Genomic DNA, 72,089 nt, shown 5'->3' with positions numbered 1-72,089 from the left:
TACTAAACCACACATCTACATGTTCATCCAAGTCATTTTATAAATATCCCAACCAGCAGAGATCCCAGTACAGATCCCTGTGGAACACCATTAAGTCACGGACCTCCAGCTTGAAAACACCCTTCTACCACTACCCTCTGCCTTCTATGGGCAAGACAATTCTGAATCCATGTGGCCAAGTCACCGGGGATCCCATCCTACTGAGATCTTAATCTAATGGATGAGCCTACCATGAGGAACATTACTGAAAGACTTACAAAAATCCATGTAGCCAACATCCGCTGCTCTACCCTCATCAGTCACCATTGTCACCTTTTTGAAAAATGCAATCACTTTAGTCAGGCACGATCCGTGCTTCACAAAGCCATGCTGACCGTCCCTAATTAGGCCTGGCTTTTCCAAATGTGTGTAAATCCTATCCTATTTCCTATCCCAACCATTAATGTGAGACACACCGGTCTATAGTTTCCTGGGTTATCCCTATTTCCCTTCTTGAACAGAGGAACAACATTAGCTACTCGCTAGTCCTCCAGGACCTCTCTGGTGGCTAATGAGGACACAAACATCTTGGTCAAGACCCAAACAATCTCTTCTCCTGCCTCTCTCAGTAACCTGGGGTGGATAGCATCATGCCCTGGGGACTTATCCATCTTAATGCTCTTTAAGAGACCCAACACCACTTCTTCCCTGATCTCAAAATACCGTAGCATGTTAGCATGCTCCACCCAAATCTCACTATCCTCCATATCCTTCTCCTGGGGGAATACTGATACAAAGTACTCATTTAGGATCTCACCCACATCCTCAGTCTCCAAGCACAAGTTCCCTCCTTCCTTGAGTGGTCCTACTTTCTCCCTAGTTAGCCTCTTGTTTGTAATGTATGTATAGAATGCCTTCGGATTCTCTTTAACCCGACTTGCCAAGGTCATTTCATGTCCTCTTCTTGCTGTCCTCATTCCCTGCTTGAGTTCTTCCTGCTTTTTTAACATTCTTCACAGGCCCTGTCCGATTTTAGCTTCCTGAACCTTAAATATGCTTCTTTTTGCCCCAGTCAATAAGCCCTCCAGTATGTCCTCTCTGAGTACCGATGTACCATCCTCGCTGATAAGTAACCCTGCACCAGCTCCTTAGCCACACATTCATCTCTCCGATCTTTCTATTCCTTGCCTCACTAGTACATTATACTGGCAATATCCTTGAGGGTCGTAAACAAAACAAGTTTGTTCAATCTCTACTCATAGCTAATCCCCTCGAAACCAGGTGACATCCTGGTAAACCTTTTCTGTTTATTGTCCAAAGCCTTCAAATCTTTCTAGTTTTGTGGTGATGAGAACTAAATTCAACATTCCAAATGTGGCCTAACTAAAATTCAATACAACTGCAACATAAATTGTAAAGTTTTACACTTTGTGCCCGATCGATGAAGGCAGGGATGGCATACACCTTCGTGACCACCTTAACTATTTGTGCTGCCACTTTCAGGGAACTGTGGGCCTGTGTACCTTGACCCTCTGTATGTCAATGCTTCCAAATATTCTGCCATTTATTGTACACTTCCTTCCGACATGACAGTGTCAATAATGCATCGCCTCACATTTGTCTGGATTAAATTCAATCTGCTACTCCTGCACCCATGTCACCACTGTATCTATATCCTGCTGCATCCTCTGGCAATCCCACTTACTATCCACAGCTCCCCCAATCTTTGCGTCATCTACAAACTTACAAATCAGACCTCATTTTATAAGATGCCATCAGGTACTATTCTGGAAATTATATGGAAATCAAATTTGAACAAATGTGTGAGGGAGGGCATTAGATATGTGGATCATTGGGATACCTTGTGAGGAAAGTGGGACCTGTACAAGGTTTCACCTGAACTGAAGGGGTACCAATATCCTGGTGGGAGGTTCACAAGATTTCTTCCAGAGGGTTTAAACTAGTTTGGCAGAGGGCTGGAAACCAGAGCTACTGATCAGAGAATGGGGTAGCTAGTGAACAAATGCATACAGTATGCAGAGAGTGTGTGAGGAAAGATAGACAGTTGATAGGGCAAAGTTGCAGTCAGGGTGCTGGGTTGAAGAGTGTCTATTTTAAGTCAAGAAGTGTCAAGAATAATCGTGATGAACTTAGAGCATGGTTCAGTGCCTGGAGCTACGATGTTGTGGCCATTACAGAGACTTGGATAACACAGGGATAGGAATGGTTATTGGATGTTCCAGGGTTTAGATGTTTCAAATGGAAGAGGGAGGGAGGTAAAAGAGATGGGGGAGTGGATCACCAATCAGGGATATATCACAGCTGCAGAAAGGGAGGTCATTGAGGAAAGTTTGTCCACTGAGTTAGTATGGATGGAAATCAGAAACAGGAAAGGAGCAGTCACTTTATTGGGAGTTTTCTCTAGCCTCCCCCCAATAGCAACAGAAACACGGAGGAGCAGATTGGGTGGCAGATTTTGGAAAGGTGCAGTAGTAACAGGGTTGTTATCATGGGTGACTTCAACTTCCCTCATATTTATTGAAGCTTCCTCAAGCAGATTTGTCAGCTGTGTCCAGGAAGGATTCCTAACTTAATATGTAGATAGGCTGAATGTGAGGAGGCCATATTAGATTTGGTCTTAAAAATGTGTTGCTAGACAAACGCAGCAGGTCAGGCAGCATCCAAGAAGAAGGAGAATCAACATTTCGGGCATAAGCCCTTATGCCCGAAATGTCGATTCTCCTTCTCCTAGAATGCTGCCTGACCTGCTGCGCTTTTCCAGCAACACATTTTTAAGCTCTGATCTCCAGCATCTGCAGTCCTCACATTCTCCTATATTGGATTTGGTGCTTAGCAATGAACCAGGTCAGGGTTCAAATCTCTTGGTGATCACAATTCCCTGACCTTTACTATAGTCATCGAGCAGGATAGGAGCAGATGGTATGGGAAAGTATTTAACTGGGCAGGGGGTATTACAATGCTATTAGGCAGGAACTATGGAGAATACATTGGGAATAGATGTTCTCAGGGAAATGCAGGACAGAATGTAGAGGTTGTTTAGGGAGCACTTGTTGCAAGTGCTGGATAGGTTTGTCCCAGTGAAGCAAGGAAGGGATGGTAGGGTGAGGGAACCTTAGGTGTCAAGAGATGTGGAAGAGGTAAGGGAGGCCCTCAAGGAATACTTTGCTTCAGTATTCACCTGTGAGAGGGACTTTGTCGTTTGTGAAGACAGCATGAAACAGGCTGATATGCTCAAACAGATTGATGTTAAGAAGGAGGATGTGCTGGACGTTTTGAAAAACATGAGGAATGATAAGTCCCCTGGGCCCCAGATGGGATATATGCATCAGGTTGCTACGGGAAGCGAGGGAAGAGATTGCTGCGACTTTGGTGATGATCTTTGCGTCCTCACTGTCCACTGGAGTACTACCAGATAATTGGAGGGTGGCAAAAGTTGTTCCCTTGTGCAAGAAAGGGAATAGTGATAACCCTGGGGATTATGGGGCAGTCAGTCTTGTGTCAGTGGTGGGTAAAATTATTGGAGAGGATTCTGAGAGACAGGATTTATGATTATTTGGAAAAGCTTAATTTGACTAGAGATAATCAACATGGCAGCTTGTCTGCAAATTCCTGCAGCTTGGTCTTATTCATCTTTTGCAAAACATCCAAAATCCCCACATCCACATTCAGAAAACCTTTGGCGACTGAATGAGCCATTACTATCCCAAGCTGTGTCTCCCCAACCAAACCACCAGCAGGTTATGCCACATAAGCCTTATTGAATTCTTTGAGGATGTAGGGAAAGCTGGATGATGAGAGAAATTGAGGGTTTGGTGAAGAAAAAGAAGGAAGCATGTCAGGTACACACAGGATGGATGGAGTGGATCCTTAGAAGAGTATAAAAGGCAATAGGAGTATAGTTAAGAGGGGAATCAGGAGGGCAAAAGGGGGACATGAGAGAGCTCTGGCAAATAGGGTTAAAGAGAATGCAAAGGGATTTTACAAACACCTTAAGGACAAAAGGGTGACTAGGGAGAGAATAGGGCCCCTCAAAGGTCAGCAAGGTGGCCTTTGTGTGGAGCCGCAGGAGATGGAGGGGGGAGATACTAAACATGTATTTTGCAACAGTATTTACTGTGGAGAAGGAGATGGAAGATATAGAATGTGGGGAAATAGATGGTGATATCTTGAAAAACATTACTATTACAGAGAAGGAAGTGTTGGACATCTTGAAACGCAAAAAGGTGGATAAATCCTCAGGACCTGATCAGGTGTACCCGAGAACACTGTGTGAAGCTGAGAAGTGATTGCTGGGTCCCTTGCTGAGATATTTGTATCATTGATAGTCACAGGTGAGGTGCTGGAAAACTGGCAGTTGGCTAACGTGGTGCCACTATATTAGAAAGGTGATAAGGACAATCCAGGGAACTATGGACTGGTGAGCCTGACGTGGGTTGTGGCAAGTTATTGGAGGGAATCCTGAGGGATAGGATGTACATGTATTTGGAAAGGCAAAGACTGATTAGGAATAGTGAACATGGCTCTGTGCGTGGGAAATCATGCCTCACAAACTTGATTGAGTTTTTTGAAGAAGCAACAAAGAGGATTGATGAGGGCAGAGTGGTGGATGTGATCTATATGGACTCCAGTAAGGCATTCAACAAGGTTTCTCATGGGAGACTGATTAGCAAGGTTAGATCTCATGGAATACAGTGAGAACTAGCCATTTGGATACAGAACTGGCTCGTAGGCAGAAAACAGAAGGTGGTGGTGCAGGATTGTTTTTCAGACTGGAGTCCTGTGACCAGTGGAATGCCACAAGGATTGGTGCTGGGTCCACACTTTCTGTCATTTATATAAATGATTTGGATGTGAGCATAAGAGGTAGAGTTAGTAAGTTTGCAGATGACACCAAAATTGGAGGTGTAGCGGACAGCGAAGAAGGTTACCTCAGATTACAACGGGATTTTGATCAGATGGGTCAATGGGTTGAGAAGTGGCAGATGGAGTTTAATTCAGATAAATGTGAGGTGCTGCATTTTGGGGAAGCAAATCTTAGCAGGACTTATACACTTAATGGTAAGGTCTCAGGGAGTATGGCTGAACAAAGAGACCTTGGAGTGCAGCTCCTTGAAAGAAGACTCGCAGGTAGATAGCATTTTGAAGAAGGTGTTTGGTATGCTTTCCTTTATTGGTCAGAGTATTGAGTACAGTAGTTGGAAGGTCATGTTGTGGCTGTACAAGATGTTGGTTCGGCCATGTTTGAAATATTGCGCGCAAATCTGGTCTCCGTCCTATCGGAAAGATGTTGTGAAAGTTGAAAGGGTTCAGAAAAGATTTACAAAGATGTTGCCAGGGTTGGAGGTTTTGAGATATAGGGAGAGGTTAAATAGGGTGGGGCTATTTTCTCTGGAGTGTCAAGGGCTGAGGGGTGACAATAATGAGGTTTATAAAGTCATAAGGGTTGTGGATTGGATAAATAGACAAAGTCTTTTCCCTGGGGTGGGGGAGTCCAGAACTGGAGAGCATCGGTTTAGGTTGAGAGGGTAAAGATATAAAAGAGACCTGAGGGGCAACCTTTTCACACAATGGGTGGTGCATGTGTGGAATGAGCTGCCAGAGGAAGTGGTGGAGGTGAGTACAATTGCAACATTTAAAAGGCATCTGGATGGGTATATGAATGGGAAGGGTTCAGAGGGATATGGGCCAGGTGCTGTCAACTGGGACTAGATTAGGTTCGTATATCTGGTTGGCATGAACGAGTTGGACCGAAGGGTCTGTTTCCATGCTGTACATCTCTAAAACTCTGTGTGACTAAGCACAGTGATGAAGATAGAGCAGTGAATCATAGAATCTCTACAGTGTGCAAACAGGCCCTTCAGCCCAACAAGTCCACACTGACCCTCTGAAGGCTAACCCACCCAGACCCATCCCCATACCAATTATGCTATATTTTCCCCTGACTAATGCATTGAACCTACACATCCCTGAATGGATTATGGGTAATTTCCCATGGCCAAATCACCTAACCTGCACATCGTTGTATTGTGCGAGGAAACCAGAAAACCCAGAGGAAACCCACGCAAACAAGGAGAGATTGTTCAAACTCCACACAGACAGTTGCCTGAGGCTGGAATCAAACCCAGGTCCCTGGCACTGTGAAGCAGCAGTGCTCACCACTTGAGCCACCATGCCACCCCATGGATGTGTAGAAATGGATTTTAGCAAGGCTTTTGATAAGGTTCCGCATGGTAGGTTCATTTAGAAAGTAAGGATTCATGGGATCCAGGGAAGTTTGGCTGTTTGGATACAGAATTAGCTGGCCCATCGAAGGCAGAGGGTGGTAACAGGTGGAAAGTATTCAGTCTGGCACTCGGTGACCAGTGTGTTACGCAGAGTTCTGTTCTTGGACCTCTGCTCTTTGTGATTCTTACAAATGTCTTGGATGAGGAAGTGAAAGGGTCGGTTAGTACATTTGCTGATGTCACAAACGTTGGTAGAGTTGTGGATAGTGTGAAGGGCTGTTGTAGATTGCAACAGAACATTGACAGGATGCAGAGTTGGGCTGAAAGTGGCAGATGGAGTTTAACCTGGAGAAGTGTGAAATTCATTTTGGAAGGTAGAATTTGAATGCAGATTACAGGGATAAAGGCAGGAATCTTGGCAGTGTGGAGGAACAGAGGGATTTTTGGGGTCATGTCCATATATCCCTCAAAGTTGCCAAGCAAGTTGATAGGATTGCGAAGAAGGCATATGGTATGTTGACTTTCATTAGCCGGGAGATTGAGTTGAAGAGCCATAGGGTTATATTGTAGCTCTGTAATGCCCTGGTTAGACCACACTTGGAATATTATTTCAGGTCTGGTTTCCTCATCATAGGAAGGATGTGGAAGCTTTGGAGAGGGTGCAGAGGAGATTTATTAGGATGCTGCCTGGAGTCAAGGGCATGTCTTATGAATAACGGTTGAGGGTACTTGGTCATTTCTCATTGGAATGAAGAAAAATGTGAGATGACTTGATACAAGATGATGCAAGTCAGAGGTAGAGTGGATAGCCAGAGACTTTTTCCCAGGGTGGAAATGGCTATCACAAGGGGGCATAATTTTAAGGTGATTGGAGGAAGGTTTAGGGGAGATGTCAGAGGTAGGTTCTTTACACAGAGAGTGCTGGGTGTGTGGAATACACTGCCAGCAGTGGGAGGAGAGTCAGATACATTACGGACATTTCGTGAGTATTGGATCAGCACTTGGATGATATCAAAATGAGGGGTATGTACATTAGTGTGATCTCAGAGTTGAACAATTGATTCTGGAAAGAATCATCATCAAACACACCCTGACAAGCTGCCTCTCTCTGACACGAGTGATAATGAACTGGCCCAAAACAGGGCAGCAAACAGTGAGCTCCTGACCAGACTGAATTTGAATGAAATGTGCCCCAAGGACTGAAGGCAGAAAACTTCATGACAGAAATCAGCTGCCTCTTGATCAGCTCCTGTTCCTACAATTATCATCCTGAGGACGACAGACAGAATGAAGCAAAAACTCAAAATATCGATGTTCCCTCAGATCGGTGAATTCACGGTTCGATTCTCAGCATCTTCAGGTGGATCTGCAGTTTGAGCAGTGAGCTCAGATATTTACATACTGTTTTTGGACCTGTTTTTGGAATAAATTACTCAAACATGAAACACAGGAGGCAAATAGCAATTTGCTTCTGGAACAGTTTCCTTCATTCCAACTTTGAGGCGGATTTTGAAATGATTAACTCACTGAGTGCTGGCTCCAGGGAAGTCTGAAGGTCCCCAGCAGCATTTGCTTTCAGCTCCCACAGTGTCAGGCTGAGAGTTTCCCTGGTAATACAGAAAGTACAGCGTTGTCAGAGTAGTTTGTCAGAGTAGATGAGATAAATCAACTTCACTCAACAACCTTCCCTTGCTCTCAATGCTCCCATTAAGGAAGTCACACTCCAGGGTATTTAAATGGCTGGTAATCTACAGTCTGTGCTGGGTTAGACAATCTCACCCAGGTTGCAGGAAGGTCAGAACAGGAAGTTTAACCTCCTGGTGTCAGGAAGGTGAGAAACCGCACGAGTTACCGGGAGAGACACCCTGATGTCTCGGTGAAATACAGGGCCAGCTCCTTCCTGCAGTGACGAGTGTTACAGTCTGGTATGGCAGGAGCACTTACTCTGTCAATGTCTTTCTGAATTCTGCTTCCTCAATGGCGAACACAGGGTTAAATAATCCCCTCAGTGGGGCTGTTCTCTGCTGACAGGGGTCTTCAGATTCTTTCTTTATTCCTCAGATTCTGAAGCAGTTCATGCACACACACAGCAATTCAGGGCGGGACAACATTGATACCCAGATGGCAAGTGAAATCCATGCAGTGAAAGTGCCAGGCAGTGGCCATGTCTGATCATATTAACATTATTGGGTCCAAGTTTCAAACTCCTGGTCATGCTCATTGGCCAGAAAGTGAACTGGACCACCCACATCAAGGAGGAGAATGTGAGGACTGCAGATGCTGGAGATCAGAGCTGAAAAATGTGTTGCTGGAAAAGCGCAGAAGGTCAGGCAGTATCCAAGGAGCAGGAGAATCGATGTTTCGGGCGTAAGCCCTTCTTCAGGAATAAGGAGGGTGTGCCAAGCAGGCTAAGATAAAAGGTAGGGAGGAGGGACTTGGGGGAGGGGCATTGGGAATGCGATAGGTGGAAGGAGGTTATACAGGCCAGATTCAAGACTGCACTGACTCACCCTCTGCACAAACAAACCTCAATAAACATCACAATTCTGGTGTGTAATGGAATATTCCCAATCTCCTGGGTGTGTGTTCCCACTCCAGAAAGTTGACACAACAGATCTCAATAAATCAATCCCCTTGACCAGAATCCCATCCATTATCTTCAGTACTCCATTTTCTCCTCTGTTGGTATATTGCACATCAGTCTGTTCTTGCTATAGGATGGACTGCAGTGAGGTACTGCAGCTTCTTCAGCTGCTCATTCTCATTCCATAACGTTCACACTCAAAGGACAAATGCTGCAGGTAGATGGGAACACCATCACCTCCAAGTTCCTCTCTGAGACATTACTCTCCATTGTGTCACCATCACTGGCTTCATATCCTGGAACTGCCACCTTAACAATGCTGGTGTACAGACCCCAGATAGAATCATGGAGATGTACAGCATGGAAACTGTCCCTTCGGTCCCTTTGGTCCATCTTGTCCATGCCCACCAGATATCCCATTCCGGTCTAGTCCCACCTGCCAGGAACCTGCCCAGATCGCTCCAAATCCTTCCAATTCATGTACCCATCCAGGTGCCTTTTAAATGTTGCGACTGTACTCACCTCCACTACTTCCTCTCGCTGCTCATTCCATACACGTCCACCCTCTACATGAAAAAGTTCCCCCTTAGGTCTCTTTTATACCTTTCCCCTCTCACCCTCAAACTATGTCCTCTAGTTCTGGACTCCCCCAACACACGGAAAGGACTGTGTCTATTTATTCTATCCATGCCCCTCATGATTTTATAAACCTTTATAAGGTCGCCCCTCAGCTTCTGACTCTCCAGGGAAAAAAGCCCCAGCCTGTTCAACCTCTCCTTTTAGCTCAAATCCTCCAATCCTGGCAACAACCTTGTAAATCTTTTCTAACTCCTTTCAAGTTTCACAACATCCTTCCAATAGGAAGGAAACCAGAATTGCGTGCGATATTCCAAAAGTGCCAAAGCAGCCGTACAGCTGTAACAGGACCTCCCAACTACGGTACTCAATATCCTACCTGCGACTCTACTTTCAAGGAGCTATGAACCTGCACTCTAAGGTCTCTTTGTTCAGCAACACTCTCTAGGACATTACCATGAAGTATATAAGTCCTGCTTCGATTTGCTTTCCCAAAATGCAGCACCTCACAATTATCTAAATTAAATTCCATCTGCCACTCCTCAGCCCTTTGGCCCATCTGATCAAGATCCTGTTGGAATCTGAGGTAACCTTCTTCGCTGTCCACTACACCTCCAATTTAGGTGTCATCTGCAAACTTACTAACTATACCTCTTATGCTCACATCCAAATCATTTATATAAATTACAGAAAGTAGTGGACCCAGCATTGATCCATGTGGCATTCCCTGGTCACAGGCCTCCAGTCTGAAAAGCTCCACTACCACCCTCTATCTTCTACCTTCGAGCCAGTTCTGTATCCAAATGGCTAGTTCTCCCTGTATTCCATGAGATCAAACCTTGCTAATCAGTCTCCCACGAGAAACCTTGTCGAATGCTTTACTGAAGTCCATATCGATTACATCTTCTGCTCTGCCCTCATCAATCTTCTTTGTTACTTCTTCAAAACACTCAATAAAGTTTGTGAGACATGATTTCCCTCACACCAAGCCATGTTGACTATCCCTAATCAGTCCTTATGTTTCCAAGTACATGTACATCTTGTCACTCAGAATTCCCTCCAACCACTTTCCCACCACCGACGTCACGCTCACCAGTCTATAGTTCCCTGGTTTGTCCTTACCACCTTTCTTAAATAGTGGTACCACATTAACCAACCTCAGTCTTCCAGCACCTCACCTGTGATTATTGTTGGTACAAATATCTCAACGAGTGTCCCAGCAATCACTTCCGTAGCTTCCCACAGAGTTCGAGAGTACACCTGATCAGGTCCTGGGGATTTATCCACTTTTATGTGTTTCAAGACATCCAGCACTTCCTGCCCTGTAATGTATTAACATTTATCAAGATGTCACCATCTATTTCCACACATTCTATATCTTCCATGTCCTTTTCCATAGTAAACACTTCTGCAAAATACTCCTTTAGTATCTCTCCACATCTCCTGTGGCTCCACACCAAGGCCACCTTGTTGATCTTTGAGGGGCCCTATTCTCTCCTGAGTTATCCTTTTATCCTTAATGTATTTGTAAAAACCCTTTGGATTCTCCTGAACCCTATTTGCCAAAGCTACCTCATGTCCCCTTTTTGCACTCCTGACTTCCCTCTTAGGTATACTCCTACTGCCTTTATTCTCTTCTAAGGATTCACTCCATCTATCCTGTCTGTACCTGACATATGCTTCCTTCTTTTTCTTAACCAAACCCTCAAATTCTGTAGTTATCCAACATTCCCGATGCCTACCAGCCTTCCTTTCACCCTAACAGGAATATACTGTCTCTGGATTCTCGTTATCTCATTTCTGAAGGCTTCCCATTTTCCGGCGGTCTCTTTACCTGCGATCATCTGCCCCCAATCAGCTTTTGAAAGTACTTGCCTCATACCATCAAAATTAGCCTTCTTCTAATTTAGAACTTCAACTTTTAGATCTAGTCTATCCTTTTCTATCACTATTTTAAAACTAATAGAATTATGGTCGCTGCCACAAATGCTTCCCCACAGACAGCTCAGGTGCTTGCCCTGCCTTATTTCCCAAGATTAGGTCAAGGTTTCGCAGTTTCTCTTGTAGATGAATCAGAAAATTTTCTTGTACACACTTAACAAATTCCTCTCCATCTAAACCCTTAACACTATGGCAGTCCCAGTTGGACGACAGCAATTCAAACAGAGGACTGACCACCATCTTTGGGCATCAAGGAATGGTCAATAAAAAAACAATCTTGTCAGAATCTCTCACACCCCAAGAAGGAATAAACAACACTGAGTGTCTGCAATGTGAAATTCCTAAACCAATCATGTTTTTGTTCATGTGTTTTCCAGCTTCATTTTTTTGATGTAAATGAGGAGCACCTGACCTACCTCTAAAGATGAACATCAGCTCCAGCCATTGCTCTGAAATGCAGACCCTGTAAATGTCTGATGGACGTGTGGAATTTAGCTTCAGGTCTGCCTTTTGAGTTTGACTTTACTTCAGTGAATATTGGGTGGTCCAGATTTGACAAACATTTACACCATTGCTGTTCATGAGTGAGATACTGAGCTAACTTTATTACTTTGCACCAACAGACACACAAGCCACCAATTGGCCACGTTTCTCGTTAATGTCTCCATGGTGACAGAACATTTTAATGTTGAATCATGATCGATGCAGAAAAACATCATTCCGAACCCTAAACTGATTTCATCCACACCCAGACCATCCAAATCCCTGAATTTGACTAACTGCAAATTTTACAACATGAGACACAAAATGTACCTGTCATTCTCCCAGGCTCTTTACTCCGTGGAACAGTGACAAATCTTGTGGTAAAACCTGAACCAAGCAGGAACGAGGAGGTGGGTGGTGGGTGGGAGAGTGATACCACACGACATGGGGACACCACCTGAGACTGGAGGGAATGATCCCTGGCATCGGGAAAGTGATCCAGGAAAAGGTCTGGGAGAGATTACAACTGGGGAAGGGGAAGGGAAACCTGGAGCAGGGAGTGGGGAAGAGATGGGAGTGGGAGCTGGAGTGACACTTGGACAGACCAGTGGGTGAGAATAGAGGGACAGTCTCGAGGGGTTAAATACTCTCTTCTACCATTTCTACCCAGGAAAAATATTTTAAAACATTAAAGCCTTACATTTAACTGGGCTTCTTCTAAACAAAATGCAAAACCACGTCAGGTTTGTGCCGATAGATCTCACAAGAGGAGTCACAGTCTCAATGTCTCTTCCAATGGTTAAAACCACATCTAAAGGAGAAAAGTATCATCATAGAATGTGTAACAATGCAGTCAGGGAGGGGAATGAGGGAAAGGCTGTAAACTTTGATTGAATGTCAGAGGGCTCCATCACCGGGTTTACAGCAGAACAACAGTCAAAATTGACAAAGGGAATGCTGAGAGATGGGTTCAACCCACAGGGCACCACGTCCCCAGGGGAAAATATTCATGGATGGTCTGAAGAATGATAAGGGTCATAAAAGGGGAGTGATCATCACCACTTTATATTTACAGTTGTGTAGATGAGTTAATACTAATACAAGAAGAAACGGTGAGTCAGTGGCTGCAGCAGGTGTCGATGAGGATAAGGTAGAAACAGCTGAAAAATGGGCAGTAGACAGGGACACCCCGTATACTGAATCACAGCTGTGTACCTCACTACACTGCACGAAGGTGGGAACTCACCCCATAGTTAAAGAGGACTCACTGAAAATTAGGCTGTTGTTCATGCACAACATCAAAGATTCAATATTGGATTAATAATGAATTTCAAATCTTTGGGAATAGAGTGAAGTGAACTTTTTTGATTCTAATTAAAAACACATTTTGTGCTGTACACCCTCCGGGTTGTCACACCATCTAGATAAACTATAATTTGGCAAATTTCAGACTTAACTCAGCCTTTGAGAAATGTTGAAGAGAAATATGGAAAATGTAAAGGTGAGAGATAAATGCTTCTGCTGTGAAGGTGATCTTAAAAATAGGAAAGGGATCGGAGACAATTGAAGGCAAAATGTAAAACTAAAGGAAGGATTATCAAATTCATAAGGTCAGTTTGAAAATGGACAGCAAATTTCAGCAGTGTTCTTGAACATAGACCCATTCAGATGCCTTTTAAATGTTGCAATTGTACCAGCCTCCACCACTTTCTCTGGCAGCTCATTCCACATACGGAACACCCTTGGCATGAAAAAATTGCCCCGTAGGTCTTTATTATATCTTTCCCCTCTCATCCTAAACCTATCCACTCTAATTCTGGACTTCCCCACCTCGGGAAAAGACTTTGTCTATTTATCCTATCCAAGCCCCTCATGATTTTATAAAGCTCTATAAGGTCACCCCTCAGCCTTCGAAGTTCCAGGGAAAACAACCCCAGCCTATTCAGACTCGCCCTGTACCTCAAATCCTCCAACTCTGACAACATTCTTGTAAATCTGTTCTGAACCCTTTCAGATTCACAACATCCTTCTGAGAAGAAGGAGAACAGAATTGCACATGTTCCAAAAGTGGCCTAACTAACATCCTGTACAGCCGCAATATGACATCCCAGCTCTGATACTCAGTGCTCTGATCAACAAAGGAAAGCATACCAAATGCCTTCTTCACTATCCTATCTACCTGTGACTCTATTTTCAAGGAGCTATGAACCTGCACTTCAAGGTCTCTTTGTTCAGCAACACTCCCTAGTACCACTCAGTGTGTAAGACCTGCTAAGATTTGCTTTCCCAAAATGCAGAGCCTCACATTTATCTGAAATAAACTCCATCTGCCACTCCTCAGCCCATTGGCCCATCTGATCAAGATCCTGTTGTAATCTGAGGTAACCTTCTTCGCTGTGCACTACACCTCCAATTTTGGTGTTAATTGCAAACTTACTAACTATACCTCCTATGTTCATATTCAAATGATGAAACGTGGTGAACTCAGCACGAATCCTTGTGGTACTCCTCTAGTCACAGGCCTCCAGTCTGAAAAACAACCTTCCACCACCACCCTCTGTCTTCTACCTTTGAGCCAGTTTGGAATGAAAAAAAATGACTAGTTCTCTCTCTATTCCATGGGATCTAACCTTGCTAACCAGTCTCCCATAAGAAACCTTGTTGAATGCCTTCCTGAAGTCCATATAGACCAGGTCTACCACTCTGCCCTCATCAATCCTCTTTGTTACTTTTTCAAAAAACTAAATCAAGCTCGTGAGACATGATTTCCAATGCACAAAGCCATGTTGACTATCCCTAATCAGTCCTTGCCTTTCCAAATATATGTAAATCCTGTCCCTCTGGATTCACTCGAACAACTTGCCCACCAATGCTGTCAGGCTCACGGATCTATAGATTCTTTGCTTGTCTTTACTACCTGTCTTAAATAATGGCACCACATTAGCCAGCCTCCAGTATTCTGGCACCTCACCTGTGACTATCGATGTTACAGATATGTCAGCTAGGCGCCCAGCAATCACTTCCCATCTTCCCACAGAGTTCTAGGGTACACCTTATCAGGTCCTGGGGATTTATCGACCTTTATGCATTTCAAGACATCCAGCATTTCCTCCTCTGTAATATGGACATTTTTCAAGATGTGACCATCTCTGTCCCCACATTCTATATCTTCCATGTCCTTCTCCACAGTAACCACTGCTGCAAAATACTCGTTTAGTATCTCCCCCATCTCATGCAGCTTCACACAATGGCCACCTTGCTGATCTTTGAGGGGCTGCATTCACTCTCTAGTTACCCTTTTGTCCTTAATGTATTTGTAAAGACCCTTTGGAATCTCTTTAACCCTATTTGCCAAAGCTATTTCTTGTCCCTTTTTGCCCTCCTGATTTCCTTCTCTTTCTTAACCAAAACCTCAATTTCTCCAGTCATCCAGCATTCCCTACACCTACCAGCCTTTCCTCTCAACCTTATAGAAATACACTGTCTCCAGACTCTCGTTATCTCATTTCTGAAGCCTTCCTATTTTCCAGTGGTCCCTTTACCCATGAACATCTGCCCCCAATTAGCCTTTTGAAAGTTATTTCCTATTGAGGTCAAAATTAGCCTTCCTCCAATTTAGAACTTCGACTGTTAGACCTGGTCTATCCTTTTCCATCACTATTTTAAAGCTAATAGAATTATGGTCGCTGACCCCAAAGTGTCCACACACTGACACCTCAGCCCCCTTCATGCCTTATTTCCCAAGAGTAGGTCAAGCTTTGCACCTTCTCTAGTTGGTACATCCACACACTGACTCAGAACATTTACTTGGACACTCTTAACAAAGTCCTCTCCATCTCAACCCTTAACACTATGGCAGTCCCAGACTTTGTTTGGAAAGTTAAAATCCACTTCCATAACCACACTATTATTCTTACAGATAATTGAAATCTCCTTACAAATTTATTTTTCAATTTCCCACTGACTATTAGGGGGTCTATAATACAATCCCAATAAGGTAGCCATGCCTTTCTTATTTCTCAGTTCCACTGAAATAATTTCCTGGATGTATTTCCAGGAATATCTTCCTTAAGCACAGCTGTCATGCTATCCTTTTTCAAAACCTCCACTCCCCCTCCTCTCTTGCCTCCCTTTCTATCCTCCCTATAGTATTTGTATTCTGGAACATTAAGCTGCCAGTCCTGTCCATCCCTGAGCCATGTTTCTGTAATTGCTATGATATCCTAGTCCCATGTTCCTAACCATGCCCTGAGTTCATCTGCCTGCCCTGTTAGACCTCTTGCATTGAAATAAATGCAGTTTAATTTATCAGTCTTACCTTGTTCTCTGCTTTGTTCCTGCTTGCCCTGACTGTTTGACTTGCTTCTTTTCTCCACTGTACCAGTTTCAGATTGATCTCTTCCCTCGCTATCTCCTTGAGTCCCACCCCACTTCTTCCCTCTACTGGTTTAAATCCTCCTGAGGAGCTCTCGCAAATCTCCCTGCCAGTATATTAGTCCCCTTCCAATTCAGGCACAATCCAGCCTTCTTGTACAGGTCACTTCTACCCCAGAAGAGATTCCAATGATCCAAAACTGTGAATTTTTTTCTCATACACCAGCACCTGAGCCACGCATTCACCTGCTCTATCCTCCTATTCCTACCCTCATTAGCTCATAGTACCGAGAGTGTTCCCGATAGTACTACCCTCGAGCATCAACATGAAAATAAGCCAGTACCAATGAAAAATATTGCCAACTTTATTAGAAACAAAGTTACAATAACCTTTAATACTAAACACACAACGTCAAATCCTATTTGGCTCCTAAGGTTCCAATAATTCCCGAGTTTCTTGGAGATTTACACAATTGCTGTCTCTCTCTCTGGGTGTGTGCAGCTGCTTTCTTCCTCTCTCTCTTTCTCTCTCTCTCTGGATGGTCAGTTGGTCTTTGCCTCTTACCATGCTGGTCTCCTCAGGAGGCCTCCAGAAGATTCCAAGAGCAACGTCTGTAGGTGAAGCCTGTTTTTATATCTTTTAGATGGTTTTCTGGAACTTTCTATTGTTCTGGCCAGTCAGGGAGATACACTTAGTAGTTTGAAACAGAGTCAATCATTTGGATGGATTGCTGATGTCAGTTTATTTTTGTGCAGAAGGGCCCGGCACTGTACCTTGCTGTCAAGGTCCTCCTTTGTTCAGTAAATAAGTTGTTGGGAGTATGTCTGTTCTGCATAAATGTTGCCTTTTACATTAGCAAATGTCATTCGCACCTGACTGCTGTGTTTGCACTGTGTTTAGTGTGTGACTTTGTGATTTTAGATCTTTACTTGGCCAATGTACCCAGCATCCCTTGCTGTTTGGACAAGTTAGCAATCTATCTGCGTTTTAGCAGCAGGAGGCTGCTGAGGTACACACTGTATTAATCTAGAGTACTGTGCATATTTCTGATCTCTTTAAAAGAAAGATATATCCTTATACCTACCTTCCAGTAATACGACTGTTCATGAGTTTGGTTATGTATACGTGCCCATATTGGAAATTTGACCAATTCCATCAAAGTCCCATTTTAGGAATTCTGGGATCCTGTTTATTAACACTGCTCTCTACTAGCAGCCAATAATTTTAGCTCCAACCAAGAATACTGTACAGCATTTATTCTCAGTTGAAAATTATTCAGCTGCATTAACATCAGCAGGAAGCATTTCATTCCCCATTTACACTCACTGTTCCCACTGGTTCATTAGTTCAATGATTCTAATCAATGGCTTTATCCAAGTTCCTTACTTCTTTGGCCCTAGAATTCTGATCAGGAGTCAGTCATTGTCACCGACACACTTCTCCCGTTTCCCCTGACCTGACACCGTCCCTGTAATGACCATGTCAGACCGGATAGACCCCCTCAACCTGACAACCATGACCTGGATTGACCCAAAACTCCCTCACTTTCTCACCAACCCCAGGAGCCTACAGATCCCTCATCACTGACCCACTACTCCCCTTCTCCCCAAACACAACCCCATTGGAATGGTCACCTCCCCCCACCCCATAACCAGCAAAACAAAAACCCCGCCCTTTCATTAGACTTAATACCCCATTTGACCCAATTGTGGCCCCTGCTCCTGCCAACAGGATTGGAACTACAACCACCTGCATCACCCATTGCCACCCAACACCCACCCAGCCCCTCTCTCACTGACCTTAAACCCCACCCTAAGTGACCCAGGTGGTACTGACCCCTCCTTCCAGACCCGGTAGCATCACACCCCATCCCTAAAGCCTCTGGACCTGACACTGCCCCTTCAACACAGAGAATCACAGAGTCATACAGCATAGAAACAGACCCTTCGTTCCAATTATAATCCCAAACTAACCCGTCCTACCTGCCGGCTCCTGACCCATATCCCTCCCAACCTTTCCTGTTCGTGTATTTATTCAAATGTCTTTTAAACACTGTAATTGTTCCCACATCCACCACTTCCTCTGGAAGTTCAGTCCACACATACAAACCACCCTCTATGTGAAAAAGTTTTTAAAACCCTCTTCTCTAACTTTAAAAATGTACCTCCTTGTCTTGAAATCCTCCATCATAGGGAAAAGACAACTATCTATTCTTCTCATTATTTTCTAAACGTCTATCAGATCACTGCTCAACCTTCTACGCTTCAGTGAAAAACATCCCAGTTTATCTCACCTTTCTTTATAACTCAAACCGTCCATACCCAGCACCATCCTGGTCAATCTCTTCTGAGCCCTCCCCAGCTTGATAATACCCTTCCTATAACAGGGCAACCAGAACTGCTCACAGTTTCCCAGAAGAGGTCTCACCAATGTCCTGCACAACCTCAACATGAGGTTCCCAACTCCTATACTCAAAGCACTGAGCAATGAAGGCAAGCGTGCCAAATGCCTATTTAACCACCCTGTCTATATGTGACACAAACTTCAAAGAATTATGTACCTGGAGCTGTAGTCCCTCTACTCTACAACATTACCCAAGTGAAAAAGTGAGGACTGTAGATGCTGGAGATCAGAGCTGAAAATGTGTTGCTGGAAAAGCGCAGCAGGTCAGGCAGCATTCCTGAATCATTTCTGAAGAAGGGCTTATGCCCAAAACGTCAATTCTCCTGCTCCTTGGATTCTGCCTGACCTGCTGCGCTTTTCCAGCAACACATTTTCAGCACTACCCAAAGCCCTACCAATTGAATTGAATAAGCCCTACCCTTGTTTGTTGTACCAAAATACAATGCCTCACATTTATCCAAATTGAACTCCATCTGCCATTTTTCAGCACATTGGCCCATCTGATCAAGATCTCTTTGTGATCTTAGAAAGCCTTCTTCACTGTCTGCTATGTCACCAATTTTGGTGTCATCCACAAAACTACTAATCACACCTTCTATATTCTCATCCAAATCATTTCTAATAATGACAAACAAAAGAGGACCCACAACCAATCCTGTGGCAACACCGCTGGTCACAGGCCTCCAGTCTGAAAAGCATTACTCTCCACCATTACTCTCTGTGTCCTGCCATTAAGCCAATTCTGTATCCAATTGGCAAGCCAATTGGCAATCCCATGTGACCTAACTTTACTCATTAATCTACCATGGAGAAGCTTGTCATAGGCTTTACTAAAACCCAAATAAACAACATTTAATGCTCTGCCATCATCAATCATGAAACTACTCGACCAGGTTTGGGAGACACGATTTTCCTCACACACCATGCCAACTATCTTTAATCAATTTGTCCCTCTCTAAATGTCCATAAATCCTATCTTTGATAATCACTTCCAACAATTTACCCACAACCACAGTCAGACTCACAGGTCTATCATTCCCCAGTTTCTCTTTACACCCTTTGTTAATCCAAGGTACAACATCAACCACTCTCCAGTCATCAGGCACCTCGCCCATAGTTACAGATGTTGCAAATATTTCTGCAAGGGGTCTTGTAATTTCCTCTCTTACTTCTCACAGCAGTCTGAGATTCATTAGATCAGTCCCCAGAGATTTATCCACCTTTATGTTCTCTAAGACCTCCCAAACTATCTCCTCGAACATAGAACATAGAACGTTACAGTGCAGTACAGGCCCTTCGGCCCTCAATGTTGCACCAACCTGTGAAATTAATCTGATGTCTATCTAAACTACACCATTCCATTATTATCCATATGTATGTCCAATGCCCATCTAAATGCCCTTAATGTCGGTGAGTCTACTACAGTTGCAGGCAGGCTATTCCATGCGCTTACTACTCTCTGAGTGAGGAGACTACCCCAATATCTGTCTTAAATCTATCACTCCTCAATTTAAAGCTATGACCCTTCGTGTTAGTCTTCATCATCTAAAGAAACAGGCTCTCCCTGTCCACCCTATCTAACCCTCTGATTATTTTCTATGTCTCGATTAAGTCACCTCTCAACCTTCTTCTCTCCAACGAAAGCAGCCTCAGTTCCCTCGAACCTTCCTCATAAAACCTTCCCTCCATACCAGACAACATCCTAGTAAATCTCCTCTGAACCCTTTCCAAAGCTTCCACATCCTTCCTATAATGTGGTGACCAGAAATACACGCAATACTCCAGGTGCAGCCTTACCAGTGGCTTGTACAGCTGAAGCATGTCCCCATGGCTCTGAAACTCAATCCCCCTGCCAATAAATACCAATACACCATATGCCTTCTTAACAACCCTATCAACCTAGATGACAACTTTAAGGGATTTATGCACCTGGACACCGAGATCTCTCTGTTTATCTACACTGCCAAAATTTTTACCATAATCCCAGCGCTGTATTCCTGTTACTTCTTCCAAAGTGAAGTACTTCACACTTTTCTGCATTTAACTCCATTTGCCACTTCTCAGCCCAACTCTGCATGTTATCTGTGTCCCTCAGTAACCCTTAACATCCTTCGGTATGATCCACATCTCTGTCTACCCTCATGTTGTCTGCAAATTTACTAACCCATCCTTCTACACCCTCCTCCAGATCATTTATAAAAATGACAAACAGCAGTTGCCCCAAAACAGATCCTTGTGGCACACCACTGGTAGCTGATCTCCAGAATGAACATTTCCCATCAACCACCACCCTCTGTCTTCTTTCAGTGAGCCAATTTCTGATCCAAACCGCTAAATCACCTTCAATCCTAACACTTCGTATTTTGTGCAATAGCGTACGGCATAGAACCTTATCAAAGCCTTACTGAAGTCCATATACACCACATCAACCACCTTACCTTCATCCACCTGTGCCACTTTCTTGAAGAATTCAATCAGGTTAGTGAGGCACGACCTACCCTTCACAAAACCTAATCAAATGAATCCTTTCCAGATGATTATAAATCCTATCTCTTTTAATCTTTTCCAACATCTTACCCACCACCGAAGTAATGCTCATGGCCTATAATTACCAGGGTTGTCCCGACTCCCCTTCTAAAACAAGGGAACAGCATTTGCTATCCTCCAATCTCTGGCACTACTCCTGATGACAATAATGACATAAAGATCAAAGCCAAAGGCTCAGCAATCTCCTCCCTGGCTTCCCAGAGAATGTGAGGATAAATCCCATCCGGCCCAGGGGTCTTAACTATTATCAGATTTTCCAAAATTGTTAAAACTTCCTCTTTGTCAACCGCAATCCCATCTAATCCCCATGTTCTCATTAACATTGCCCTTTTCCAATGTGGATACTGTTAAGATGTATTCATTAAGTGCTTCCACTATGTCCTCAGATTCCACACACAACTTTCCACTACTCTCTTTGATTGGCCATAGTCTTACTCTAGTCATTCTTTTATTCTTGATATACCTGTAGAAGACCTTAGGGTTTTCCTTGATCCTATCAGCCAATGACTTTTCATGTTCCCTCCTGGCTCTTCTTAGCCCTCTCTTTAGATCTGTTCTGGCTAACTTATAACTCTCAAGCCCCCTAACTGAGCCCTCTCACCTCATCCTCACATAAGCTGCCTTCTTCCTCTTGATAAGAGATTCAACTTCTTTGATAAATCATGGCTCCCTCTCTCAACAACTACCTCCCTGCCTGACAGGGATATACTTATCAGGGACCCGCAGTTGCTGTTCCTTGAATAAGCTCCACATTTCAAGACTGTCTATCCCCTGCAGTTTCCTTCTCCAAACTATGCATCCTAAATCTTGCCTAATCGCATCCTAATTGCCTTTTACTCCAGTTATACCTCTTTCACTGCGGTATGTACCCATCTCTGCCCATCGTTATTGTAAACATAACCAAATTATGGTCACTATCACCAAACTGCTCAACTGCCTCCAAATCTAACACCTGGCCAGGTTCTTTCCCCAGTACCAAATCCAATATGGCATCGCCCCTTGTTGGCCTGTCTACACACTGTGTCAGAAAACCCTCCTGCACACATTGAACAAAATCTGGCCCATCTAAACGACTCGAATTATAGCATTCCCAGTCAATATTGGGGAAGTTAAAGTCCCCCAAACCGACTACCCATTTACTCTCGCTCCTATTGAGAATCATCTTTGTTATCCTTTTCCCTACATCCCTGGAACAATTCAGAGGCCTATAGAAAACTCCCAAAGGGGTGACCTCTCCTTTCCTGTTTCTAACCTCAGCCCAAACTACCGCAGTGGATGAGTCCTCGAACGTTATCTCAGCTATTGTAATAGTACCCTTGATTAACAATGCCACACCCCCGCCTCTTTTACCATCTTCTCTGATCTTGCTGAAACATCTAAATCCCGGAATCTGCACCAACCATTCCTGTTCCTCCTCTAGCCATGTCTCTGAAATGGCCACAACATTGAAATCCCAGGTACCAACCCATGCTGCAAGGTCATCCACCTTATTCCGGATGCTCCTGGCATTGAAGTTCATACATTTCAAACCAACACCCTGCTTGCTGGTGCCCTCCCACGACATTGTAAACCCATCCCTGACCTCACTACCCTTAACCTCCTGTATTTTGTAACTACAATTCAGCTTCCCATCTCTCTGCTGTATTAGTTTAAACCCCCCCTCCCCCCAGAGAGAATTAGCAAATTTTCTCCCCCGGGATATTGGTACCCCTCTGGTTTAGGTGGAGACCATCGTGTGTGTACAGGTCCCACCTTCCCCAGAAAGAGCTCCAATTATCCAAGAATCCAAAACCCTCCCTCCTGCACCATTCCTGCAGCCAAGTGTTCAGCTCCACTCTCTCCCTTCACTAGCACGTGGCACAGGCAACAAACCAGAGCTAACAACTCTGTTTGTTCTAGCTCTGAGCTTCCACCCTAACTCCCTGAATTTCTGCCTTAGATCCCCACCTTTCCTCATACCTATGTCGCTGGTGCCTATGTGGACCACACTTGGGGCTGTGCCCCCTCCTCCTCAAGGATCCCGAAAACTGAGACATCACAATCCCTGGCACCTGGGAAGCAACACACCAATCATGAATCGCTCTTGTTCCCACCAAACCTCCTCTCTATCCCCCTAGCTATGAGTCACTAATGACTAAAGCTCTGCTCTTCTACCCGCCTCTCCTCTGAGCAACAGGGACAGACTTTGTGCCAGAGACCTGTGCCCCATTGCTCACCCATGGTAAGGAGTCGCTCTTCAACAGTATCCAAAATGGTATATTGTTGTTGAGGGGAACCACCACAGGAGATCCCTGCACTGCCTACCGGCTCCCTTTCCTGCTCCTGACAGTAACCCCTTTACCTTCTTCTCACAGCTGTGGAGTAACTATCTCTCTGTAACAAGTCTCAATAACCCTCTTTGTGAATGATCTGAAGTTTCTCCAGCTCCAGTTCCCTAACATGGTTCGCGAGGAGCTGGTGTTGGGGGCACTTCCCACAATTGAAGTCAGCGGAGACACTAGAGGTGACCCTTACCTCCCACATTCTGCAGGAAGAACCTTCAACTGCCCTAACCTCCATTCCCACTATTCTAAATTCCCAAATAAGCCGCTGGAAAAAACATGTAACATGACCGAGAACACTTATCACCATACACAGTGACGCACAGAACTTTTGTTTTGGTTAGAGGAGAAGGATGGGTGGGAGACACTACCCAGGTAGTGTTTTGGGTTAGGCAACAGCCCAAATATGTAACCTCGTGACCTCTCTGACTGCCTCTAGGAACTGAAGAAAACCAGAACTAAAAACTAATTTAAACTGTACACTCACATATCCCAACAGGCTCTGCTGCTCCCTTGTGATCTCGTGACCTCTCCAACTACCTCCAGACCTTTAGCACTGTGGTAGCCCCCATCAATGTTTGGAAAATTAAAATTCCCCATGAATACAAACTTATTGTGCATATATACATGAGATCTCCCATATATTTGTTTTTCATTTTCTCTCTTAATATTGGGGGGCCTACAATACAATCCCATCAAAGTGATCTTTCCATTTTTATTTTCAATTTCTATCCATATATTTTCGCTTGATGATTTTTCAGAAATATCTTCCCCAGTTCCATGTTATTGATGGTTATGTCTGCAGGAAGTGGGTTTGGTTGTGAATCCTATCAGATCGCATGGATCAGTTGTGGCAGCAGTTAGAGGCAATGAGGAATTTACAGGAGTTAGGGGTGTGATGGATGGCAGTTATAGGCAGGGAGAAAAAACCGCAGATACAGTCAGGTAGATGGGTTAGTTCCAAGAAAGGTAGGAGAAGGAGGCAGATGATGCAGGAGTCTCCTGTAGCTAGTCCTATCTCAAACATGTATGCTGTTGTTGAAAAGGTCGGGGGTGACAGACTCTCAGTAGAATGTAGCATGAACAGCCAGGTTTCTGGTACCGAGACTGGCTCGCATGTAATGAGGGGTACGTCAGGTTCCAAGTGATCGATTGTGATCGGGGACACTTCAGTCAGAGGCATAGCCAGACATTTCTGGTGCCAGGATCAAGGATATCTCAGAGAAGGGGCAGAATATTCTCAAAGGAGAGATAGAGAGAGAGAGACCAGTAGGAGGTCATTGTACACATTGGGACTAACGACATAGGAAGACAAATAGACGAGATTCTGAGAAGAGAATACAGGAAGTTGGGCAGGAATTTTAAACATACGCCCTTGAGGGTAGTAATATCTGGATACTCCTGGTGCCACAACCTAGTGATAGAAGGAATAGCATGATTGAGGAGCTGGTGCAGGGGAGAAGGGTTCACATTTTTGGATCATTGTAATTTTTTCTGGGATAGAGGTTACTGTGTAAGAAGGACAGATTGCACCTGAATTAGAAGGGGACTAATATATTGGCGGGGTGACTTGCAAAACATGACCTACTCTTGGGATAAGGCAGGGCAGGTCACTGAGGGGCCAGTGGGGTGGCATTTTGATTTGATTTGACTTATTTATTTTCACATGTACCTGAGTGCAGTGAAACCCTTTGAGTACAAGTAATACAGACAGATCATAGTAAGCAAGGACATACAGATCATAGCGATAAAAAAATACTTGAATAGAAGCATACAGGTTAAATGACACAGAGTGTGCGCCAGGCAAGATTAACATTAGCAAGCTCAGCATGATTTGAAGGTAGAGAGTCCATTCATCAGTCTAATAACAGCAGTGCAGATGCTGTTCCTGGTCCGGTGGTGCCTGTGTTTAAGCTTCTGTATCTTCTGCCTGATGGAAGAGGTTGGAGGAGAGCATTGCTGGGGTGTGATGGGTGTTTGATGATGTTGGAAGCCTTTCTGTGGCAACAAGCCGTGTCAATGGATGGAAGATTGGTTTCTGTTTTCGGGCCAGTAACCATAATCCTGTCAGTTTTAAACCACTGATGGAAAAGAATAAAGTGGATGTTAAAGAATTGGAGGAAGGCCAATGTTGATGACATTGAGCAAGTACTTTTAAAAGTTGATTGGAAGCGGATGTTTGCAGGTAAAGTGGCTGGAAAATAGAAATCCTTCAAAACTGAGAAAACAAGGGTCCAGAGACAGTATGTTCCTGTTCGGGTGAAGGGCAAGGCTGGTATGTGCAGGGAATGCTGGATAACTAGAGAAATTGAGGCTCAGGTCAAGAAAAGAAGGAAGCATATGTCAGGTAAAGGCAGCAGGGATTGAGTGAATCCCTAAGGGAATATAAAGGCTGTAGAACTATACACAAGGGGTCAATCAGGAGGGCAAAAAGAGGGTTTGACACAGCAACGAGGGTAAAGGAGAATCCAAAGGGATTCTACAAACACAGTTATGGTAAGGTACTGGGGAGTGTTGCTGAACAAAGAGACCTTGGAGTGTAGGTTCATAATTCCTTGAAAGTAAAGTCGCAGGTAGATAGGATAGTGAAGAAGGTGTTTGTTATGCTTGCTTTTCTTGGTCAGTGCGTTGAGAACAGGAGTTGGGAAGTCATGTTGTGGCTGCACAGGAATTGGTTCGGCCATTATTGGAATGTTGCATGCAATTCTGGTCTCCCTGCGATAGGAACGATTGTGTGAAACTTAAACGGGGTCAGAAAAGATTAACAAGGATGTTGCCAGGGTTGGAGGCTTTGAGCTATAAGGAGAGGCTGACTAGGCTGGGGCTGTTTTCCCTGGAGCGTCAGCGGCTGAGGGGTGACCTTAGAGAGGTTTATAAAATCATGAGGGGCATGGTTGGGTGAATAGCCATGGTCTTTTACTGGAGTCAAAAACAGAGGGCATAGGTTTAAGGTGAGAGGAGGAAGATTTAAAAGGGACCCAAGGGGCAACTTTTTCACACAGAGTGGTGCATGTGTGGAATGAGCTGCCAAAGGATGTGGTGCAGGCTGGTACAATTACAGCAATTAAAAGGCATCTGGATGGGTGTATAAATAGGAAGAGTTTAGCGGGTGTTCTGGACGAGCTGAAACTTTATTGCTGGAACAGCACAGCAGGTCAGGCAGCATCTAGGGAACAGAAGATTCGACGTTTCGGGCACATGCCCTTCTTCAGGAATGAGCAGAGAGTGTTCAGCAGGAGAAGATAAAAGGTAGGGAGGAGGGACTTGGAGGAGGGGCGTTGGAAATGTGATAGGTGGAAAGAGGTCAAGGTGAAGGTGATAGGTCGGAGTAGGGTGGAGGCGGAGAGGTCAAGAAGAAGACTGCAGGTCAGGAAGGAGGTGCCGGGCTGGAGGGATTCGGCTGAGACAAGGTGGGGGGAGGGGGGATGAAGAAACTGGTGAAGTCCAAGTTCATCCCCTGTGGTTGGAGGGTTCCCAGTCGGAAGATAAGACGCTCCTCCTCCGACCGTCGCGTTGTTCTGGACGAGGCATCTTGCAAAATTCAACTACATCCTTGTGTAGTCCAGGCCAGTAAAAATATCTTAGCCTGTGTTTCCCTCACCCCGAAATGGGCCTCCAAGTGGTAACTCATGCGCCACTTGCAGCATTTCCTTCCTATACCCTGCTGGCAAAACAATTTGATGAATGTCTGCCCACTTCTCATCTGCTTGAATGTGTGATGGTCTGCATTTCCTTCATTAAGACATCATTTGTTAAGTAATAACACACAGTGATGCATTCATTCTCCTATGTAAATGTCTTTTGACATAACTGTTTTAAGTTCTCATCTTTCTGCTGTAACTTGATCAGCCTAGCAGGGCTAAAGATACTTTAAAGCTCTTATCCATCTATTAAAATTACTCTGTTTGATCCTTTCAAACTCAATATAGGTTTGACCAGGGTCCCTCCTTACATTCCTGAAACGTTGTCTATCGGCTTCTGGTACAAGCTCAGATACCCTTAAAATGGCTTTTTTCACCTCCTCATGCTCCCCAGATCCCTCCTCTGATCGTGATGTGAATACCTCACATGCTTTACTGAGATGTTTCATTTGGATCAACAAAACCCACATTGCCACTGGTCACTGCATTTGTTTAGCCACTTTTTCAATTGAGATGAAAAAGGCTTCCACATTCTTCTCATGAAATTTAAGCAATGCTTGAACATACTTAAACGTTTTCTCACTTGGCTTCTGACCACCAGGGGCTTGCTCCTCCTCACTCTCTTCCTCACTGAGCGTAGCCTCAGCCTTTGTCTCCACCCTTTTTAAGTGTCAGGTTTTGAAGTTCAAACATTTTCTCTTTTTCTCTCTGTTCTGCTGCTCTCTCTTCTTCCCTCCCTTCTGCTTTTAATCGTAACTCAAACTGTCCCATTTCTGCTGCCCTTTCCTTATCTCTTGCCTCTTGCTCAATCTGTTTCATTTGCAATTGAATTCTTGCCATCTCTCTCGATTCTGATGGTTTCTCCAGCAAGTTTAAACACTGAGCTACTGCTGTAATTCTCTCTCCTTTCCTCACAGAAGCAGGCAGTTCCAATTCCAGCTTGTCTGCAAATTCCTGCAGCTTGGTCTTATTCACCTTTTGCAAAAACTTCCAAAGTCCCCACATCCACATCCAGAAAACCTTTGGCGACTGAACGAGTCATTACTATCCCAAGCTGTGTCTCCCCAACCAAACCACCACCAGGAATAAAGGCACTAGCGCCGACCACGCGCTGTTTAAAATCCCACAAAGAGCCCCTAATCTGTTATGGACTAGACCAGACCACTCAAAACATTCTCAAGCAGGCAGCCCAGACCACAACTTTGCAATTTGTTTTGGTAGGTGTACAGTGAAAGTTACCCAGAGTGAGGTAGCTAGGTTGACGAACAGGTTTTAAAACAGACAAAAATTTATTCACAAGATTATACAATGAAACACAAAGAACAGAATTTAAAAACCCCTACAGAACGCAATCTATCCAAACTAGACTTAATTATGCGGCTCCGAATATACACAACAGTCCCAATAAGCAAACCACCTTAAAACACAGTGCAAAAAATGGAACAGATGCTTACATGTTGAAGTTAGAAGGGCAGAAAGAGAGAGAAAGCCTGTTCACACAGTCCCCTGCTGAACTCCCAACTAGTTCTGGACTGAACTCAACTACTCGGCTAGAGGAAGTCCGTTCCTGATGAAGGCCTTTTGCTTGAAATGTTGATTTTCCTGCTGCTCAGATGTTGTCTGAGGACCTGCTGAACATTTCCAGCACCAAACTCTCGACTCTGCTCAGTTAGAGAGCTGACCACTCCCCTTCCATTATACGGGTCTCTTCTGAAACATGACCACTTTGGCCTGAAGTCTCACCTGTTTGCATATGAACAAAAAGGCCTCTCAATACCGTTTAATCTCTGTACCAAACCAGTCTAATCAGCACCGGGAGCATTTACGGCCCCTCTTTAAAAAACCAAGGACATAGTATCCTTGAGAAAAGGTACAGCTTTTAGAAAAAAGGAACCAGCTTTGTGACAAGGGATATGGGCCAAATGTTGGCAAATGGGACGAGATTAATTTAGGCTCTCTGGTTGGCATGGAAGAGTTGGACGGAAGGGTCTATTTCCATACTGTACAGCTCTGTGACTGTAATAGTGTCCCCTCCAGCTGTGAAGTCATCCATGGGGCTCACTAGTAATTTTGTCACTGATTTGACTGTCTTTGAGCAATTTAATGCTGTGTTTTCACAAGATGTGTGTCCTGTGTGAAGCAGGATAAACTGTTTATCACGTCCATTGCCTCCGAACCTGTCAACTGCCTTGAATGGCTGATCTCTTTACAGAGTTCTGTTGTTGTGAACTGTTCAGATTTCTTTCAGTGATTTTGAGTTAGCTTCACTTGGCCATTCTCCTTCCCAGCATGCAGCAGAAACTTCCCTGACCAGCCATTTTAGGCTATGAACAGTTCAAGAAGGAAGTTCACCTTCTCAACGGCAACAAGGAATGGGCAATGAACAGTCTCCCAGCCAGCCACACCCACATCCTGGGAGTGAACTAAAAATAACTCCTGATGTAACCACAGGATTCTCACTGTTTGTGTAAAGCAAACTCTCTCCCTGTCAATCTCACTTTCATGCAGCACTTCTCGATGTTTTAATCTGCTCTCCCAGTCTTTCCAGTACAACGGCACCCCTGGTGTTTGTACTGCTTCAGATAAAAAATCCAATCACAAGAACCAGACATTAACCACAGCTTGTATCTCAAGACCATGGCCTTATTAACATTGAACCCTTTTGTGACCGTGTTCCCTCCTCTGTCACCAGGGCCTGGGCAGCATCCTCCTCATTTGTAAAGACAGATGCAAAGTGTTCATTTCACACCTCAGCCATACCTCCTGCCTCTGTGTAAATCCCCTTGTCAGTCCCTAATCAGTCCTTCTCCTCCATTAATCACTCAGTTGTTATTTATATGTCTACAGAAGACTTTGGGATTCCCTTTCATGTTAGATTAGATTAGATTACCTACAGTTTGGAAATAGGCCCTTCGGCCCAACAAGTCCACACTGACCCTCCGAAGAGCAACCCATCCAGACCCATTCCCCTACACCTAATACTATGGGCAATTTAGCATGGCCAATTCACCTAACCTGCACATTTTGGGACTATGGGAGGAAACCGGAGCACCCGGAGGAAACTCACACAGAAACAGGGAGAATGTGCAAACTCCACACAGACAATTGCCTGAGGCGGGAATTGAACCCGGGTCTCTGGCACTGTGAAGCAGCAGTGCTAACCACTTTGCCACCGTGCTGCCTGTTGCTGGTCTTTTCTCATAATTCCTCTTCACTTCAGTTATTTACTTATTCCCCTCACGTCTGAACCTTCAATATTCATACAGGTTCACAACTGTATTTTCTGCCTTGCACCTTGTCAGCGTGCAGTCCTTATACACATCCATTCCCCACAAGAATGGCCTGAGGCCCTCTGCTTCTTCCTCTCCCACAGACCAATCCAGTCTCCCTCCACCAACACCCTCCTCCGCCTCACTGAGCCAGTCCTCACCCTCAACAACCTTTCCGTTAACTCTCCCATTTCCTCTAAATCCCAGGGGTTGGCCATGGGCACCCAGATGGGCCCCAGCTATGCCTGCCTCTTTGTTGGCAATGTCAAACAGTCCCTCTTCAGTATGTACTCAGACACTGTGCACCAACTCTTCTGCCGTTACATCGATGACTGAACAGGAGCAGTGTCCTGCTCCCAGGATGAACTGGAGCAGTTCATCAACTTCACCCACAACTTCCACCCCGCTCTCAAATTCACTTGGTCCAACTCGGACACCTCCCTCTCCTTTCTTGACCCAACCATATCCATCTCCGGTGACAGTCTCCAGACAGATGTTTACTACAAACCCACAGACTCCCATAACTACCTGGACGACACCTCCTCCCACCCAGTATCCTGCAAGAACTCCATCCCATTCTCCCAACTCCTCCACCTCCACTGCATCTGCTCGGACGAGGAAACATTCCGCTCGCGAGCATCCCAGATGTCCACCTATTCCAAACCCGGTGCCTTTCCTCCTTCTGTCATCCAGACAGCCCTCCACCACACCACCCCCATTCCCCACTACACTGCTCTAAACCACCCCCTCAACATAATAAAGACAGAGGCCCCCTTGTCCTCACCTACCACACCACCAGTCTCCGCATCCGACACATCATCCTTAAATATTTCTGCCAACTTCAACTAGACCCCACCACCAAGAACACCTTCCCCTCCCCCATCCCTCTCTGCCTTCTGCAAGGACTGTTCCCTTCGACAGTTCTTCGTTTACACCACTTTCCCCACCAACAACCCCCGCACCCCCAGATACTTCCCATCCAACCGGAAAAGATGCAAAAACTGTCGGCACACCACTTCCCTCACATCCATCCAGGGCCCAAAATAATCCTTCCAGGTGAGACAGAGGGTCACCTGCCTCTCCTCCAGCCGAGTTTACTACATCAGGTGCTCACAGTGTGGTCTTCTCTACATCGGGAAGACCGAGCGTAAACTGAGGGTACATTCACCGAGCATCGCCGCTGGCCCTGCTGGGGCTGACTGGACTTCCCAGTAACCTCCTATTTCATTTCGTCCTAACCACTTCCTTTCTGACATGACCATCCTTGGCCTCCTCCATTCTCACAATGAACCACACCGCAAATTGGAAGAACAGCACCTCATCTTCCGCCTGGTCAGCCTACAGCCCAGAGGACTCAATGTTGAGTTCTCCAATTTCAAATAACCCCACTTCCCATTCCCCAATTCTCTTCCCAGCCCCTCCCCATCCCTTCCACTGCTCCCCAGCCACCAACCAGATTCATTCCTCCCATTGACCAACCAGGTCGTACCCTCTGCCTGCTTTCACCTCTCCCCACTTCACCACCCTGCCCCTCGCCACCCCCTTTAGCTGCAGCTCCCCTTACACCCACCCCCTGTCCTGAAGAAGGGCTACACCCTAAACATCGACATCTCCATTTCCTGATGCCGCCTGGTTTGCTGTGTTCCTCCAGCCTCCTGCCTGTCTCCTTTAGCTCCACCCATGGGGGCAACTGTCTGTGTGGAGTTTATGCATTCTCCCCGTATTTGTGTGAATTTCCTCCGGGTAACCCAGTTTCCTCCCACAGTCCAAAGGTGAATAGTTTAAATTGCCCAGAGTGCCCAGGGATGTGCAGGTGAGGTAGGTGAGCCATGCGGATGGAAGAGGGACAGGAATGGTTGTTGGAGGTTCCTGGTTACAGATGTTTCAGTAAGATTAGGGAGGGTGATAAAAAAGGAGGGGGTGTGGCGTTGCTAATTAGAAATGGTATAACGGCTGCAGAAAGGCAGTTCAAGGGGGATCTGCCTTTGGAGGTAGTATGGGCTGAAGTCAGAAATAGGAAAGGTGCAGTCACCTTGTTGGGTGTTTACTAACAATAGCAGCAGAGATGTGGAGAAACAGATTGGGAAACAGATTTTGGAAAGGTGCAGAAGCCACAGGGTAGTAGTCATGGGTGATTTCAACTTCCCAAACATTGATTGGAAACTCTTTAGATCAAGTAGATCGGATGGGGCGGTGTTTGTGCAGTGTGTCCAGGAAGCTTTTCTAACTCAGTATGTAGATTGCCCGACCAGAGGGGAGGCCATATTGGATTTGGTACTCGGTAACGAACCGGGACAAGTGATGGGCTTGTTAGTGAGTGAACATTTTAGTGATGGTGACCACAATTCTGTGACTTTCACCTTGGTTATGGAGAGAGATAGGTGCATGCAACAGGGTAGGTTTTACAATTGGGGGAAGGGTAAATACGATGCTGTAAGACAGGATCTGAGGAGCATAAGTTGGGAGCATAGGCTGTCAGGGAAGGATGTTGTGGAAATGTGGAACTTTTTCAAGGAACAGATACGACGTGTCCTTGATATGTATGTACTGGTCAGGCAGGAAAGAGATGGTTGTGTGAGGGAATCTTGGCTGACGAGGGAGGTTGAATGTCTTGTAAAGAGGAAGAAGGAGGCTTACATAAGGTTGAGGAAACAAGGTTCAGACAGAGCATTGGAGGGATACAGGATTGCCAGAAGGGAGCTGGAGAAAGGGATTAGGAGAGCTAAGAGAGGGCATGAAAAATCTTTGGCGGATAGGATCAAGGATAACCCAAAGGCATTTTATGCGTATGTGAGAAACATGAGAATGACGAGAACGAAGGTAGGTCTGATCAAGGACAGTAGTGGGAGACTGTGTATTGAGTCGGAAGAGATAGGAGAGGTCTTGAATGAATACTTTTCTTTAGTATTTACAAACAAGAGGGACCGTATTGTTGAAGAGGAGAGAGTGAAACGGACTGGTAAGCTAGAGGAGATACTTGTTAGGAAGGAAGATGTGTTGGGCATTTTGAATAACTTGAGGATAGACAAGTTGTGGATAGTGAGGAGGGCTGTTGTCGGCTGCAAAGGGACTTAGATATGATGCAGAGCTGGGCTGAGGAGTGGCAGATGGAGTTCAACCCTGCCAAGTGTGAGGTTGTCCATTTTGGAAGGACAAATAAGAATGCGGAATACAGGGTTAACGGTAGGGTTCTTAGTGAGGTGGAGGAGCAGAGGGATCTTGGGGTCTATGTTCATAGATCTTTGAAAGTTGCCACTCAGGTGGATAGAGCTTGTAAGAAGGCCTATGGTGTATTAGCGTTCATTAGCAGAGGGATTGAATTCAAGAGTCGTGAAGTGATGTTACAGCTGTACAGAACTTTGGTAAGGCCACATTTGGAGTACTGTGTGCAGTTCTGGTCACCTCACTTTAGGAAAGATGTGGAAGCTTTGGAGAGGGTGCAGAGAAGATTTACCAGGATGTTGCCTGGAATGGAGAATAGGTTGAGAGTGCTAGGCCTTTTCTCATTGGAACGGAGAAGGATGAGGGGTGACTTGATAGAGGTTTATAAGATGATCCGAGGAATAGATAGAGTAGACAGTCAGAAACTTTTTCCCCGGGTACAACAGAGTGTTACAAGGGGACATAAATTTAAGGAGAAAGTGAGGTCTGCAGATGCTGGAGATCAGAGCTGAAAATGTGTTGCTGGAAAAGCGCAGCAGGTCAGGCAGCATCCAGGGAACAGGAGAATCGACGTTTCGGGCATAAGCCCTTCTTCAGGACATAAATTTAAGGTGAAGGGTGGAAGGTATAGGGGAGATGTCAGGGGGAGGTTCTTTACCCAGAGAGTGGTGGGGGCATGGAATGCGCTGCCTGTGGGAGTGGCAGAGTCAGAATCATTGGCGAACTTTAAGCGGCAATTGGATAGTTACATGAATGGGTGCTTAAGCTAGGACAAATGTTCGGCACAACATCGTGGGCCGAAGGGCCTGTTCTGTGCTGTATTGTTCTATGTTCTATGTTCTATGTTAAATGGAGGGTTACAGGGATAGGTAGGGGGTGTGACTGGGTGGGATATTGTTCAGGGGGTTGTTGTGGTCTCAGTGGGCTAAAAGGCCTGCTTCCACACTGTAGGGATTCTGTGGTACTTCTGATAGACAACTTGTCACAGTATCCTCTCCCCTGTTTCATTTATTACCTCCACCTTTATGGATTCTACATCTTCTGATTCCAGATCATTTCGTACTATCCTTGCTATTCTATCACACACCAACAATGCTACCCCATCATATTCCCCCTCACCCCTTGCCTGAGGCCTGCTGACCCTCAGGTATAACTCTGCACCAGCAGCCACCTCTGTCTAATGGGAGAGAACAGCCTCTGGTACGATAGTGACTTTCACTGTAACTGCAATACCGTGGGAAATAGGAACAGGAGTGGGTCATTCAGCCCCTCGAGTCTTCTCTCCCATTCCAAAGGATCAGGGATTTGTCGATGACATGACAATTGATGGGAAAGTAGGCTGTAATGAAAAAAAATTAGAAATTTACAAATGAATGGCTAAAATTTCACAGATTGGAATTTACCTTGGATTAGTGAGAGGTTACTCAACGTGATTGGATGAATAGAAGAACAGGTTATTGACTAAATGGGAAGAAAGATCAGTGAGCTTCATTGCAGAGGGATCTGGGTGTCCGAATGCATGAATTACAGGAACTAGTGTGTAGATACAGGAAAAGGAATTTTGGCATTAATTCCAGGAGAACGGCAGGATGAAACGAGGTGATGAAACTGTACGAGGCATCAGGGAGACTGTACCTGGAATGTTGTGTAACTGAAAGCCATTCCACACATGTCAGTCATTGAACTACACATGTCAGTCATTGAACCACACATGTAACTCCATGATTTTATATCCCCAATCTCACCTTGCCCATGGCTCATGCGCACAGTGGGCCAAATGCCCTCCATTAATGTGGGATAATTTTCTGAAATAGAAGTATTACTTTTAATCTTCAATACTTTGACACATTCATTTCACTGAAATGTGGAAGGCTGTATATAATGATAAAATTGTGATGTGATCAGTGACCCGGATTTCCCTCAGAGTGAGAGTTGAACAGGAGACTGAGTGTTGTGATGCATCACCCTCTTTATTTCACAGTGAGAATACATTCCCAGCAGTTAGAAAAACACAGAAAAACACTGACTCGAAGACAATGGCTTCTTCACTCCACACAAGAAGCCTGTGAATGAACGGCCTTTTAACAGGAATCATATTGGAATAGATCATTTCTTCAATCACACATTCAGTCAGTCTATATGTGAGTGGGAGCTACCAGTGTGGGGCAAGGAGATCTGAAGCTGAATTTTATTCCATCATCAGACTCTGGATTCTGATTTCACGTTGGGATTCTATCGCCATTTTAGAGATCAGTTTGAAGCTGCTTCATTCCTTCCTCTAGGCTCCACTCCACATCCCTCATCCTCCTCTCACTGACCCCTCCTGGTCCTGAGCCTCAATGAAAGCTCCCACTCTCCTGCCCCCTTCCCTTGTGCTGCAGAGTTCAACAAGTGAAACCTCTGACCTCAGATACCACAGCACAAAGCTGACTGATTCTCATGTGTCACTAACTTTCAGATGAAGGTGGGATATCATTCCAAAAGGGTCACAACAATGAGTATTGATGGAACACAAATCCATTCCATGTAGGAATACTCCACAGGGCAGTTCCAGCACCAACCAACCTCAAACAACCAGGCTCTGTAATCCCTCCCACTGTCAATGAGCTCTGACCACATCAACGTGAAACATTCTGACCCAGCATGACTGAGATTAAACAGAAGTATAATCCATCACCAGGACCATCCTGTCTCAGGCTGTACACGATTCATTCATTTCAAACAAGATTAGAGAAAAGAACATTTAATCCCTGCTTCCCAGTGAAGGACCCAGCTCCCCATCTACAATTGAATTTAACCCTCTGTATGTGCTGGAAGAAGTCTTTAAACTGATGTCACCAATGACCAAATGAATCTGAAACATGGAGCAATAATTTAGTTTTGAAGAGAAATCCTCACTATAAAGGATATTAAAAGGAACACGAGCATCCAGGACAACTCTGTCAGGGACAGTCAGAGCGACCAGAGCTGGAACCTGATGTCTGGTTAATGTGTGGCTGGAAGACCACATGGTTCCTCCATATGGGTTTGAGGGAGGGGGCAGGAACTGGGCAGATGGGATAGAATTTGGGGAAATGTGATGGTAGCCAAATATGGAAAAAATATCCCAGTGGAATGTTTAGAATTGGTGAGTGACTGGAAAATGGTAGCATTCAGAATGACCTGGATGTCCTTCTACAACAAGCACAGAGCATTAATGGACAGGTTCAGCAAGCTACTGGAGAAACAAACAGGGGTGAAGAGTACAAAAATCTCACTTCAGTTGTAGCAGTGGATGACATCAGTAGTTTTACTCTCCGTACCCAAGAGTGAATTACAGTGAGTGCAATGACATCATTGGACAGATTACCCAATCGAGGGACAGTGTGGGAAAGTGGATTGGAAGGAGAAGATCAGCAATGATCTCATTGAATGGTGGACCTTCTTTTTTATGACCCAGGGGAAAGACAAGATGGTACAGCCCCCAGGACTGCTGAAAACCATCATGCGGAGGTGAGAGTGGGCGGAAGTGTGGAGGGTGAATGATGGGCAGGAGCGGGAGGGGCTGCAGTTGGTGAGAGGCTGGGAAGGAGGATGGACAGACTGGCAGGTGGGTGAGGGGTTTTAATGGAATGTGTGTGAGGAAGGTAGAGGACCAGGATAGTGGGAGAAATTGGTGCCAGGGCGGAGGGGTATATTGTCAGGTAAGTGAGAGAACCTTTGGAGTCTGACAAGAGATCAGGTTGGTGTAGAGGGGGCATGTTGGTTTTGCTGGGATCAGAATGGAGTGGAATGGGATTAATGGATCTGCTGGGATTGTATGGAGGGTTGGGATATGCCAGGTCCTGATGGTTTAGGGATGGGGTGCGGGGCTGCCTGGTCAGGACGGAGGGTCACTTCTACCTGCGTCACTGTGGGTGGGGTTTCAGGTTAGTGAGGTAGGGGCTGGGTGGGTATTGGGTGGTGATGGGGGAATGCAGTTAGCTGTCAGTCCCAATCCCATTGGCAGGGGCAGGGGGTGTCTGTTCAGGGGCAGCTTTCCGGTCTAGTGGGGTTGGGCTGAGTAGGGTGTGAAGGATGGTGAAGTGGAGGAGCTGTTGTTTTGCTGGTAATGGGGTGGGTGGGGGGAGGTGTCCTGTTCCAATGGAGCTGTGGTTGGGGTGAAGGGGAGTTGTGGGTCAGTGATGAGGGATCTGTAGACTCCTGGGGTTGGTGAGAAGGTGATGGAGTTTCGGGACCAGCTGGGTCATGGGTGTCAGGTGGAGGGGGTTTGTCTGGTCTGACATGGTCATGTCGGGGGTGTTGTCGGGTCAGGGGGAATGGGGGAAGTGTGTCGGTGACAACGACTGAACCTGATCAGAATTCCGGGGCCAATGCAGTATAACTTGGATAATTCCATTGATTGGAATCATTAGACTAAAAAACCAGTGGGAACAGTGACTGTAAACAGAGAACAAAATACTCTCTTTTGATGTTAATGCAACTGAATAATTTTGAATGAAGAATAAATGCTTGTATTCTTGATTGGAAATACAATAACTGACTGCCAGTAGAGGGCAGTGTTTATAAACAGGACACCGGGATTTCTGAGATAGGACATTGGTGGAATTGCTTAAAAATGTGTTGCTGGAAAAGCGCAGCAGGTCAGGCAGCATCAAAGGAGCAGGAGAATCAACGTTTCGGGCATAAGCCCAAAGTGGGCATATGTCCCTAATATGTCTAAGGAACAGTCACTACATTCACTGGAAGTGAGGGAGAAGGGTATATCTTTCTCGAGGTACGGAGACCAGAGTTAGGCACAGTAGTCTAGGTTAATGCAATCTGTAGTTTGGGGAAGACAAAACAGTTTTAGAATTAAGCACATCTCACTGTTCAAAATGAATAAAGGTAACAGAACCTTCTAGAAAGGTTTCATTCCAATTCCTTTTCTAAAGCTATTTGTGTTAGTCCATGTTTCTTATACCAAAAGATAAGAAACATCCCATGAAACATTCTTTTGTCTTTTTCCAAGTCTTTCAGGAAATCAAGGACCAGTTCTTCATATTGTTTCCCATCAGTTATGTTGGGAATAGTCCTGCAACAGAATTAAGAATATAAACATTTAATTCTCATTCCTCGCGACAAAACCTGTCTGAATCAGAGTAGGTTACAGGGTAACAGCAACAGGAGTCAGGCTTTCAGCCCATTGGGAACCCTCCATCATTCCGTTCCATCATGATTACAGGAACAGAATCGAAAAGCAATCAGAATGGACAGTCCCGTGGCCAATAAGGGGATACAGGTTTGGTGAGGAATTCTGAGAGTCGACATAAACTTAACAGCACTGTTCAAAACATTGCATGGCAGAGGGACAGGGAAATCTTGGTGCACTGATCTTTATTGAGAGAGTGAATAGCAAAGCAAACAGGGCCTTGAGTTTATAACGAGATGATTGATTCCCCAATCGAGGAAGTTTTGTTGAACCCCTATGAAATTCTGTTATGACCATTGTGGCCATTGATGATCACATTTTAGGGAATACATGAGTCTCCTTAAGAGGTTGCAGAGAGTCCTCACTAGAATGGTTCCGCAAAGGAGGACCATGAAACTTGTAAGGAACAGGAGAATTGAATATGAATGTAATCCATAAAAATCAAAAATGGACTGTGAAAGCTTCCACTGGTGATGATTTGGCTAAAATGGATGTGGGTCCATTCCAGGCAGAGTTGGATGGATTTATTTTCAGGAATAGAGAAGTGGTCGAGGAGCTGAATGAATATGTTGTGTCTGTTTTCACTGAAGTGGATCCAGTGACTGTGATGCCATTGAATGTCAGTGGGTGATGTTTACCTTCTCTCTTGTTGGAGATGGTCAGTGCCTGACAGTTATGTGGTGCAAACCAAATTGGTGCAGTTATGGACAGTGAGGAAGGTTGTCAACGGATACAGCAACAAATAGAGATCGCTTGGAAAGATGGGCAATGAAATGACATGTGGTGTTTTCCCAGTTCCCACTGATTCCAGTTTTGCTGGAACTCCTTAATATCACATTTGTTCAGACACAGCCTCGATGACAAGGGTGGTCTCTCTCACCTCGGCCCCGGAAATCAGCTCCTTTGGAAATGTCTCCTCCCACCATCAACACACAAAGTTAACAACGTGTACCATCTACAAGGTACACTGCAGTATCTCACTGAACCCTGTCCACCATCGACAAGGCACGGGTCAGGAGTGGGATAGACTACACACCACTTGCCTGTACAGGGAAGGCTGGAAAATCCCTCAGATTGTATTGCAACCAATCAGCTTGCTTTTTTGGCATCAACATCCAAATCTGTGCTCTCTACTCTCTAGAAGGACTGAGGGCAGTAATTACATGAGAACACCACCTCCTGCAAGATCCCCTCCAAACCACACACAACCCTGACTTGAAAATATATCACGGTTCCTTCAGTGTCACTGGATCAAATACCTGGAACTCCCTTTCTGACAGCATTGTTTTTTTTTAGATTAGATTACTTACAGTGTGGAAACAGGCCCTTCGGCCCAACAAGTCCACACCGACCCGCCGAAGCGCAACCCACCCATACCCCTACATTTACCCCTTTAACCTAACACTACGGGCAATTTAGCATGGCCAATTCACCTGACCCGCACATTTTTGGATTGTGGGAGGAAACCGGAGCACCTGGAGGAAACCCACGCAAATACGGGGAGAACGTGCAAACTCCACACAGTCAGTCGCCTGAGTCGGGAATTGAACCCGGGCCTCTGGCGCTGTGAGGCAGCAGTGCTAACCACTGTGCCACTGTGCCGCCCACTTGGGATGCCCAAGTACCCAAAGGATGGCAGCAGTTCGTGAACTCAGCTCACCGTCGCCATCTCCAGGGCAATCAGGGATGGGTCAAACCCAAATCTCATGAACGAAGAAGAAAATAAATCAACATCAGGATCTGGCCATTAGAGGGACCCACACTCCTGCCCTTTCTACTGACCACCTCACTCACACCACACCCCCATGACAGTGTTCTGTGATCCTCTACCTGGTATCACACACCTATCAGCCTGGGAGTCAGTGCTGATGCTAGGTCTCTCAGGTACAGTGCCATCAGCAGCCAGGAGCCAGCAGTGCTTGACGGTCACTGAATGCAGCAAGCTTTCCCTGAGAGGGCTGATGTGGGGCCCTTATCAGCTCTCCAGTCAGTGGGCGAGACACTGATCACCTCCATTCAATTACCGCCTGTGAGCTACTGACTCACAATCGCATCTATTAGAACTACACCCTTTGGGATAAAGAATCCCTCAGCAAAATCCTTTCTGCTACAAAATCTGATTTACAAAGGGATATTGTCAGACATTTATTTGAAATCAAACAAAATTCCCACAGACCTCACTGTTTTCTTCCCGGGTTATAGAGAGTTTTCTGGGAACTGAGAGGGTGTTCCTCATGGGACTGACATCTCAAACTCTGACATCACCCTCTGTCCTTATAACGGTACATTTTCACTTCCTCAGATATCAGACATCTCAAAGAAGTAAGATGTTTGGGGTTCTCCACTGAAGCTAAATAACAATTATGCTGTGTCTGCATTCAGAAAGGGAGATAAAATAATCTCTCAAAAATAACAGAAACCCAAGGGACTGGTGAGAATAGGGAGTTGGAGAAGATTAGTCTTAGTGAACAAATAGTATTACACAAATTGATCGGATGAAATCTGACACAACTCTGGACCTGACTATCCATATCCCATCATATTGATAGAGTTGGCTAGAGAGATGTGGATGTATTGGGTTTTACTCTGAAATCTTCACAGTTTTATTGATTCTGGAAGACTGCCTGCTGAACTGTGGAAGCTCAGTCACTGAGTCTGATCAGACAGATATTGATACCGTTTGAAATAATATAGAGGGCATGGTTAGTAAGATTGTGGATGGCAGTAAAATTGGTGGTGTAGTGGACAGTGAAGAGGTTTACATAAGATTGCAAAGAGTTATTGATCGATTGGGTCAATAGGCTGAGGAGTGGCGTATCGAGTTAATTTGGATAAATTATGCTGTTGTATTTTGGTAAAACAAGCAAAAGCAGGACTTAGATCATAGAACATACAACATAGGACATTGCAGCGCAGTACAGGCCCTTCAGCCCTCGATGTTGCATCAGCCTATGGAACCAATCTGAAGCCCATCTAACCCACACTATTCCATTCTCGTCCATATGCCTATCCAATTACCATTAAATACCCTTAAATTTGGCGAGTCTACTTCTGTTGCAGTCAGTGCGTTCAACGCCCCTACTACCCTCTGAGTCAAGAAACAATCTCTGACATCTGTCCTATATCTGTCACTCCTCAATTTAAAGCTACACACCCTCATGCTAGTCATCACCATCTGAGGAAAAAGGCTCTCAGTATCTCTCTGTCTAAACCTCTGATTATCTTGTCCGTCTCAATTAAGTCACCTCTCAATCTTCTTCTCTCATTAAAAACAGCCTCAAGTCCCTCAGCCTTTCCTTGTAAGACCTCCCCTCCATAACAGGCAGCATCCTAGTAAATCCCCTCTGAACCCTTTCCAAAGCTTCCACATCCTTCCTATAACGCGGTGACCAGTGCTGTACGCAATACTCCAAATGGGGCCATAACAGCTTTGTACAGCTGCAGTATGATCTCATGGTTCTGAAATTCAAATTGATAAACAGATGATTCGGCAGAGAACAAAGGAACACTGACAGTGGAGAAGCAAAATGGTTTTAGTTTAGAAAGGCATCTCGTGGTAGCACAGTCTGGTGGGCTAAAGGGCTGTACTTCTCTTGGTTCACTCCAAACTTGCCTCATTAACTGGGTAATAGTCCCCTCTCGTCTGATGCTAGCCTAATTCTCTCTGTAGACAGAAGTACCCTCCACTGTGGAGATATCCTGGGATCCCGAGCACATTATGCATCTGGACAAGCGCAGTCAGTCCCTGACTGCCCACTTCCATATATTTGGCATGGTATCAGACAAGGAGAAATCAGCACCTCACTTCATGGACAGCGACCTTGAGATCCTTGTGGATCGGGCAGAGCAGAGGAGGGACATCCTGTTCAGAAGGGAAGGGTGGAGAAGAGCAGAGCAATAGTTATTGGGGACTTGATAGTCCGGGGCACAGATAGGCGGTTTTGTGCGGGCGAGAAAGACTCACGTTTGGTATGTTGCGTTCCAGGTGCAAGGGTATGTGACGTCTCTGATTGTGTTTTCCGGGTCCTTAAAGGGGGAAGGGGAGCCGCCCGAAGTCGTGGTCCACATTGGCACCAACGACATAGGTAGGAAGAGGGCTGAGGATGTTAGGCAGGCTTTCAGGGAGCTAGGTTGGAAGCTCAGAGTTAGAACAAACAGAGTTGTTGTCTCTGGTTTGTTACCCGTGCCACGTGATAGAGAGTCGAGGAATAGGGTGAGAGAACAATTAAATGCGAGGCTACAGGGATGGTGCAGGAGGGAGGGATTCCAGTATTTGGATAACTGGGGTTCTTTCTGGGGAAGGTGGGACCTCTATAAATAGGATGGTCTACACCTGAACCTGAGGGGCACCAGTATCCTTGGTGGGAGGTTTGCTAGTGCTCTTGGGGGGGGTTTAAACTAACTCTGCAGGGGCATGGGAAATTAGACTGTAGCTTTAGGATGCAGGACCTGGAGTGTAGGGAGGTTAGGAACATGGCATCAATCTCAAAGGAGGGTGCCTGTAAACAGGGAAGTGGCTTGAAATGTGTATACTTCAATGCAAGAAGTATACGAAATAAGGTCGGTGAACTTGCAGCGTGGGTTGGTAACTGGGACTTCGATGTTGTGGCTATTACGGAGACATGGGTAGCACAGGGACAGGATTGGCTGTTGCAGGTTCCAGGGTTTAAATGTTTTAGTAGGGTCAGAGGTGGGGGTGAAAGAGGGGGAGGTGTAATTGCTTCTCAAAGACAGTATTACAGCGGTGGAAAGGACGATGGATGAAGACTCGCCATCAGAGGTAGCTTGGGCTGAGGTTAGGAATAGGAAAGGTGAGCTCACCCTGATGGGAGTTTTCTACAGGCCTCTTAATAGTCCTAGAGATGTAGAAGAAAGGATTGCGAGGATGATTCAGGAGAAGAGTGAAAGTAATAGGGTGGTTGTTGTGGGGGCTTTAACTTTCCAGATATTGACTGGGAAAGCTATAGCTCGAGTTCGTTAGATGGGTCGGTGTTTGTCCAATGTGTGCAGGAGGGTTTCCTGACACAATATGTAGACAGGCCAACAAGAGGTGAGGCCATACTGGATTTGGTTCTGGGTAACGAACCAGGTCAGGTGTTAGAATTGGAGGTAGGTGAGCACTTTGGGGACAGTGACCACAATTCGGTGACTTTTACTCTAGTGATGGAGAGGGATAAGTGTGCACTGCAGGGCAAGAGTTATAGCTGGGGGCAGGGAAATTATGATGCGGTGAGGCACGACTTAGGATGCGTGGCTTGGAAAAGTAGGCTTCAAGGGAAGGGCGCAATTGATATGTGGAGCTTGTTCAAGGAGCAACTATTGAGTGTCCTTGATAAGTACGTACCTGTCAGGCAGGGAGGAAAGGGTCGTGTGAGGGACCCGTGGTTTAATAAGGAATTGGAATCCCTTGTTAAATGGAAGAGGGCGGCCTATGTAAAGATGAGGCGTGAAGGTTCAATTGGGGCGATTGAGAGTTATAAGGTAGCCAGGAAGGATCTGAAGAGAGAGCTAAGAGCAGCAAGGAGGGGGCATGAAAAGTCCTTAGTTGGTAGGATTAGGGAAAACCCTAAGGCTTTCTATAGGTTTGTCAGGAATAAAAGAATGACTAGGGTAGGAATAGGTCCAGTCAAGGATAGTAGTGGGAAGTTTCGTGTGGAGGCTGAAGAGATTGGGGAGACACTGAATGAATACTTTTCGTCAGTATTCACTCAGGAACAGGACATTGTTATCAATGTGAGTACTGAGTCACAATTAAGTAGAATGGATGGCTTTGAGGTATGTAGGGAAGAGGTGTTGGAAATTCTGGAAAGGGTGAAAATAGTTAAGTCCCCTGGGCCTGATGGCATTTATCCTAGGATTCTCTGGGAAGCAAGGGAGGAGATTGCAGAGCCACTGGCCTTGATTTTTATGTCCTCGTTGTCTACAGGAATAGTGCCAGAAGACTGAAGGATAGCAAATGTGGTTCCCTTGTTCAAGAAGGGGAGTAGGGATAACCCTAGTAACTATAGGCCGGTGAGTCTCACTTCTGTTGTGGGCAAAGTCTTAGAGAGAATTGTAAGGGATAGGATTTATGAACATCTGGATAGGAATAATGTGATCAAGGATAGTCAGCATGGGTTTGTGAAGTGCAGGTCGTGCCTCATAAACCTTATTGAATTCTTTGAGATGGTGACTAAGGAGGTGGACGAGGGTAAAGCAGTAGATGTGGTGTATATGGATTTTAGTAAGGCGTTTGATAAGGTTCCCCATACTGCATAAAATACGGAGGTATGGCATTGAGGGTGAGTTGGAGGTTTGGATTAAGAATTGGCTGGCTGGAAGAAGACAGAGGGTAGTAGTTGATGGTAAAGGTTCATCTTGGAGTGCAGTTACGAGCGGTGTTCCGCAAGGATCTGTTTTGGGACCATTGCTGTTTGTCATTTTTATAAATGACCTGGAGGAGGGGCTAGAAGGTTGGGTGAGCAAGTTTGTGGATGATACGAAAGTCGGTGGAGTTGTTGACAGTGCGGAGGGATGTGGCAGGTTACAGCGGGATATAAGTAAGCTGCAGAGCTGGGCAGAAAGGTGGCAAATGGAGTTCAATGTAGGTAAGTGTGAAGTGATTCACTTTGGTAAGAGTAACAAGAAGATGGGGTACTGTGCTAATGGTCAGATACTTGGCAGTGTGGATGAGCAGAGGGATCTTGGTGTCCATGTACATAGATCTCCGAAAGTTGCCATCCAGGTAAATAGTGCTATGAAGAAGGCGTATGGCGTACTGGCTTTTATTGGTAGAGGAATTGAGTTCCGGAGTCCTGAGGTCATGTTGCAGTTGCATAAGACTCTGGTGTGGCCGCATCTGGAGTATTGTGTGCAGTTTTGGTCGCCATACTATAGGAAGGATGTCGAGGCACTGGAACGGGTGCAGAGGAGGTTTACCAGGATGTTGCCTGGTATGGTAGGAAGATCGTATGAGGAAAGGCTGAGGCACTTGGGGCTGTTTTCATTGGAGAAAAGAAGGTTTAGGGGTGACTTGATAGAGGTGTACAAGATGATTAGGGGTTTAGATAAGGTTGACCATGAGAACCTTTTTCCATGTATGGAGTCAGCTATTACAAGGGGGCATAGCTTTAAATTAAGGGGTGGTAGGTATAGGACAGATGTTAGGTGTAGATTCTTTACTCAGCGAGTCGTGAGTTCATGGAATGCCCTGCCAGTAGCAGTGGTGGACTCTCCCTCTTTATGGGCACTTAAGCGGGCATTGGATAGGCATATGGAGGATAGTGGGCGAGTGTAGGTTAGGTGGGCTTTGATCGACGCAACATCGAGGGCAAAAGAGCCTGTACTACGCTGTATTTTTCTATGTTCTATGTTCTATGTTCTCATGGCACTGCCAAAGGAAGGCACAACACCTGACCTTGCCAGCCTGGTCAGTGGCAGACACTGGGTTAGTGTAGAGGAAGGTCAATGACCTTTGCTGCTCCACCAGGTTAAATGCCACCCTCTTCTCACTGATCCTTCACACAGGGTGGTCAGGATCAGAGGTTCTGTATCTCTTCAATCTGAGGTGTGGACCATATGCTGCGCTGTGGATTCAGTCCTCACAAGGCTCGAGAGATCATGTCATCAATACCCCTCCAGAATGTGTTCAGGTAGGGAATTCTGAGATGGTTCGGTGATCAGTGACAAATGGCCAAGTCAGAATGATGCATGAGTAGGAGAGAAATTTGGAGGTGAAAGTGAAGTGAGTGGGTTCTGTTCATAAAATCATGAGAGGCATCGATATGGAAAATAGCCAAGGTTTTCTCCCCACAGTGGGGGAGTCCAAAACTAGAGGGCATAGGTTGAAAGGTGAGAGGGGAAAGATTTAAAAGGGACCTGAGGGGCAACATTTTCTTAGATGGTGGTGTGTGCATGGAATGACCTGCCAGAGGAAGTGGTAGAACTGACTACCATTACAATATTTAAAAAACATTTCCATGGGTACATGGATAGGAAAGGTTTAGCGGGACACGCAGGCAAATCGGACTAGTTCAGTTTAGGACACCTGGCTGGCATGGACGAGTTGGACTGAAAGGCCTGTCTCCATGCTGTACAATTCTATTATGATATCACTGCTCATGTGACTCTCAGTAGTAAGGGTCATTGGGAGTGTTGGTATCAGGCACAAAATCAATTTGGCGAACAATATCCTTATAAGTTGTACATTAATGCAGTCTTGATGTGCCAGTGACTGAGAGGATGGACTTCACTGGTGGTAACAGCGACACTGTTCCAATGCAGTGCTGAGTCCTGGCTAGCACTGAGCTTCATGAATCTTGTTGCACCTGTCCAGCTGGGTAGTAGACCACATTTCTGACTGGCCATGTAAATAACGGTGAGGTTTGGAGGATTTACCAAAATGGTGAACTGATCATTAAAGAGTACCTGACCTCTGCATTGGCCCCAAGCATTTCTGAACATCCGACAAACTGAATCAGGAGTTTTCATATTAAAGAGAAAGGCACAAGATACCTATGAATGTACAGTAAAAGAAATTGGTAAAGTGAGGGAATCAACCCAAGTTCAGAGCTCCTGAAACAAATAGCTTACACTGATTGTTTTTCTTTACCAGTGAATTCAGTGGAATCCTGACTTGTTCTGCTCAAAACACACCTTAATGAATGACCACATGCTATATTTGTGTACTCGTAACAAGCTGCACATTTTAGAATTTACTACCTCTCAGAATCTTTATCAGGCAACAACCTTTAGCAAGCAAGTCCATTTACTGGCTGCTGTGCTGGGGAAGGAGTGCAGAGGGGAGGATATCTATCAGGATTGTAACAAGGTCAGCCAGATAGAGTTCAGAGAATAGGAGTTCCTTGATTGGACCAGATTAACATCCTCCAATTAGGGAAACCTGGCTGACAGACAAGGACAAGAGTATCAGACATTCTCACACTCTGGGATGGTTCTGACGAAGCTGGATCAGTGTCAAAGGACTTTCCATGATTAAATAAAGGGTGACTTGGTGACGGGATACTGGCCTGTATGGAGTTGAGTGGTGACGAGAGCAAAGTGTGCTCCTGAAGAAGTTTGCTTGCAACAGGTGCCTTTGAGCTGGGGTGAGCATTTCTGGCATCATGCTGTTATTTGGGAAGTTTGATTTGTTCGATCTTGCCAATGACTGGACCCAGTATGTGGACAGAATGTGTCCTTGTTTTATTTTTAAATGGGCAAATGACATTGGGACAGATGTAAAGCTATGATTAATTCTCCTGATAGCTTTTGGACCTGCTGCTTTTTCAGATATTAGGAGCCTAACCCGGCCTGAAGAACCAGATACCAAAACCTTTCACGAGTTGATGGATTTAGTTAAGGAATATTACAATGCCAAGCCTCATCTAATTCTGAATTGCTATCGTTTTTACTCAGCAATTTGAAAACTGGAGAATCCATATCAGTATTTTTGATTAGGTTAAGACAACTGGCAGAGGCAGGTAACATTGGTTTAACCCTTAATGAGATGCTGAGACACTCATTAATGATGATGTAACTATGCAAAAACACCTACTATTTAAAGCCCAATTGGACTTCAAACAGGGACTACAACTGGCTTTATCGTTGGCAAATGTGGTGAGTGGAGCATATAAGTTGCGGGATATTCCGATGGAAGTGGACATCCTCACCAGTCTAAGTGAGTCTGGGGAACACCACTTGAGTGAAGGCAATTGCAAAGCCTCACTCAGGACATACACTGAACAGAGAGCCACCAGGTCAGATCACATCAAAACCCCAAGACATAGACAAGCCTTGACCAAAGGGTTAAAATTTTCTTCGGGATCCAGGCCAGCAAGCAATTGTAGTTGCTTCCGGTTTTAGGACTTGTGACAGCAAAAGTATCCCACTCGACCTAAATTGAATGAGGAAAATTATAGGTCAGTATCCAGGCGAGTGCACACCCTGGGAAGTCCACTCACATCTGGTTTGGAACAGTTACATTTTTTAACAACTTCCAAATTCGAAGGAATTAAAATAAACATGTAGTTAAATGGGCACCTGGTTCTAATGGAGGTTGAAACCAACCTGGCCATTTCAGTGATCACAGATCGCAAAATTGACTTGGAATTCCAACACTTGTTTACTCAAGACCTCGGCTAGATTGAGGACCCACAGCACAGAACATTTACAGATTACCGATCCAACTTTGGTTGTGTCTCTTATAAGCTGGTTCAGGAACCGCTGATTGTGCTAAAAGGCTTGGGCCCAAGCTTGATGGGGCAAACCTTTTTGATTAGAAAATGGCTGCCTGAGTGAAGTTCTAATTAAATACCTAGAAGTTTTTCAGGAAGGTCTAGGGACTATCAAGGGATAGTTGGCCAGGAAGCAATTCCACGATCTTGGAAAGCTCGCCCACAGCCAACTGCCTTACGGGCAAAAGTCGAGGCAGAAATCAGGAGGCTGGAATGTGATGGAATCATCAGAGCGGTCCAGTTTGGGAAATTGGCAGCACCAATCGGACTGATTGTGAAACTAGATTGTGAAACTAGATGGGTTGGTTCACCTTTGTGGGGATTTTAAACAAATGGTAAACCGTTTCTTGCGGCTGGATAAATACCCAATCCCTCACCCAGGTGGTTTATATGCAAAGCTGGCAGGAGCCAGTCCCTCACAAAGCTGGACATGAGCCACCTATACTTGCAATTGGAGTTAGATGAGCATTCCCAGAAGTATACTACAGTAAATACCCATTTGGGATTGTACCAGTATATGGGACTGCCATTTGGGTATTGTCAGCCTGTGTAACCTTTCAGCGGATGATGGAGAACATTTTCCACCATGGCACGCTAATAGCAGGGAAGACCAATACAGAACTCTTCGACAACTTTAACATATTCTTTAGACATTTCTCCCAGGTGGTTTTACACCTTAGAGTGGAAACAAAAGTGTGTTCAGGCACCCCCAAGTGACCTACTTGGGACACAGCGTTGACAAGGCCAGGTTACTCCTGTTGGAAGATAAAATGAGGGCGATCAAAGGTGCCCCGGCTCCCATGTCTGTATGGGAGCTTAGGTCCTTGCTTGGGCTGGTGAATTATTACGGAATGCTCGTGTATAACCGAGCCTCCTTCCCAGCACTTTGCATCAATTCTTAGAAAAGGGTTAGCTTGTAGCCAAGGCACAGCTTTCAGGGAAGTGAAGAAACAGCTATCATCCCAAGTGAGATCTGCTATTGACATGTGATGCCTCCCCATTTAGCAATCAGGCTCCCATTGGCTGGTAGGTGGCACAATGGAGAGCAACGCCCAATTGCGTACGCATCCAGGACACTGGCTAATGTAAGGCGTAAACATGCCCAGATTGAGAAGGAAGGTTTGATGGTCATACTTTGGAGTCAGGAAGTTCCACCAATACCTTTCTGGATGTAAATGTGTAATAAGAATAGACCCCCAAACCCCTTCTGGTCTCCTGAAAGAGGACAAGGCAATGCCGGCCCTAGCTTCGGGCTCATTCCCATGGTGGGCTATGATACTAAGTGTGTATAATTACAAGTTGGAACACCATCAGGAAGGCCAAGTAACAAATGCAGATGCATTGAGCCGCCTCCTAATGGCAGATACACCACTGGTGGTAGTACCACAGGAAGAGTCCGTCGTGGTTTGAAATGTTATGGACACACTTCACAGCTGATCATATCAGACTTTAGACGCAGAAAAATCTGGTCCTGGCAGAACTAAAACAGCTGGTGGTGATGGGTGAAACCAAAGGACCATCACAACCAGACCTGAAGCCTTTTTGGACCTGGAGGGACCAGATCACAGTAGACAATGGCGATTTGTTATGGGGAGCAAAGGTCACCACCAGATACTGGCTGAACTCCATCAGGGTCATCCAGGTGTTTTCAAAATGAAGATTTTGGCAAGAACTTACATCGGATGGCCAGGATTAGATGCAGACATAACCACACTTGTGGGGCAGTGCCCAGAGTGCCAAAAAGGGCAACAATTACAACCAGCAGCTCCCCCACATTCTTGGAATGGCCGGTATACCCTGGACTCAGTTACACATTGATTCTGCAGGCTCCTTTCACAGGCTCAATGTTCTTAGTCATTGTAGGTGCCCACAAAAAGTGGATGGATGTGCATAGAGTACATTCATCAAACATGGGGACGACAATAGAAAAGCTGCATCTTTTGCACTACACGCCCTCCCAGTACTGTTGGTCACAGATAAAGGGCCATCAGTTACCAGCAGAGAATTGGAGAATTGCTTAAAGTCAAATGGCATTTTACATAATGACAGCTCCACACCATCCACCATCCAATAGTGTGGCAGAAAGAACAGTACAAGCTTTGAAGACATGCTTAACGAACAGCCAATGGCTTCATTAGATACCAAACTGTTATGGCTCCTATTTGAGTACAGGACCACCCCGCTTACAACTCTAGGGATATATCCAATAGAGTTGCTAATGGGGAGAAGATGCCACACCAGGTTAAACCTGATCTTCCCAGACCTGCGTGGGGTGGGATGGGATTGGGGGGGTTGGTGGGGATGGGGGGGTGTCAGTGGCATTGGGAATGTCGATGCCGGACACAAGACACTGGTGAACGAAAGACACTTTACTTCAGGGGACAATGTTTAGTGTAGGAACCACAGGATGAGCCCTGAATGGGTAAGAGGCATGGTCAGTGCAAGGTCAGGGCCAGTGATGTATAATGTTCATGTTGGTCCGACATTCCTGAACAAGCACATGGTCCACATGAAAGCTGCAAACGCGCAAACAGTGCGGAATCCAAACTGACCCGAGAAGCCAGACACATCAGAAGGGCTGACAGAAGCCGTGGGTTCTCCCTGTCCATCAAGCGATGAAGAGACCTTGGAATCTGAGATGGGCATGGCGGGTGTCACCACCTTGATGCCATTGTCACCTGAAGATCTGAATGAACGTCTTCAGAGATGCTCCAGGGGTAAGAGGCAAGTTACTGCCAATCACAAGCTGCCCCTCTCAGGGGCAGTGTTAAAGGAATCTGACCCGATGCTCAAACACCCCAGGAGCAGCTACAAAAGAAAAAGGCCAAGCCTCTATTCTCGGATTCAGAGAAGGCAGGATGCAGTGATTGTAATGAGGTCAGCCAGGTAGACCTCATATGAGTTATGCAATGTACATGCAGCATGGTGGCTCAGTGGTTAGCACTGCAGCCTCACAGCACCAGGGATCCGGGTTCGATTCCAGCCTCGGGTGACTGTCTGTGTGAGTTTGCACATTCTCCCCGTGTCTGCGTGGGTTTCCCCCCACAATCCAAAGATATGCAGGTCAGGTGAATTGACCATGCTAAATTACACCATAGTGTTAGGTGCTTTAGTCAGAGGGAAATGGGTCTGGGTGGGTTACTCTTCGGAGGGGCAGTGTGGACTCGTTGGGCCGAAGGACCTGTTTTCACTCTGTAGGGAATTTAATCAATTAAAAGTAGGGTCTTTTGTGATGTTGTACAACAGGGTGACACAATGGTTCATATCCATAATTCCTTGAAGTTTGCATCAAATGTAGACAGAGTGGTTAAGAAGGCGTTGAGCACACTTGCCTTCATTGCTCAGATGTTTGAGTATCAGAGTTGGGACACTGTGTTGAGGTTGTACAGGAGATTGGTGAGGCCTCTTCTAGAGTAATGTGTCCAGTTCTGGTCACTCTGTCATAGGCTGGATATTATTAAAGCTGGAGAGAAGTTTCAGAAGAGATTACCGAGGATGTTTCCGGGAATGAAGGATTTGAGCGAAAGGAGAGCCTGGATAGGCTGGGATGTCTTTCATTGGAGCAGAGGAGGTTGAAAGGTGACCTTACAGAGGTTTATAAAATCGTGAGGGATATAAATATGGTGAATGGCAGGTGTCTCTTCCCTCAATTGGGGAATTAAGACAAGGGGGAATATATTGAAGTGAAAGGAGACAGATTTAAAAAAGACATGAGGGGCGACTTTTAGACACAGACTGATTTGTGTGTGGAATGAACATCCAAAGAAAGTGGTGAATATGGGTACAGGTACAATGTTTAAGGGACATTTGGATAAGGACATGAATAAGAAATGTTTGGAGGGACATGGGCCAAGCCCAAGCAGGTGGAACTAGTTTAGTGTGGGATTATGGTCAGCATGGACTGGTTGGACCGAACAGTCTGTTCCCGTGCTGTGTGACTCTATGACTCAACAATAACAGCATCAATAGGAATGGGAATATTGTGGGAATATTTCATTAAAGTGGATGATCTGCCATTACCTAGAAGGGTGAAGCTGACTAAAGGGTCTGCTTCAAAGACCCTTTGTTCAAATGAAGTGAAAGTGTTCTGTGAAAAATGTGAACCATGCTGCAGATGAGAATTTCAGAACCCAGGAGTCAGCTCTGTGTGAACTGGAGTAATGTGAATGTGGAGGACTGGCTGTGTTCTCAGGAGGTGGAGCTGCAGATTGTGAGATATGAACCACTCTACAACACCATTCATATTGACCAATGTCCCAGTGTAACTGGATGGACCTGTTAATCTCAGTCTTACCCTGACGAGAATGATTTGGAGATGCCGGTGTTGGACTGGGGTGTACAAAGTTACAAATCACACAACACCAGGGTATAGTCCCACAGGTTTAATTGGAAGCACTAGCTTTAGGAGCACCGCTCCTTCATCAGGTGGTTGTGGAGTACACAATTGTCAGACACAGAATTTACAGCAAAAGTTAACAGTGTGATGTAACTGAAATTATATATGGAAAAATACCTTGATTCTTTGTTAAGTCTCTCATCTGTTAGAATGACCATGATAGTTTCACTTCTTTCATATGTAAATCACAAAATCTTTTTAAAAAGTTACATTCTCAGGTTAACTGTAACAATTGGTGTCAGCCCAGATAAGATGTTGAGATATTGAAGGTGTTAGCCCCCTGTGGTCCCTGTCTGTGTCGTCATGTGATTCTATCTTAAAAAGTGAGCTAACAGAGTCTTACATGTTTGCACGTTCTCCCCGTGTCTGCGTGGGTTTCCTCCGGGTGCTCCGGTTTCCTCCCACAGTCCAAAGATGTGCAGGTCAGGTGAATTGGCCATACTAAATTGCCTGTAGTGTTAGGTAAGGGGTAAATGTAGGGGTATGGGTGGGTTGCGCTTTGGCGGGTCGGTGTGGACTTGTTGGGCCGAAGGGCCTGTTTCCATACTGTAATGTAATCTCATCTACATGGATTCATGCAGTTTTTGAGCAAAGTACAATGTAACTCTGCAAGTACAAATTCACCCCACATACATATATGTGTATGTGTGCATGTGGGTTAAGTCTGTGAGAGAGTGCATGTGTGAGAGTGAGAGTGAGAGTGTGTGTGTGTCTGTGTGTCTTCACCTGGTGAAGGAGCGGCGCTCCGAAAGCTAGTGCTTACAATTAAACCTGTTGGACTATTACCTGGTGTTGTGTGATTTGTAACATTGTACACCCCACACTGAAATGATGGTGACATAAGTCATAGAGTCATAGAGATATACAGTATGCAAACAGACCCTTCGGTCCAACCCGTCCATTCCGACCAGATATCCCAACCCAATCGAGTCCCACCTGCCACCACCTGGCCCATATTCCTCCAAACCCTTCCTATTCATATACCCATCCAAATGCTGCAATTCTACCAGCCTCCACCACATCCTCTGGCAGCTCATTCCATACACGTACCACCCTCTGTGTCAAAAAGTTTCCCCTCAGGTCTCTTTTACATCATTCCCCTCTCACCCTAAACCTATGCCCTCGAGTTCTGGACTCCCTGATCCCAGGGAAAAGACTTTGCCTATTTACCCTATCCATGCCCCTCATAATTTTGTAAACCTCTACAAGGTCACCTCTCAGCCTCCGAGGGTCCAGGGAAAACAGCCCCAGCCTGTTCAGCCTCTCTCTGTAGCTCAAATCCTCCAACCCTGGCAACATCCATGTAAACCTTTTTTGAACCCTTTCAAGTTTCACAACATCTTTCTGATAGGAAGGAGACCAAATTGTACGCAATATTCCAACAGTGGCCTAACCAATGTCCTGTACAGCCATAATATGACCTCCCAACACCTGTACTCAATACGCTGACCAATAAAGGAAAGCATACCAAATGCCTTCTTCACTATCCTATCTACCTGTGACTGCACTTTCAAGGAGCTATGAACCTGTACTCCAAGGTTTCTTTGTTCAGCAACACTCCCCAGGACCTTACCATTAAGTGTACAAGTCCTGCTAAGATTTGCTTTCCCAAAATGCAGCACCTCGCATTTATCTGAATTAAACTCCATCTGCCACTTCTCAGCCCATTGGCCCATCTGGTTCAGATCCTGTTGTAATCTGAGGTAGCCCTCTTCTCTGTCCACTACACCTCCAATTTTGGTGTCATCTGCAAACTTACTAACTGTACCTCTTATGCTCGCATCCAAATTATTTATGTAAATGACAAAAAGTAGAGGACCCAGCACCGATCCTTGTAGCACTCCACTAGTCACAGGCCTCCAGTCTGAAAAACAACCCTCCGCCACTACCCTCTGTCTTCTACCTTTGAGCTAGTTCTGTATCCAAATGGCTAGTTCTCCCTGTATTCCGTGAGATCTAACCTTGCTAATCAGTCTCCCATGGGGAACCTTGTCGACCGCCTTACTGAAGTCTATATAGATCACATCTACTGCTCTGCCCTTATCAAGCCTCTTTGTTACTTCCTCAAAAAACTCAATCAGGTTTGTGAGACGTGATTGCCCATGCAAAAAGCCATGTTGACTATCCCTAATAAGTGTTTGCCTTTCCAAATAAATGTACATCCTGTCCCTCAGGATTCCCTCCAACAACGTGCCCACCACCGACGTCAGGCTCACGGGTCTATAGTTCCCTGGCTTGTTCTTACCACCCTTCTTCAAACAGTGGCACCACGTTTGCCAACCTCCAGCCTTCCGACACCTCACCTGTGACTATCGATGATACAAATATCTCAGCAAGAGGCCCAGCAATCACTTCTCTAGCTTCGCACAGAGTTCTCGGGTACACCTGATCAGGTCCTGGGGATTTATCCACCTTAAACCATTTCAAGACATCCAGCACTTCCTCCTCTGCAACATGGACATTTTGCATGATGTCACCATCGATTTCCCTACAATCTATACCGTTCATATCCTTTTCCACATTAAATACTGATGGGAAATACTCATTTAGTATCTCCCCCTTTTTCAGCAGCTCCACACAAAGGCTGCCTTGCTGATCTTTGAGGGGCCCTATTCTCTCCCTAGTTACCCTTTTGTCCTGTATGTTTTTGCAAAAACTCTTTGGATTCTCCTTAATTCTATTTGCCAAAGCTTTCTCATGTCTCCTTTTTTCCCTCCTGATTTCCCTCTTAAGTACACTCCTACTTCCTTTATACTCTTCTAAGGATTCACTTGATCTATCCTGTCTATACCTGACATATGGTTCCTTCTTTTTCTTAATCAAACACTCAATTTCTTTAGTCATCCAGCATTCCCTATACCTACCAGTCTTTCCTTTCACCCAATCAGGAATATACATAAAGAAACATTAATCACAATATTACAACATCAAAACTCACCTCACAAAGAACTGACCCAAAAAGAACGATCTTTGTTTAATTGTTTGATCTGTAGGTGTGGGCGGACTGTTAACTTCAGGAACGATGGTCACACATACATTGAATTTCTGTGGAAATGTTCCATTTACCAAGTATCCAGTGAGTACCCAAGGTGCAGTGATAGGAACTATTGTTTCTGCAGATAGAGAAAAACCCTGTTATAACATTTTATTCGGTGATCATTTGTGGTGTCACTGACAGTGAATCAGAGGTTACAGGTGAGGGGTCAGGGTGACATTGCTGAGTGGGGCAGACACTGATGTGACAGATTGAATAATAGCCTCACAGTGAGACACAGCGCTGGGGGAGGGGACACCTGTGCTGGCTGTTTGGTTGATGTAACCAGCTCATTACACTGACCTGCTCTCTTTCCAAACATCCACATCTTTTCTCTCATTATTTAGAGGTTTATCTGTGAATGCGGTGATTGAAGTTACTTCCTGCATTATTCCAGGCAGTGAATTCCACATCATACAGGAACACACATGGACACAACCATACAAACGGAGAGCAGGAGAAGGTCATTCAACCCCTCACACCTGAACCACTGATCCCACAGCATTTCCTTCTCTTTTGCAAATTTGACAATTTTTAATTAGGTTTCTTCCTTGCGATCCTAATTGTTAATTGTGAAGCTTCAGGAACAATCTCCTAAATATTGAGCACTGTGTCTTTGACTGTGTTGTACTCTGCAGTTCTACTCCGCTTGTCCCTCTGACAATCTGACACACTCAGTCAGAGCTGTACCTGCCAAAACACACTGTCCTGTTCAGGTCCAGATCTCTCAAAGCCACATCCTCTGTTCAACAACCTTTTCAGATGAGGCACAAGACCTTTTGACTCCATTGTCAGTAAATATAAGGATTTTGTGTAGATTCTTGGATTAAGGAAATCCCTGATTGGAACCAGAATCATCCTCCAAGCTCCTCCCTCCTTCTTTCTTCATTTTCCCACTGAAGCTTTTCTTTCGCTCCTCCAGTTCTCAGAGTTCCCTGGCTCTTTAGAATTCAAGTTATCTTTCTTTCAGATTCCTTGGTTTCACCTTGCCTCCATTTTAATTTTTCTTACCTTTTCCTCCCATTCTATTACAACTTTCTCTGAATTCTCTTTCCCTTATTTCTGTTCTTCTCCAAACTGAAAGCCTGTCATTTCTATCTCTAGCTGAGTTACTTTCACCTGTGACATCATGCTTTCATTTTCCTTTCTTCAACTGGGGGGACGTCATGGTCTCATGGTATTATTGCTCATGTATTAATCCAGAGAGCTTGGTAATGTCCTGGGGACTCCGGTTCATATCCAGTCAGGGTAGAATTTGAGTTCAAAGGTGAACAAAAATCTGGAGCTGATAGCCATGTAACCATTGTTGGGGATAAAACACCATTCTGGTTCAGTCACACCCCTTTGGAGACAGAAACTGCTGGCCTTGCCTGGACTGGTCTATATGTGACACCAAACGTGCAGAAAAGTCGTTGACTTTTAACAGCTGTCTAGACAGGGAGGGATAGGGAATAAAGGCTGGTGTAGCCAGCAATGCCAACACCCCAGGAATGAATGAAACACATTCTCATTTCTTGAACAATCTCATCTGCCTGAGATCCTACTTTGCATTGTACCTTCCATTTATCTGATAATTCCCTAGTTTTAATTTTGATAAAATAACCCACTGTTATTACTTTAACTCCCACAAAGCTGTCAGCAACATTAAAATGTGCAACAAACATCACCACAATGCTGCTGTTTTAGGTCCCGAGGCACCGCCAAGTTGTGACTTTAAAAAGAAATGCAGTAATTTTAAAAAATCATGTCCAGAAATCCAAACATTATGATCCCAGCTGATGGTATTACAGCCCAAATCAGATCCCAGATGGGTTTGTGGCTGGATCGATCAGATTGTGAATTGTTCTTAGTTCAGAGAGAGACCAGTCACAAAAACCACAAGCACTCAAACGTGCAGATTGCTTTGAACAGTAAAGCAGGCAATATTTATAAGGAGTGAAAATAAAACAGATTGAAGTGGATTATTTTCATAGTGCGTACATTTAAAGATTTCAAAACATAGCCCAAAAGTATTTGAATTCCAAAAACACCTTTGACATTCTCTATCATCTCCTACAGAGCTTCAGCAAACTTTAGTTTCTCTTTCTGTCTTGAGCAACTGTTTTACACATCTGCCATCAGTGAAGAACACTGCAGAAAATCCCCAAATAGAAGCTAAATCATAAGACCATAAACCAATCCCATGTTTTCCCAAATGACAGGGGTTTTGGCCCACCAACAAAATCCATCCTTGATCTTCTAAGTGAGAGCACAATACACATCTGTTTTCCCTGTTCACACATAAAAGTTTCCCAATGTGACCAAAAACCCATTTGTGCAGAAATTGAATTCGATGCTGAAAGGGGAGAATGTGCTGAGCTATGAGGAGAAGGTGGAGAAGTGGCATTTTGTGAGTGGTCCTTCAGAGAGCTGGCACAGGCATGATGGGCTGAATGGCCTCTTACAATGGAGTAAACAGGTTTTCCCTCTGCTCGATTTCCCCAGCGTGAAATAGATCACATTGTGAGAGGCAGAACAAAGAAATTCTGTTTTAAACTTTGGTTCACAACAGCTGTTCCAAGAAAGAATTAGACCTTCCCTAAATGGCGAAATAATCGATTTGCAGTGTTTACAATGCTGAGATTACTTTTGTCATCTTTAGAAGGAGAGCCCAGAGACCACAAGGAGACAAGACAAATACTGTACCAATAGGACAGCAGTATAGTTTTGGACAGTGTCCAAGCCATCAGAGCTATTTTAATTGTATTACAACATTCAACGTTAAAGAGATGTCAGTGAGTGAGGCTGTTTGTGGGTCTTTGGGAGAGATGGAGGGAATCGCAGATGGTGAATGTGCGGTGTGTCACCTTCCACAAGGACTCCAACAGTGGGCTTCATGCCTGGCAGGGAGCCTTTATTTGTGTGAGGACAATTCAGCGATCATGGCTGAAGTCAGACAGTGAGATTGAAATCCCACTCCCACCATAAGAGGGAAACCTTCCCAGATTCTGGGACCATAAAGCCATGTATCAAAAGAGGGTGACACTTTGACTAAATAGCAGCATGTGACCAAGGGATCCCCAGGGATTGACAATTGTGGAATGTTTTGTCAATGTGTTTGTCAATATATAAAGTATTAAGCAAGAAATGTGAAAGAGTGAACAGTCACTATATTCTGTTGTTACTTTGATGGGATATCTGACATACCTTCAGCATTGCCAAAACGCGAATACTTGAACAGATTGTCCAGACCGAGCTCCATTACTTGCTCCAAATCCGTTCCATGAACCTCTGTCGCAACATATTTTACATTTATGTATGCCACCTCATCATAATTCTGAAATGAGAGTAAAAAATGTCACTGTATGGTATAAACTGTACTCCCACCAAAGTACGTCAATGCTGAGAGAACTGTCCCAAGTGTCCAGGTGTGGAAGAGCCTTCATGTTCTGGAGGGACTGAGTCTGAAACAGAGTTTGGAGTTTTTAATGGGATTCCTGACAGCAGCACCTCCTGATTCATTCCCTTTCTCTCTCACTCTCTCATCTTTCGTGTTGTCCTGTTCTATCCCTTTGGGTTATCAATAACAACATTGACATAATGTTATTGAAATGCTTCTACATTGAGCCAATGTTAATGCCCACATGTCCTGGTGCATCTCTCTGTCTGTTTTAACACATTATTTAAACTGAGAAATTCTTTGAGGTATGAGGAGTGATCACCAAATGGGATTTATCACAAGGGTATTAATCCAGAGACCCAGGTCATGTTCTAGGGACCTGGACTAAACCCCAGCAGGGCAGATGATATAATTTGAATTCATTGAAACAAATATGTGGAATTAAGGGGCAATCCAGGGTTTGGGTTGAGGGGATTCCACTCACAACCAGACTTGGCCTCTTCCACATTGAACACAGAGACCTTCAGCCTGTGATCAGCTGCCTTTCAGAAACAGGGTTAGATTGAGTGAAGACAGGAGCAGTAGGAGAGCTCCCTGACTCTACAGTCCTTGTGTTGTCCCCCACCAGCCCCCTCTCTGTGAGCACACTGACCCCTCCCTTCACCTGCTGCTGGAGATGGAAGCCCTGATATTCTTCTTACTGCACAAGCTGGCAGTGGGAGCCAGGCAGGCGATAGCAGCTCATGTAGAAAGTGTTAATGAGGCCCGAGGAGTAATTTCAGTCCAGCCTCATGGTTCAGGGTTGGGATGTGCACTGTCGGTGCACTGCAGGTTAGGGACTAAAAACAACATGGAATAATTTCCACTGGTACAAACACAACAGAACAGAGGAAACTCTCAGCTGTACTGACCGTGTCCTGGATGACTTGATCTGGCTCGACACAGTCAACACCCTCACAGAGGTCGATCACCTCCTGCTCTGGATCCTGTGCAGCAATTTGATGCCCAAAGAGGACAGACACAGTTAAGAAGATTCTCAGCATCTTGGTGTTCTCTCAGATCACTGGTGAACGCACTGACTGACTCTCAGCACCTTCAGGTGGATCTGCAGTTTGAGCACAGAGTTACACTCGTTATATACTCTTTGACGAAGATGATTTTGAATATAGTTTATCCTTAGGTCGGAACGTCATGGTGGAGAAACATTCCAGCTGATTAGTTATGGAAATTTCTCTTAGCTCTGACATTACAATGGATTCACAAATAATTAACTCTCTGTGTGCTGGCTCCTGGGAACACTGAACACTTGGGAAAGCTGTGTTTGTAATTGCTACCAGCTCACATACTCAGGGTTGTCACTCTTCCCGGTTTGGGAATGCACTGGATTGGAAGATTAATCTCCCAGTCACTGGTGATGAGGAGAAAACAATTTCACCTTTGGGGTTCAGTTTTGTACATCTTCATTTCCTGGGTTTCCTGCAGCTTTCTCTGCAGTCAGTTTGAAGACGGGGCTATTCTGCTCCCTGACCATGGACAGACCACTGTTTACTCACAGTAGCAGGGTAAGGCCGGTGGGGTGTTCACTGCCCAATGATTGGAGCATCTCATAAAGATCCTGTTTGTGTCTTTCCCTCCTTCCCTGAGATATACTGTGACTGGCTGAATGATTTCACCCCCAACTTTAAAACTACTCCCACTGATATCCAGCTCCTGACACAGCCTGTCACTGGGGTACACTTCCCCTGACACTGTGTATCACTGCATTAGTGTTCACATGGCATTGACTCTGGCGGGGTCACTTTTTCACTGACATTGTCTCTCACTGAATCAGCATTTTCCTGGCACTGGCTCTCATGGGATCACCATTTCCCTGACACTGACTCACACTGGATCACCATTTCCCTGACACTGGCTCGCACTGGATTGCCATGTCCCTGGCATGGAATCTCACTGGATCACTGTTGTCCTGGCACTGTCTGTGATTCGATCAATACTTCCCAGGCACTGACCATCACTGGGTCACCACTGCCTTGGCATTTACTCTCCACTGTTTCCTGATTCTGGCAAATGGCCTAATTATGATCTTAATTCATATATTTGTAAATCATTATTTACAAGTAATCAAGGGCTACAGGGAAAAGGCAGGAGGATCGTGTTCAAAAACCTATCAGCCATGATGGAATAGCAGAATAAACTCAATGGGCTGAATGGCCAAATTCTGATCCAATGCATTATGGACTTACAATTTAATTCCTTGGAAGAAGGGGTAGAATGTGTTGTATCTGTACTGGCTGATGGCCCGAAAGATAGTTGGAAAAGCAAATGAGGTGGAAGTCATAGCCACGTGAATGCAGCTGTAAAATGCAGTGATGGAGGAACAGAATTTGCTCAATTTCTTCCAATATTTCACTTTTCAAATATCAATAAAACCAGCTGCTTTCAGCAACTTGAGGATATGCAGTAAAGCCCTGTGTGTTCCTGAACAGCTCCCGAGGTGATCAGAACGCTGCTCACAGACTAGATCACTGAACTGCTTCTTAAACGTCATGTAATTTCACCATTGAGTGCATAAAATAGCACTGTTTATCAATGCATTTATCAATTTATTCCAGAAGAGGTTTACCAGGATGTTCCCAGGAACAGAGGATTCGGGTTATAATGAAATGCTAGACAGGCTGAGAATGTTTTCACTGGGGTGTCGGAGGGTGAGAGATGACTTTATAGAAGTTTATAAAATCATGAGGGGTACAGACAAGGTGAATGACAGGTGCCTGTTCCTTCGGGTGGGTGATTTCAAGACAAGAGGGTAAATGTTTAGGATGAGAGGAGAAAGATTTAATAATGACATGAGATGCAAGTTTTTTACACAGAGTTGTTCATGTGTGGAATGAGCTTCCAAAGGAAGTGGTGGATGCAGCTACAGTTACAACATTTAAAAGACGTTGCGATAACCACATGAATAAGAATTGTTTGGAGGGATATGAGCCAAGCGCAGGCAGGTGGGATGAGTTTAGTTTGGGATGATGGTCAGCATGAACTGGTTTGACCAAAGGGTCTGTTTCCGTGCTGCATGACTTGGTGACTCTCATCCCAATTTCAGAAACAACTCTCCAGGTTTGGTGGTGTGAAACAGTTTTCTTCAAGATCAGACACCCAAGAGATTGGAGTCAGTTTCAGGTTCTCCCATTCACAAACACTTTGTCTCAGAAGATAACACATGTCTTGGCTGGTCAAGGCCAAGTCTCTAACAGGCAAATCCCAATGGGATGTCTGTAAATTTCCATTAATACACATTTAGAGATATGGAAGGTGTCTGGGGGAATTGAAAGGAAGCTGCCAGCAGAAAGAGTTAACTCACTGTGGGTCTGAGACAGGGGGGTGGGGCCAACTCACTGAGTGATGTTGTTGTAATTATACTTTGTTCAGGAAAACTGCTGCAATCTGCTGTTCATTAACTTTTTCAAAAACTGAGTTCAGTTTGATATTTGCCAAACGATAGTTTATCGAGATTGTGAGAACAACCTGAGGGTGTAAAGCACAAAATCTTGTTTTTAATTAGAATCAAAAACACACACTTCACTCTATTCCCAAAGATTTGAAATTCATTATGAATCCAATATTGACTCTTTGATGTTGTGCATGAACAACAGCCTAATTTTCAGTGAACCCTCTTTAACTATGGGGTGAGTTCCCACCTTCATGCAGTGTAGTGAGATACACAGCTGTGATTCAGTATACGGGGTGTCCCTGTCTACTGCCCATTTTTCAGCTGTTTCTACCTTATCCTCATCGACACCTGCTGCAGCCACTGACTCACCGTTTCTTCTTGTTTTAGTATTAACTCATCGACACAACTGTAAATATAAAGTGGTGATGATCACTCCCCTTTCTGATCTTTATCATTCTTCGGAACCATCCATGAACAATTTCCTCTGGGGTGGGGGGTGGCCCGATGGGTTGAACCCATCTCTCAGCATTCCCTTCATCAATTTTGACTGTTGTTCTGCTGTAAACCCGGTGACGGAGCCCTCTGACATTCAATCAAAGTTTACAGCCTTTTCCTCATTCCCCTCCCTGACTACATTTTTCAATCTCCTCCAATGAAATGTTTTTCCTCCCTTCAGATGTGATTATAACCACTGACACAGGCAGTGAGACTGTGACTCCTCTTGTGAGATCTGTCAGCTCAAACCTGACGTATTTTCACATTTTGGTTGGAGACGCCCAGCGAAAGGTTAGGATTTTTTGTTTTGAAATTTATTTCCTGCGTAAAGATGACAGAATAGGATATTCAACCCATCGAGACTGTCCCTCCATTCCCACCCTCTGGACTGTCCAAGTGTCACTCCAGCTCCCACTCCCATCTCTTCCCCACTCCCTGCTCCAGGCTTCTCTTCCCCTTCCCCAGTTGTAATCTCTCCTAGACCTTTTCCCGGACCACTTTCCCGATGCCAGGGATCATTCCCTCCAGTCTCAGATGGTGTCCCCATGCCGTGTGGTATCACTCTCCCACCCACCACCCACCTCCTCGTTCCTGCTTGGTTCAGGTTTTACCACAAGGTTTGTCACTGTTCCAGGGAGTAAAGAGCCTGTGAGAATTACAGGTACATTTTGTGTCTCATGTTGTAAAATTTGCAGTTTGTCAAATTCAGGGATTTGGTTGGTCCTGGTGTGGGTGAAGTCACTTTATGTCTCGTAACAATGTTTCTTTGCATGTCTCATGGTTCAACATTAAAATTTTATATCGCCATGGAGATATTATTGTGAAATGGGCCAAATGGTGACGTGTATGTCTCTTTATGCAAAGTAATAAAATTAGCTCAGTATCTCACTCATGAACAGCAATGGTGTAAATGTTGGTCAAATCTGGACCACACAATATTCACTGAAAGAAAGACAGACCCAAACGGCAGACCTGAGGCTAATTTCAATTGTCCATCTGTACATTTACAGGGTCTGTATTTCAGAGCAATGGGTGGAGCTGACATTTATCTTTATATGAGTGGCTCAAGTGCTCTTCATTCACATTAAGAAATGAAAAATGTAAAAAAAAACCTGAACCCGCAACAGTACTTCAGTTCAGTCATTTCACTTTGCAGACACACAGTATTTCCTGTTGCCTCTCGGTGTGCAGGAGATTCTGACAAGGTTGGTTTTTATTGCTCATTCCTTCTTGCCCGAAGATGGTGGTGAGCTCTGTTTTTGAGTTGCTACAGTCCATGTCTTTTATCTAGTAATGAGTGTTTCTAAGAGCCTGCAGACACCTCGACCAGTGTACACAATATTTATTTACCCAGGCTCCTTAGCGTGTATCAAGTAAGGACAACACAGCATGAGACTGCAGTCAGTCAGCCAAGTCCCAACTTTATTGGAGACAACAAAGGGAAAAACTGCACTCGACAATTTTACCAACTCTATTTCTCACGATCCAATTCTTTTGAATATTAAAACACTTCCCAGACCTTTTGCTGCTCTGTTGAATTGTTCCATCTGTACCTCTCTTCATGAGTTGATTCTCTCTCTGGTCAGAGAGTGAGCTGCTCTGCTCACTGCTGTATCCTGACATGCCTGTAGATCGGCTGGAGAGTGGGGTCCAGTCAAGTCCTGCCAGGCCTGGGTTCTTATACCCTCCTGGCTACATTCTAGAACCTTCCAAGGACTTGGCTAATCAGGGGAATCAAACTAATTGGTCTTATCACCTTGAAATGCTGCTAATGGTTCTCGATGGCTTGCTAACAGTGACCTGTTCGATGTGTCTGCCTTGGGCCTGGAAGTCTGGTTTCATCCCAGAATACACACCTGGTCATCTGCCTTATTGAGGCATGTCCCATGCATCTTGTGATGTTGTTTGACACACTTTGTAATGTGCTCTGATGCCTCTTCAGTTTTCAATTATCTGAGCGTAAATCTTGCAAGGACTTTCCCTGGGCAGAATTGTCTCTTGTATGTCTGACTTGGCTCAGTATTCCCAGCACACTTTGCTTTTTTGCCAATTTTTGTGCCCTGTTTATTCCAGTTGCTGTTGGTGTATTTCTGCCCTCCCTTCGTAATGGTTTTTATTTCACCTGAGCAGTCGCAGGCATTTACAATGCTCCACCGCCAAACCCTGGTCACCCGACTCCTGGAGAAAGAACGCCTCAGCTTTCACCTTGGAACCCTCCAACCACAGGGGATCAATGTGAATTTCATCAGCTTCCTCATTTTCTCTCTCCTCACCTTACCCCAGATCCAACCTTCCAACTCGCCACCACTCTCTTGAACTGTCCTCCCTGTCCATCTTCCTTCCTACCTATCTGCTCCACCCTCTTCCCTGCCCTATCACCTTCGCCCCCACCTTCATCTATCTATCACAATCCCAGCCACCTTCCCCCCCACCTCATCCCCCTCCCATTTATCTCTCAGCCCCCTTGGGCCACTAGCCTCAATCCTGATGAAGGGCTTATGCCTGAAATGTTGATTCTCCTGCTCCTGGGATGCTGCCTGACCGGCTGAGCTTTTCCAGCACCACACTCTTTAACTCTGATCTCCTGTACCTGCAGTCCTCACTTTCTCCTCCCTGCTACAATGTGGTGTCAGTACCCCAGCATTGTTCAGTGGGCAGTTCCAGGATTTGAAGACAGTGACGGTCACACAATGGAGAGGGGACTCTGAGGTGATGGCGTTCCCATCCACGTGCTGCCCTTCTCCTTCCAGTGGCCCTTACCCTTCCAGTAAGTCGATGCTTGGATATATCAATGTTAATAAGATGGGAACAACAAGGAACAGTACATCACAGGAAGTAGGCCTTTGGCCCACCAAGCCTGTGCCAACACATGATACATTTCTAAACTAAAAACCTTTTGTCTCTGTGCAGTCCATGCCCCTTTTTACCCATCTATTCATGTTTCTGACAATTTGCTGCTTAAATGTTGCTGTTGTATTCTCTGACAGCACATTCCAGGCATTTACCACCCTCTGGGTAAAAATCTTCCCTCTCACATCTGCTTTAAAAATTCACCTTTTCACCTGAAATCTATCTCCTCTCGTAAGTGACATTTTTATCCTGAGGTAAAGATTCCATCTGTGCATTCTTTCCATGCCTCTCATAAATTTGAAAATTTCTATCAGGTAGCCCCTCAGCCTCTGACGTTAGTTGAAAATAGAACTGAGAAGAATACAGTACAGGAACGGGCCCTTCGGCCCAGGATGTTGTGGTGAAAATGACGCCAATTTAAACGAATCCCTTCTGCCTGCTCCTTGTCCATATCCCTCCATCCCTTACATAACCATGTGCTTATCTAAAAGTCTCTTACACGCCCCTCCACCATCCTTGGCAGTGCATTCCAGACCCCTATCACTCTCTGTGTAAAATACTTACACCTCACATCTCCTTTGAACTTTGCCCCTTTCACCTTAAATGCATGCTCCCTAACTTTAGATATTTCATCTCTGGGTAAAACCCTGTCTATTTATCTCACAATTTTATAAACTTTTATCAAATCTCCCTTCAGCCTCCTCCCCCTTCCCCAGAGGAAACAACCCTAATTTTTCTCTTCTTATAGCTCATACCCTCTAATCCAGGCAACATCCTGGTAAACCACTTGCAACCTCTGAAAAGCCTCCACATCCTTCCTGTGAAGTGGTGACCAGAACTGAACGCAATACCCTCAGTGTGGCCAGACCAGAGTCTTATAAAGCTACAACATGAAATCCTGACTCTTGTACTTAATTCCTCAACCAATATCCTGCCGAATCCTTTGACAACCTTCTACACTATGCCCAACTCCACAGATCCTTGTATCATCTGCAGACTTACTAAACCTCCCATCTGCATTTTCATCCAAGTCGTTTTTATAAATATCACAACCAGCAGAGATCCCACTACAGATCCCTGTGGAACACCATTAAATCACGGACCTCCAGCTTGAAAACACCCTTCTACCACTACCCTCTGCCTTTTGTGGGCAAGCCAATTCTGAATCCATGTGGCCAAGTCACTGGGGATCCCATCCTACTGAGATCTTAATCTTCTGGATGAGCCTACCATGAGGAACCTTATTGAAAGCCTTACAAAGACTCATGCAGCCAACATCCACTGCTCTTCCCTCATCAGTCACATTTTTAAAAAATGCAATCAATTTAGTCAGGCATGATCCGTGCTTCACAAAGCCATGCTGACCGTCCCTAATTAGGCCTGGCTTTTCCAAATGTAAATCCTATCCTATTCCCTATCCCAACCATTAATGTGAGACACACCTGTCTATAGTTTCCTGGGTTACCCCTATTTCCCTTCTTGAACAGAGGAACAATATTAGCTACTCGCCAATCCTCCAGGACCTCTCTGGTGGCTAATGAGGACACAATCATCTTGGTCAAGACCCAAACAATCTCTTCCCCTGCCTCTCTCAGTAACCTGGGGTGGATAGCATCATGCCCTGGGGACTTATCCACCTTTATGCTCTTTAAGAGACCCAACACCACTTCTTTCCTGATCTCAAAATACCGCAGCATGTTAGCATGCTCCACCCAAATCTCACTATCCTCCATATCCTTCTCCTGGGGGAATACTGATACAAAGTACTCATTTAGGGTCTCACCCACATCCTCAGTCTCCAAGCACAAGTTCCCTCCTTCCTTGAGTGGTCCTACTTTCTCCCTAGTTAGCCTCTTGTTTGTAATGTATGTATAGAATGCCTTCGGATTCTCTTTAACCCGACTTGCCAAGGTCATTTCATGTCCTCTTCTTGCTGTCCTCATTCCCTGCTTGAGTTCTTTCCTGCTTTTTTGACATTCCTCTCAGGACCTGTCCAATTTTAGTTTCCTAAACTTTACATATGCTTCTTTTTCTCTTTTGACTAAATTCATAACCTCCCTTATTATTCAAGGGTCCCTGACTTTGCCATCCTTGTCCTTCTTCCTTACTGGAACATGCAGGTCCTGAACTCTCGTCAGCAGGTCTTTAAACAATTCCCACATGTCAAATGTGGACTTGCCTCCATCCTCTAATTGGACTATCCACAAACTGTTTCAAGAAGCCCTCTCTGATACACTTAACAAATTCTGCCCAACCTAAACCTTTTGCTGCAAGGGAGTCCCTGTTGATATTGGGGAAGTTAAAGTCACCCAGTGTGAAAACACTTTTTATTGCATATTTCCATAATCTGCCTACATATTTGTTTCTCGATGTCTCGGTGACTGTTAGGGGGCCTATAGTATAATCCTGTCAGCGTGATTACACCCATCTTTTGTTTGAATTTACCCATATTTCCATCGTAGATAAGCCTCCAGTATGTCCTCTCTGAGTACGGATGTAATGCAACTCCTCCACCTCTTTTACCTTCCTGTCCATCTCGTCTAAAACAATGAAACCCTGGAATGTTAAGCAGCCAGCCCTGTCCCTCTCTCAATCAACTCTGTAATAGCTGCAACATCACAGTTCCATGTAGGGCCAGGCTCTAAGCTCAGCTGCCTTACCTTTAATACCTCTTGCATTGAAATAAACACACTTCAGCCCATTAGTACCATCGTGTATATTTACCTGTCTCTGCCTTTCTTTTCTTTCTGATTTACAGGTCCTAACATGTATCTTCCCCTTAATCCTTCCACTTTGAGACCTGCTGCTCTGGTTTCCATCCTCCTGCCACCCTAGTTTAACCTAACCGAGTAGCACCAGCAAACCTTCCTACGAGGATATCAGTTCCCCTCCAGTTTAGGTGCAAACTGTCCCTCTTGTACAGGTCACCCCTTCTCCAGAAGAGATCCCATTGATCCAAGAACCTGAAACCCTGCCACCTGCACCAGCTCCTTAGCCACACATTCATCTCTCCGACCTTTCTATTCCTTGCCTCACTAGCACGTGGCATTGGTAATAACCCAGAGGTTACTATCCTTGAGGGTCGTAAATAAACAAAGTTTGTCCAATCTCTCCTCATAGCTAATACCCTCCAAACCAGGTGACATCCTGGTAAACCTAGTTTTGTGGTGACCAGAACTAAATTCAAAATTCCAAATGTGGCCTAACTAAAATTCAAGGTAAAAACAATGACTGCAGATGCTGGAAACCAGAGTCTAGATTAGAATGGTGCTGGAAAAGCACAGCAGTTTAGGCAGCATCCGAGGAGCAGTAAAATCAACGTTTCGGGCAGAAACCCTTCATCAGGAATACAGGCAGAGAGCCTGAAGGATGGAGAGATAAATGAGAGGAGGGTGGGAGTGGGGAGAAAGTAGCATAGAGTACATTGGTGAGTTGGGGAGGGGGTGAAGGTGATAGGTCAGTAAGGGGGGGTGGAGTGGATAGATGGAAAAGAAGATAGGCAAGTGGGACAAGTCATGGGGACAGTGCTGAGCTGGAAGTTTGGAATTGGGGTGAGGTGGGGAAGGGGAAATAAGGAAACTGTTGAAGTCCACATTGATGCCCTGGGGTTGAAGTGTTCCGAGGCGGAAGATGAAACGTTCTTCCTCCAGGCGTCTGGTGGTGAGGGAGCGGCGGTGAAAGAGGCCCAGGACCTCCATGTCCTCGGCAGAGTGGGAGGGGGAGTTGAAATGTTGAGCCACAGGGCGGTGTGATTGATTGGTGCGGGTGTCCCAGAGATGTTCCCTAAAGCGCTCTGCTAGGAGGCATCCAGTCTCCCCAATGTAGAGGAGACCGCATCGGGAGCAACGGATACAATAAATGATATTAGTGGATGTGCAAGTAAAACTTTGATGGATGTGGAAGGCTCCTTTAGGGCCTTGGATGGAGGTGAGGGAGGAGGTGTGGGCACAGGTTTTACAGTTCCTGTGGTGGCAGGAGAAGATGCCAGGATGGGAGGGTGGGTTGTAGGGGGGCGTGGACCTGACCAAGTAGTCACGGAGGGAAGCGGTGGGGAGGGAAATATATCCCTGGTGGTGGGGTCCGTTTGGAGGTGGCGGAAATGTTGGCGGATGATTTGGTTTATGCGAAGGTTGGTAGGGTGGAAGGTGAGCACCAGGCTCAAACAGATTGATGTTGAGAAGGAGGATGTGCTGGACATTTTAAAAAATGTGAAGATAGATAAGTCCCCTGGGCCCCAGACAGGATATATGCAAGGTTGCTACGGAAGCGAAGGAAGAGATTGCTGCGACTTTGGTGATGATCTTTGCATCCTCACTGTCCACTGGAGTACTCCCAGATGGTTGGAGGGTGGCAAAAGTTGTTCCCTTGTGCAAGAAAGGGAATAGGGATAACCCTGAGAATTATGGGGCAGTCAGTCTTATGTCAGTGGTGGGTAAAATTATTGGAGAGGATTCTGAGAGACAGGATTTATGATTATTTGGAAAAGCCTAATTTGATTAAAGATCGTCAGCATGGCTTTGTGAGGGGCAGGTTATGCCACATAAGCCTTATTGAATTATTTGAGGATGAAGGAAGCATGTCAGGTATAGACAGGAAAGATTGAGTGAATTCTTAGAATAGGATAAAGGCAGTAAGGGTATACTTACGTTGGAATTCAGGAGGATAAAAAGGGGGCATGAGATAGCTTTGGCAAATAGGGCTAAAGAGAATCCAAAGGGACTTTACAAAAAAGTTAAGGACAAAAGGGTAACTCGGGAGAGAATAGGGCCCCTCAAAGATCAGCAAGGTGGCCTTTGTGTGGAGCCATAGGAAATGGGGGGAGATACTAAAGGAGTATTTTGCAGCTGTGTTTGCTGTGGAGAAGGACCTGGAAGATGTAGAATGTGGGGAAATAGATGGTGACATCTTGAAAAATGTTAATATTACAGAGGAGGATGTGCTGGATGTCTTGAAACACATAAAGATGGATAAATCCCCAGGACCTGATCAGGTGTACCCTCAAATTCTGTGAGAAGCTAGAGAAGTGATTGCTGGGCCCCTTGCTGAGATATCTGTATCATCGATAGTCACAGGTGAGGTGCTGGAAGACTGGAGGTTGGCTGCCGTGGTGCCACTATTTAAGCAAGGTGGTAAGGAAAAGCCAGGGAACTATAGACCAGCGAGCCTGACGTCAGTTGTGGGCAAGTTGATGGAGGGAATCCTGAGGGACAGGATGTACATGTATTTGGAAAGGACTGATTAGTGATAGTCAACATGGCTGTGTGCGTGGGAAATCATGTCTCACAAACTTGATTGAGTTTTTTGAAGAAGTAACAAAGAGGATTGATGAGGGCAGAGCAGTAGATGTGATCTGTATGGACTTCAGTAAAGCATTCAACAAGGTTCCCCCTGGAAGACTGGTTAGCAAGGTTAGATCTCATGGAATACAGGGAGAACTAGCCATTTGGATACAGAACTGGCTCGAAGATAGAAGACAGAGGTGGTAGTGGAGGGTTGTTTTTCAGACTGGAGTCCTGTGACCAGTGGGTGCCACAAGGATCGGTGCTAGGTCCACTGCTTTTTGTCATTTATATGAAT

At 45.1% G+C, this 72,089-nt stretch overlaps 1 protein-coding gene across 1 annotated transcript; it reads right to left on the bottom strand.

Moving 5' to 3' along the window:
* Nucleotides 1-36,826: 36,826 nt before the first annotated feature.
* On the bottom strand, nucleotides 36,827-59,581 carry LOC148151326 (uncharacterized). Its single transcript, XM_087976754.1, has 3 exons — nucleotides 59,527-59,581; nucleotides 56,245-56,419; nucleotides 36,827-38,579 (listed from the first exon to the last, which is right to left on the bottom strand). Exons 1-3 carry the CDS (start codon nucleotides 59,579-59,581, stop codon nucleotides 38,417-38,419), a joined length of 393 nt encoding a protein of 130 aa, XP_087832880.1. The 3' UTR covers nucleotides 36,827-38,416.
* Nucleotides 59,582-72,089: the final 12,508 nt, after the last annotated feature.

Source organism: Chiloscyllium plagiosum, unplaced genomic scaffold, assembly GCF_037043375.1.
Source record: "Chiloscyllium plagiosum isolate Xiang-an unplaced genomic scaffold, Cpla_swu_hap1 HiC_scaffold_3, whole genome shotgun sequence".
In the NCBI taxonomy this organism is placed as follows: domain Eukaryota; kingdom Metazoa; phylum Chordata; class Chondrichthyes; order Orectolobiformes; family Hemiscylliidae; genus Chiloscyllium; species Chiloscyllium plagiosum.
The sequence above is the reverse complement of the archived record's forward strand: the minus strand, read 5'-3'. Positions and strand labels throughout refer to the sequence as shown.

Excerpts from the sequence above, each read along its gene's own strand:
- LOC148151326 (XM_087976754.1), bottom strand. The coding sequence starts at position 59,581 with ATGGAGCTCGGTCTGGACAATCTGTTCAAGTATTCGCGTTTTGGCAAT. Across the intron at positions 56,420-59,526 it reads GCGTTTTGGCAATGCTGAAG|AAACAATAGTTCCTATCACT; the intron begins GTATGTCAGATA and ends CTCTATCTGCAG. Across the intron at positions 38,580-56,244 it reads TTGGGTCAGTTCTTTGTGAG|GACTATTCCCAACATAACTG; the intron begins GTGAGTTTTGAT and ends ATTCTGTTGCAG.